The following is a 71,625-nucleotide window of genomic DNA, read 5'->3' as shown; positions in this document are numbered from 1 at the left end:
ATAATATGAAATAGTATATTAATGCATATAAAACATCCAAAACAGATAATATAATATCATGAAATAATCAAAAATTATAGATACGTTGGAGATGTGTCAGGCTCAAAATCAAAGAATGGAGCAAAGTGATTAATGCACACATGCAACTAATTGGAGACAACATGAATGTGCGCAAGCCACAAGTTGGAGATAGGATTATCTCCATTCTCCATTATAGAGATGGACCGGTTTATCTGTTTTATGGTATTTTACATAGGAGAGAGGAGTAGGTACTAGGTATTAAGAACAATTAGTTAGTGTTGATTATGACTATGATGATGATGAGAAGTTGTTATTATGTGGTACAATGTGTTAGAGTTGATAATGAGGAGGATGAGGAGTTGTGATTATGAGTACTACGATGATGATGAGGAGGAGTTGTTATTATGACTAGTGACCAAGTTGGTATGTGATGTCTCATGGACGAAAATGATGATAATGAGGAGTTGTTATATGACAATGATGTATTATGATAATAAATTGGTAATGATATTATGATTATGAGTTGTTACATCATTGGGTGAAAGAACCGCAGATTAGATTCAAGTGGATGGATCCAAAGTGACCAAGTTGGATTGCATCCACTTAAACTAACCCGCGGTTCTTTCACCCAATGTGTAACAACTCATTATGATGTAATAATAATCTCTAAATTGCTAGTGTATGAAAACTTGTATAATGGTGTATGAATATGACATAAAAAAAGAATACGTAATAATAGTAATAGGGTGTGTAGAGCGGCGCTGCTAGTAACTATCAGTAACACGTTCTTAAACCAGCGCTACTGCTAAGCAGGTATAGCGCTGGAAACCAACGCTACCGCTACAACTTAGTTGTAGCGTCGTAGCAGTAGCATTGTCTCCCGTGATACTGCTAGGCTTTTCCGTAGTAGTGCATTGTTGTTGGTGCAACTCTTGCTAAGTATATGTATATATATGTTATGCCAGAAGTGTGCAGCTGACTATGCAGCTCCTGTTGTTGGGGTGTTGAGAACTCGACTTGCGCATGCTAAAATACATGGAGGTGAGCGGGTGGCACTGGTAGAAAAAGGGCATGTTGTCCCAGTTCATAAGGGCCTTTTGTCCCAGTTCTGGAACCAGGACTAAAGGGCCGGTACTAATGCCCTATCCCTTTAGTCCCGGTTCAATCCAGAACCGGGACAGATGGGCCTCCACGTGGCCTGTGCGCGGAGCCCAGGCAGGAGACCCTTTGGTCCCGGTTGGTGGCACCAACCGGGACCAATAGGCATCCACGCGTCAGCATTTCTGAGGTTGGGGTTTTTGGGTTTTTTTTGAAAGGGGGGGGTTAATTTAGGTGTTTCATATATTGTGTTAGCTAGCTATAATTAATAGAGAGAAGTGTCCTCTCTTATGTCCGTGCTTGGTCGATGCTACGTACTATACATACGTATAGAGAGGACTAGACACGCTAGCTAGCTAGTAAGCAAACGAAGGAAACAGAAGATCGTCATGAACATATATGCATACAGAGAGAAGTGATATCGACCACCTCTCCTTCTCCGAGAGATTGGTCGAACAACAAGTTCTCGTATATCTATCCGACACTACCTGCTACATATATACAATAATTATCTCTTACAAATATAATCATACGGACTCAGGGTCCACATAGTATTCTCCGTCTTCAGGGATCACGTGGTCAAGAAAGAATGCCGCCAATTCCTCTTGAATTGCTCGCATGCGAGATGGTGCTAGGAGTTCATCCCGCTTCCGAAACATCTAATTTAAAGAAGGGGGTCAATACATATATATATGAATGAATGAAACTCAACACAAATGATGGTAATAAAATAAAATTGTGAATGTTGTTATTTACATACTTCATATTGTTCGTCAGTGTAGCCCCGCTCACAGGTCGTGTGGCGGATGGACTCGCAAACGTAGTATCCATAGAAATCATTCCCTTGTTCCTGCCACAACCACTTTACAAGAAATAGAGGTCAATCAAACTGATAAGCAAGAATGTCAAATGGTATTGATGAAACTAGCGCATGAATGACTAGTAGATGCGCGGAACATGCTACTATAGTACTTACTTTCGGGTGTCTAAATTGCAGCTCCTTCAGCGGTCCCGGAGCTTTTCTGGTGAATTTTCTCCAAACCCTGCCGGACAAAGAAAACAATTACTTGATATATCAGGAAATGAACAAAGTTGCTGATATGGTGGATAATGATCGATTTAACTTACTTCTCGAGTATTTGAGTCATGTCTGCATAGTCCTGGGGATCTTTTCGTCTTGAGTCTAAGACGGTTACTAGTCCCTGCTCAAGCTTAATCTCTAGGAGAATATAGTGGAAACTACACATGCATGCATAACTCATCAATTACATTACTATAACCTTGACTAATATATAAGGGAAACCGAATACGCATAAGACATGTATCTCACACCAACGATACTTTCTATTTAGGGTTTCTCCTCTACCGCTCGGCGACCCTCGACGACCCTCGTTCCCGATAAAATAAAGAGGAAGAAGAAGAAAAAAAGAGGAGAAGAAAGAATAGAGGAAAACTCCTCTATTCTTTCTTCTCCTCTTTTTTTTCTTCTTCCTCTTCTTTTTTTATCCTCTTCTTCCTCTCATGTTGGAGAGGATAGCCGAGGGGTTGGGAGGTTGCCTAGTGTCAAAGAATTCAACAAAACCATGTCTTCATGATTAGGCGAAAGTAACATGTGCATGATGGTACGAAGCTCTCCAAAGTTATTTTGGAACGGAGTCCCAGATAAGATAATTCGTTTTTTGGTACAAAGTTCAGCAAGAACCTTCCAAATATCGTTATTTGGAAGGCCTTTGCTGAAATTCATACAAAAAGTGTCACACCCTAGCTAGTTCATGCATTAGAGTGTTGCATCATGTCTATTCTTTCATCAGAAACCTGAAATGGGGATGACAGAACCCCCAGCCCCCTCTGAAACCAACTAGGGTTTACTAAAAACTTTTTCAATGAACCTGAAATGCCCTTCTAAAATGCCCATCATTTTTGTCTTGGTTCAGAACCTCTGCCAAAAGTGATGCACATTTTCCTAGGTCATCTTAGGGTCTTTGAATTAAATCATAGATATTTGAATTTGGGCATTTAAAATTATATAAAATATTCAAATGCTCAAATATCTCCAAACTAAAATGTTTCATGTTGGAAATAATCCAACTATGGACCAGGAGTAGTTTGGTGATTTTAGGAGTTGCCTAAGTATTTTTAATAATTCAACAAAGTTGCAGAAGTATTAAAAAAACAGAAAACAGGAAGTAACAGGAAAACTTACCTGGCGCCCAGCACCCGGCCCACCTGCCGGCCCAGCCCAGCGCCGCGCCAGCGAGCTGCTTGCCGGCCAGGCAGGCAGGCAGGTGCCCGACGGCGACGGCAGCGCGCGCCACGCAGCTGGCCGTCGCCCTGCTTCACCTCCTCGCCTCGGGGCTGGATGGATGAACTCCACGCCGCGCCGTGAACCTCCAGGACACCTCCATTCTCCCCCAACCCCTCTCTCTCGCGTGCTTCCCCGACATGGCCGACGCCATCGCCGCCACCCCCTCGCCGTAGCCACGCCCTCCGTCAACCCCACGTCGTGCCGCCGTGTCCAGGAGCTCCGCCACCCTCCTCTCCTTCGAGCAAGCCGAGCCCCGAGCGCTCGCAAGGCCCGAGTCCACCGCATCGACCTCGACCGAACCGCCGTCGCCGGAGATCCCCTTCAACGCCGTCGTCGCTCCGGCCCGTCCCCGGCCGCACCAAGTGCTTCGTCGAACTCCCCGTGAGCTTAACCATCTTCCCCTCCCTTCTTTTCTTGCTCCCGAGCCATGTAGCGACCTCCCGGAGCTCAACCGCACCCACCGCCGCGGAGCTCGTCGCCGACGTGCTCCCGGTCACCCTCCGGCCACAAACTGGTGTCCATCATGCTCACCGTGTCACGTAGCACCTAACCAGCTACTCCCCGCACCTCACCGACCCCTCTAGCGTAAAGTTCGCCCTCGGCCGAACTCCGGTGGCCGCCAAAGTCGTCGCCGGCGCCAACTTCGGCCACCCCGACCCCAACGGACTCCACCAAGAGTTGCGGCTCGTCCTCAGCTCCACTCCGATGGCCTCCACGACCCATTTGGTGGCCGGAACGGCCAAAACCACTTCCGCCGCCGCGTCGGGCTCGCCGGCGGCTAAACGCCGGGCAGCCGACCTGGGTTTGACCACGGGTGGGCCCTGGTTGACTCTCCTGAGTCAATGACAGGTGGGGCCCAGCCCTGTTAACTATTTAGGATTAGTTTAAATTAATTTTAGTTTAACTAATCACACTGACACGCGGGACCCACTGTCAGGTTTGACCCGGACCGTGTCTCGTTGACCTGCTGATGTCACACTGACGTCAGGCTGACGCAGTAATTGATTTTCTGGATTTAATCTAATATAGGAAATTCCAGAATATAGTTTAAACTTCAAAAATTCATAACTTTTAATCTGTAACTCCAAATCAGACAAGTTATATATGAAAAATGATCAGAAAAATTCAACCTATCCATCTGTACTATTTTCATGCATGATTAAACAAGTTAACTTGATGTTTAATGCAGAACAAGGTAAAACACTTTAAAGGGCCATGTATGAGTTTGAAATTTGAATCTTTGGTTCAAATTGGTTCAAACCCTTCTGGTCTTAGTTGCATTAGCCCAACACACTCATATTGCCATGTTTCATGCATGCATCATATTGTCGCACATTGTTTGGTGATGATTGTGTATCGGTGTTCTTTGCGGCAGGTTCTGCCTCCGAGGAGTACCGTGATTACCCTAACGAAGAACCGTATCAGTGCATCGAACCATCAGGCAAGCAACCAACCATTTGATCATATCGATACAATCCCATGTTCTCGCTTCTGCTCTTTTTTACTGCATTAAGACAACGCGTTTCAAACTGCTGTGTGCTACGGTAGTTGAACCCACTTCCTCTGCATGACCTGTCATTGCCACAGTAACTAGATGAAACCCACTAGCATGTGTAGGAGTTGATTGAGCCATATGTATGTGTTGTTCCTACCTTGCTATGCCTGCTATGCTTAGAGTCGTGTCAGGTCTGGTTCATCTGGGTGATGGGCTAGAGTGAAATGATCATGTCGGTAATGAGAGTGGTGTGGTGAACACGATTTGGTAAAGGTATCGATGAGAGGCCATGTAGGAGTACATGGTGGGTTGTTTCATTGAAGCCGACCTTAAGCACTGAGATATGTATGTGTGATTTAAGAATCAGCTACTACCATGCATTGGGCCCGAAACCAATGGACCCTCTCGGCTTCTTATTCACCCTAGTTCTCCGTCCAGGAGTTGCAAGTAGTTTCTGGTGTTTGTAGGCTACTGGAGGCCGTGGACAGCGCTGACCGTAGGGGTGGGCTGTGATGCGGTAGGTACGTGGCCGGGAATACCGGGCACCTGTTAGGTGTCACGGACCCCTGTACACATCGTTCGGGGCCGTATGGGAAACCTCGGCCAGACTCCCTGCGGATGGAACCTGGATAGGCGATAAACCTGGATTGGAGACTTAGGTGATTAGGTAGGTCGTGGACGACACCCACGTTGGGCTTCCGCTTGAAGGTTGCCGAGTACATGTCGTGTAAACGACGGTAAGTGGTGAGAGCGTGTATGAAGAAGTACACCCCTGCAGGCTTATCATGATCTATTCGAATAGCCGCGTCCGCGGTAAAGGACTACTTGGTTGCCTATACAGTTCATAGACAAGTAAATGGAAACTACTAAAAGCCTCAAGATAAGTGTGAGTGCCGAGGATGGCTCTTCCGTAGGAAGACGGAGGTGGATCCTCGGTAGTGTATTGAAGTGGTGAGTAGTGGACTCGTGTGCGCAAAACCGTTTCAAGTTGGAGTCTCGTAGGATAGCCTAGCCAAGAGTCAAAGCTGGCTTGCTGCAACAACTCCACCAACCCTTTTTGATAATGTGCATGTATGTAGGATCTGATGTAAGTCTTGCTGAGTACCTTTGTACTCATGTTGCTATAATTTACATTTTTTTACAGAAGACGCTGCAACCCCTTCTGATGGGTTCTTCGTAGACGTTAACATCAATGAGTAGGATAAGGCCCAGGTGGTGATCCTGAGCTTGTGAAGGACCACGTAGTATAGCTAGGCTTTCCAAGCCTCTTTTATTTTACTAGTTGTCTGTACTCAGACAAGTTACTTCTGCTGCTGGTTTGTATGACTGTATGACTTGAATGCTGGGTCGTGTGACCCGTACCTATGTGTATGTTATGTATGGCTCTCTGAGCCTTAAATAAAGTACTTGTGTCGTAGAGTCATGTTGTGATGCCTTGTTGTATTTGCACATATCGAGCATATTGTGTGTATGATTGAAATGCTTGGTATGTGTGGGATCTGACTATCTAGTTGTTTATCCTTAGTAGCCTCTCTTACCGGGAAATGTCTCCTAGTGTCTCCACTGAGCCATGGTAGCTTGCTACTGCTCCGGAACACTTAGGCTGGCCGGCATGTGTCCTTCTTCGTTCCTGTGTCTGTCCCTTCGGGGAAATGTCACGCATTGAGTACCGGAGGCCTGTTAGCCCGCTACAGCCCGGTTTACCGGAGTCCTGCTATCCCAGTGCTACAGCCCAGACCCACTTGCTGATGATCGACACGTTCGATGCTGGGTCATGGATGCCTGTCCCTGTAAGTCTGTGCCACTTCGGGTTTACGACTAGCCATGTCAGCCCGGGCTCCTTATCATATGGGTGCTAGCGACACTATCATATACGTGTGCCAAAAGGCGCAAACGGTCCCGAGCAAAGGTAAGACGACACCCGTGGGAATACCGTGCGTGAGGCCGCAAAGGGATATGAGGTGTTACATGCTAGACCTATGTGGCATCGAGTCGGGGTCCTGACAAAAAGGCAAATTATCCTATCAGGGACACCATTCCAAAGTAACTTTGGAGGACTTCGTCATGCCCTGGTTACTTCCGGCTAATGATGAAGCCATGGATTTCTTCAATACTTTGACACTAGGAAACCTCTCTCGACCCCTGGCGATCCTCGACCCCTCGACCCTCAACGACCCTGGACCCCTCGACCCCTCGAACCCTCGACGACCCTAGACCCCCTCTCGACCCCCTCATGTCGAAGTTATCGGGTAGGGGGTATATCGACAACGACATACCCAATACATGCATACATACATACATATCACATGCATCCATACATATATGAACAAAATTAATATCTACTAATTAACAACCTAAATAAAAAAACTAATACATATAGGAAGAAGAAGAAAAAAGAAGAGAAGAAAGAATAGAGGAGAAGACTTCCTCTCCTCTTCTTCTCCCTCTTCTTCTCGCTCTTCTTCCCCTTCTTCCCTCGACCCCCTAAACTAGTTCTCAACCCTCGACCCCCTAAACTAGTTCTCAACCCTCGACCCTCTAAACTAGTTCTCGACCCCCCCTCATGTCAAAGTTATCAGGAAGGGGGTATATTGACCCCCCCCCCCCTCATGTCGAAGTTATCGGGGAGGGTTATATCGACCCCCCTCCTGTCGAAGTTAATGGGGAGGGGGTATATCGACAATGACATGCATACATGGAAAAAATGCTATCCATCTATACATACATAGCCACATACATATATACATGGAAATAATGCTATGAAAAAAATATGAACAAAAAAATGCTATGAACAAAAAAAATACACATAAACAAAAAATACATATATGAACAAAAAATGCTCTGAACAAAAAAAATAATACACATATATGAACATCTATACATACATATAGCCACATACATATATACATTATATATACGTACAAAAAATGAAAAAAATGATAAACAGGTGGCGGCGGCTCACAGCAGCGAGGTTGACTGGCGAGGGCGACGGCGGGGGCGGCGAGGGCATCGGCGAGGGCGGCGACGTGGGCATCGGCGAGGGCGGCGGATGGCTCGGGGAGGAGGGCGGCACGGGCTCTGGGAGGAGGGCTCGGGGACGACGGTGAGATCGAGGGCGGCGCGGGCTTGGGGACGACGGCGAGCTCGAGGGGCGGCGTGAGCTTGAGGGGTGGCGCGGGCTTGGGGACGACGGTGAGCTCGAGGGGCGGCGCGGGCTCGGGGGCGGCAAGGGCTCGAGGAGCGGGCGGTGACGGCGGCGGCGACCTCGGGGCGGCGATGGCGAGCACGGGCAGCCTGGCGGCATCGTCGGGGCGGGATCGAAGAAACTGAACCAAACTTTTCACAAGTGTGGCTTATATAGACGGAGCATTGGTCACGGTTCGTGGCACAAACCATGACCAATGCCCCCCTTTAGTCCCAGTTGGTGCTACCAACCGAGACCAAAGGCGGCCTTTGGTCTCGGTTGGTAGCACCAACTGGGACTAAAGGGGGGCATTGGTCATGGTTTGTGCCACGAACCGTGACCAATGGCCCCCTTTAGTCCCGGTTGGTGCCACCAACCGGGACCAAAGGCCTTGTGCGGCTGCTGCGTCGAAAGTTTAGTCCCACCTTGCTAGTTGAGAGGGGTGCGCAGTGGTTTATAAGCCCCACTGCCGCACCCCTCTCGAGCTCCTCTCCATTGTAGGCTTACGGGCCTAATTGTCACTGCTATGCCTGTGGGCCTACTCGGCCTCCTGCGGGCCTGAATCCTGGCCCTTGGATGGGTTTCTAGTCGTATTCAGGCCGTGGGGGCCCAGTAGGTGGCATTTTTTTGTTTTTTTGTTGCTTTATTTATTTTCTTTTGTTTTTTGCTTTATTTTTTAATTCTTTATGCTTTTAGTTTTAGAAAAATTATAAACTTTTTGTTAATGCCATTAGTTTTCAAATTTGAAAACACTTTTTTGTTTTTTGTTTTCTTTGTTGCTTTATTTATTTTATTTTGTTACTACTTACAACAAAATACTTATTATTGCTATTTTTTCCAGTTTTTTGGTTTTGTTTTCTGCATTATTTATTTTCTTTTGTTTTTTGCTTTATTTTTTTTATTCTTTTTGCTTTTAGTTTTAGAAAAATTATAAACTTTCTATTAGTGCCATTAGTTTTCAAATTTGAAAACACTTTTTTAGTTTTTTTGTTTTCTTTGTTGCTTTATTTATTTTATTTTGTGATTAACTTTACTATAAAAATAGTTTTTTCCTGTTTTTTTGATTTGTTTTTTGCATTATTTATTTTCTTTTGTTTTTTGCTTTAATTTTTAATTCTGTTTGCCTTTAGGTTAGCAAAATTATAAACTTTCTGTTAGTGCCATTAGTTTTAGAAAAATTATAAACTTTCTGTTAGTGCCATTAGTTTTCAAATTTGAATAGTTAAAATTTGAATTCTTTGAAAATTGTTTGAATCACAAGTTTGTGATTAACTTACTAAAAAAATGAGAATAGATGCGCTTATAGAGAAAATTCAACCTAAATTCCTAGTAAATTTCTATGAATTTCAGAGAAATTCACTATGAATTTAGGTTAAACTTTTCTCTATTAGGGCATCTATTTTCACTTTGAGAGGAGCTCAACAAGGCAGAGAGGGAAGGGCTTATAAACCGGTGTGAGCCCCCTTCGGTTGGCGAGGTGGGACTAAACTCTGCTCGCAACGAGGACCAACCCTTTAGTCCCGGTTTGTGGCACAAACCGGGACTAATGGTCATGGGCCAGGGGCGAGGAGCAAAATTATAAACTTTCTGTTAGTGCCATTAGTTTTAGAAAGTTGAAAGTTGGCATGGGCCAGGGACTAATGGTCATGGTATTACGAGGGCCGAACCATAAGACATGAAAGCATTTCAAATGAACTCTGAAAAAGTTGAAAGTTGGCATGGTATCATAATTTCACCCACATAGCATGTGCATGTACAAAACGGACAATAGTAGCATGTTCGTGTGTTACAAAGTTGGCATGGTACCATCATAATAGTTGCGGGAGAAAGTCTTCACTTTTTCTTCGCTTGTGTCATTTGCTTATTGCGCCGAAACCATGGATAATCTTCATTGTTTATCAGGATGCTTGGGTCAGCCTTGACATTGAAGGGAGGAATTTCATGAAACTTTTCATAGTCTTCAGACATGTCTGTCTTGCCGTCCACTCCCACGATGTCCCTTTTTCCTGAAAGAACTATGTGGCGCTTTGGCTCATCGTATGGTGTATTCGCTTCCTTATCTTTTCTTTTTCTCGGTTTGGTAGACATGTCCTTCACATAGATAACCTGTGCCACATCATTGGCTAGGACGAATGGTTCATCAGTGTACCCAAGATTTTTCAGATCCACTGTTGTCATTCCGTACTATGGGTCTACCTGTACCCCGCCGCCTAACAGATTGACCTATTTGCACTTAAACAAAGGGACCTTAAAATCAGGTCCGTAGTCAAGTTCCCATATGTCCACTATGTAACCATAATATGTGTCCTTTCCGCTCCCGGTTGCTGCATCAAAGCGGACACCGCTGTTTTGGTTGGTGCTCTTTTGATCTTGGGCGATCGTGTAAAATGTATTCCCATTTATCTCGTATCCTTTATAAGTCAATACAGTCAAAGATGGTCCCCTGGACAACAAGTACAACTCATCACAAACAGTGTTGTCACCTCTGAGACGTGTTTCCAACCAACTGCTGAAAGTCTTGATGTGTTCACATGTAATCCAGTCGTCGCACTGCTCCGGGTGTTTGGAGCGCAGACTATTCTTGTGTTCATCGACATACGGGGTCACCAAGGTAGAGTTCTATAGAACTGTGTAGTTTGCTTGAGACCAAGAATATCCGTCCCTGCATATTATTGAGTCTCTTCCAAGAGTGCCTTTTCCAGTCAGTCTCCCCTCATACCGCGATTTAGGGAGACCTATCTTCTTAAGGCCAGGAATGAAGTCAACACAAAACCCGATAACATCCTCTGTTTGATGGCCCATGGAGATGCTTCCTTCTGGCCTAGCGCAGTTACGGACATATTTCTTTAGGACTCCCATGAACCTCTCAAAGGGGAACATATTGTGTAGAAATACGGGCCCCAGGATGACAATCTCATCGACTAGATGAACTAGGACGTGCGTCATGATATTGAAGAAGGATGGTGGGAACACCAGCTTGAAACTGACAAGACATTGCTCCACATCACTCCTTAGCCTTGGTACGATTTCTGGATCGATCACCTTCTAAGAGATTGCATTGAGGAATGCACATAGCTTCACAATGGCTAATCGGACGTTTTCCGGTAGAAGCCCCCTCAATGCAACCGGAAGCAGTTGCGTCATAATCCCGTGGCAGTCATGAGACTTTAGGTTCTGAAACTTTTTCTCTGGCATATTTATTATTCCCTTTATATTCGACGAGAAGCCAGTCGTGACCTTCATACTGAGCAGGCATTCAAAGAAGATTTCTTTCTCTTCTTTCGTAAGAGCGTAGCTGGTAGGACCTTTATACTGCTTCGGAGGCATGCCGTCTTTTTCGTGCAAACATTGCAGGTCCTCCCGTGCCTCAGATGTATCTTTTGTCTTCCCATACACGCCCAAGAAGCCTAGCAGGTTCACGCAAAGGTTCTTCGTCACATGCATCACGTCGATTGAGGAGCGGACCTCTAGGTCTTTCCAGTAGGGTAGGTCCCAAAATATAGATTTCTTCTTCCACATGGGTGCGTGTCCCTCGGCGTCATTTGGAACAGCTAGTCCACCGGGACCCTTTCCAAAGATTACGTAGTGTAAATCATTGACCATAGCAAGCACGTGATCACTGGTGCGCATGGCGGGCTTCTTCCGGTGATCTGCCTCGCCTTTGAAATGCTTGCCTTTCTTTCGACATTGATGGTTGGTCGGAAGAAATCGACGATGGCCCAGGTACACATTCTTCCTGCATTTGTCCAGGTATATACTTTCAGTGTCATCTAAACAGTGCGTGCATGCGTGGTATCCTTTGTTTGTCTGTCCTGAAAGGTTACTGAGAGCGGGCCAATCGTTGATGGTCACGAACAACAACGCCTTAAGGTTAAATTCCTCCTGTCTGTGCTCATCCCACGCACGTACACCGTTTCCATTCCACAGCTGTAAAAGTTCTTCAACTAATGGCCTTAGGTACACATCAATTTCGTTGCCGGGTTGCTTAGGGCCTTGGATGAGAACTGGCATCATAATGAACTTCCGCTTCATGCACATCCAAGGAGGAAGGTTATACATACATAGAGTCACGGGCCAGGTGCTGTGATTGCTGCTCTGCTCCCCAAAAGGATTAATGCCATTCGCGCTTAAAGCAAACCATACATTCCTTGGGTCCTTTGCAAACTCATCCCAGTACTTTCTCTCGATTTTTCTCCACTGCGACCCGTCAGCGGGTGCTCTCAACTTCCCATCTTTCTTTCGGTTCTCACTATGCCATCGCATCAACTTGGCATGCTCTTCGTTTCTGAACAGATGTTTCAACTATGGTATTATAGGAGCATACCACATCACCTTCACAGGAACCCTCTTCCTGGGGGGCTTGCCGTCAACATCACCAGGGTCATCTCGTCTGATCTTATACCACAATGCACCGCATACCGGGCATGCGTTCAGATCCTTGTATGCACCGCGGTAGAGGATGCAGTCATTAGGGCATGCATGTATCTTCTCCACCTCCAATCCTAGAGGGCATACGACCTTCTTTGCTGCGTATGTACTGTCAGGCAATTCGTTATCCTTTGGAAGCTTCTTCTTCAATATTTTCAGTAGCTTCTCAAATCCTTTGTCAGCCACAGCATTCTCTGCCTTCCACTGCAGCAATTCTAGTACGGTACCGAGCTTTGTGTTGCCATCTTCGCAATTGGGGTATAACCCTTTTTTGTGATCCTCTAACATGCGATCGAACTTCAGCTTCTCCTTTTGACTTTCGCATTGCGTCCTTGCATCGACAATGACCCGGCGGAGATCATCATCATCGGGCACATCATCTGGTTTCTCTTGATCTTCAGCAGCTTCACCCATTGCAGCATCATTGGGCACATCGTCTGGTTCCTCTTGATCTTCACCAGCTCCCCCCGTTGCAGCATCACCATATTCAGGGGGCACATAGTTGTCATCGTACTCTTCTTCTTCGTCGTCTTCCATCATAACCCCTATTTCTCCGTGCCTCGTCCAAACATTATAGTGTGGCATGAAACCCTTGTAAAGCAGGTGGGAGTGAAGGATTTTCCGGTTAGAGTAAGACCTCGTATTCCCACATTCAGTGCATGGATAACACATAAAACCATTCTGCTTGTTTGCCTCAGCCGCATCGAGAAACTCATGCACTATAGTCCTACAGAGTGCCCTATCCGTGGTAGCTACACACTGTTGATCGACACAGGCTGCCACAGCATCTTATACTTGCAAAATAAGCAACCAACTAGGTCCCGTGCTTTTCCAAAACTAGACGCACGATCTTTGGAAAAACCCGACTATTTGACAACTCTTAATGTTCAGTAATGCATTTTAGGATATAACTAGCAAAGATGCTCGTGTGTTGCAATAGAAGAAATGAACTAGCTCATCCCTAACAAGTCATCTGTGTTGTCATTTCTCCTCATTGTTGATGGTGGTCACCTGTCTATCTCTTTACGGAAAATGTAATCAATCCTTAAAGCATCTCCAGCCGCGCACCCAACAGGCCCCTCCAGCCAGTTTTTCCACGTCGGCGCCAAAAAAAGGTCCAGTCGCGTCACAGGAGACCGTTTTTCACCGGTTTGGGGCGAAACTGGCGCGTGCGGACCCAAGCCGAACCCGGCGCGCTAGGGGGCGCCGGGGCGAGCGGTTTTAGCGTGAAAGAGCTACAGGCCCGCCGAGTCAGCGACACTCGCCTCGTCGTCCTCACAATGCCTCGATTTCCCGCGTGGAATCAATGACAAGGCTGTCGTCGGTCAGCCTTGCCATTGGATTCCCCATGGGGGGCGCTTCACGGGCGGTGCGGCGACGCCTCCCTTCCCGCCACGCGTACCCATGGCGCGCGGCTATAAAAGCAGGGCCTCCCCTCACCTTTGGCCACACCCGCCCACAGCCGACGCCGAGCTCTGCCTCTCCCCGTGCGCAGCCACCGCCAACCTTCCCCCTCCCTCTCTCCCCAAGCCCACCCGATGGCCGAGCGGTTCCCCGCCGACGGGGCGGCGGCCAACGGCTTCGCCCGCCTCTCGCTCCACGAGTGGGAGGCCTATCTCTTCTTCAAGGCGAACGTCTCGGCGCCACCGGACATGCGCGCCGGGCCGCCGGGGTGGAGACTCAGCGTCGGCGGAGTCCCGATTCCTCCGGTGCCCGATGTCGACGCGCATCCCGACCTCTTCGCCGCCGAGGTTGACCGTGTGCGGGCGTCGCTGCCGGAGGAGCAGCGCGCCCTCCCACAGTACGCCGCGGACAACCACGTGTCGTGGACAGCGTACTTCCAACGCCGGTAGGCGTAGCGGCGGGCGTCCACCAACGGGGCACCGGTGGTGGGGGCGTCCAAAACAGCTAGGGGCGCCGCCTATGGTGGGACGCCCCCGGCCACACGCTCCATGAGGTACTCCAGTACCTCGAGTGGGCAATGACCCGCCGCTGGCATACCCTGCCGTGGCCGCCGCCCCGGTCCCTCGCCGGAGCACCGGGCAATGGATGCCTAGGAGGTTCGGCTCCTCCTTGTCTTCCTCCTCTCACTCCTCCTCCTGCTCCTCTTCCCACTCCTCCGGCTCGCCGGCGGTGTTCGGCGTCAAGGCCAAGCCCGCAATGCAGGGCCGGCCCTGGGGCATGGGCAGAGGGGCGGCGGCCCAGGGCCCAGGCCGAAGGGGGGCCCATGATGTGTATACATATAGAGTATAAGCAAAAAAATAGATAAGGAAAAAATTGTGTGGAAAAATAAATGAGATGTGCTCGGCCCGTCAGGTAGCTAGGTAGAAAGTTAAAAAAAAGGTAGCTAGGTAGAGATTAGCGAAGCATCAGCCACGACGGCCGCACAGCGCACGCGTATACATGTGAAACAAATCAATCGGAAGATCTGGCTTGTGCCTTCAATCGTCGATTCATCTTTCCTCGTATCGTCGGCCCGTCGCTCCGCTGCTAAGCACCTTGGCCGCTCGTTGTCGCTGCTACGCGCGGCAGTCCGGCAGACTGTTGTTGTGCTGTGCGGCCGTGCCGGCAACCCGGCCATCCGGCAATAGGTTAATACGTTATACGTATGTGAGCGTCAGGACTCAGGAAAGTACATATCCACGACTCCTAATCCATTCATCGATCCCTCAATTTGAGTAGTTTTTTTACTAGGTATTCAACTATCCATCTGAAGTTTCAAAATTGTTATGTATACTCTTCTACATAGTATACATTCAACCATCCTAATCTTTAGTCATTCTATGTCCATATCTAGGGTTTCGATTATCCGATCTATAAATTTCTAATTCTTTGTATACTCTTTACTTTTATATAATTTTAGGACACAGCATGCTACGTTGCCTAAGAAGCTTTTTCGGATGATAACTCATCTGATGTTGATCTTGATAGTGCCCTTAATGACTTTGCATCAAGAAACGCCTGAAGAAACCTTTTTTGAAGCAATGGAGTATTATTGTTGTCAATGGAGTGAGTCGAATTTGTTTCTTTTTTGAGGTAATCATGTCATTTTAGTTTTGTTTTGCTATCTTTTGAGTATTTCTGTCGTAATATGGCATTGTCCAATAATTATAATAGTCAAATTTCAAATTAAAGATGTGTGGTTAAAAGATTACTCTTATATATATGTTTATGTATCACACGCACACATACATATATATGATCTTACGACATAGGGGCCCATGTCGTCGAGTTCGCCTAGGGCCTCCCAAAACACAGGGTCGGCCCTGCCGCAGCGGAGACACCGCTCGGCCAGCGCACCCGCAGCGCCGGCATCGTCATCAATGAGGACGGCAGGCGCACCTCCTCCTCGGCTCCTCCGCGCTACGTCAAACTGAAGACGGAGCCGGGGCTCGCCGCCGTGAAGACGGAGCCGGGGCGCGCCGTCGTGAAGATGGAGCCAGGGCTCGCCGGCGGCGTCAAGGAGGAGCTCGACAACACAACGGCCTTGAAGTGGGCGCGCAACAACTAGGCGCGGACGGAGCTGGAGCGCCAGCGCCTCGCCTACGAGCGGTTCGAAGCTCGGCACCGTGGCCGGGACGAGGGAGGCGTCGTCATCCTCGACTACAGCGATGACGACGCGCCGCCACCACCGGTCCGCCAGAGCAATGCCGGGCAGGGATCCAGCATGGGCGGCCGCGTGAAGGAGGAGAAGGACGACGAGGACAACGACGACGGCGGTGGCGACGGCACCGACTTCGCCTCTCTCAGCACCTTATTCGGCCTGTAGTCGCGTTTACTTTTTAAGTATTTTATCTACGTAAGAAACTATTTCAGTTCGCCGAAGTAATGCACTGTTTCGCCGAAATATTTGTCCTGTTCGTCGAATTTTAGTCAAATAAATGTTCAATTTTTTTAAAAACATGCGCTTGGGGCCGACCTTGGGCATCGGCTGGGAACCCCATCGCCCCCAGGCCGATTTTACCACCGGTTCGCTCCCAGGCGGCGATTTTTCGAGCCTCCTGGGGGGCCAACGGCCGGAGATGCTCTTATTTCCTTCTTCTATAATTCCTTTCTTTCCTGCCGAATTTGTTCCCTCTTTTAATTTTCTACCTCATAGAATTTATTTAATAGCAGTTTTCTTGAGGCAACACCGATTATTTTATCTGAGCCCAGTAACATAAATATGGCCCAATATCAGCACCGAACAAATTTTTCAGAGCCCAATAACAAAATTGAAATTATTAAAATAGTACAACCTCGGATAGTAAAGAATCTCATAAAATAAAAAAGTGGGTGAACAGATGAAACAATTGAAGAAACACACCTTACTTTATTATTAAAAATTAAAAATTGTAATAGCATCAGTATTAATATTATTAATTATTAATTAATATAGTATTAATATTAAATTAGTATTAATATAGTATTAGTATTATGAGTAGGTATAGATATAGATATAAATGGTTGTGTGCATGAGCCGATGCAGATGCAAAGGCTGGGGTTTGTCCCCCTTTTCAAAAAATAAAATAAAAAATACTTGAACATACAAATAGATTTTCATAACCCCGCAAAACAAATTCATAAATTCCCGCAAAAAAAAACAAATTCATAAATGAACAGAATAAAAGCACCATACAATTAAAACTCTTATGGGCATACAACATACACGAATGACACACAATCCACATGCCCATGCATGCAACTCATCACGCAAGCAAAAACAACAACGGCACATCACCCTTCAGTACTGATAGGTACACGCGTACGTGCGTGTTATGACCATCTTGAATTCTTGATAACCTGTCAGATCATCAGACGTAGCACTCATAGAGCTTGGTGTCCATCTTGAGGCGGAAGTAGAAGTAGCCCTCAGTGGCGTCCGTGCGAATCGTCGCGATGCCACGCGCCATGAAGAAGTCGCCGGTACCGCCGACGATGGAGAGGTCGCGCGTCTCGTCGTCCATGAGGTCGGCGCCCATGAGGTTGAGGGTGCCCTTGTACGCCTTGGAGTCGAACACGAGGGAGAAGGTGAACCACGCGTTGTACGACTCCTTCTTGTCGTAGAAGTAGAAGCCCTGCGCGCGCGCCGCCGGCTCCTTGTCGCCGACCGGCAGCGCCGTACCCTCCGTGACCAGGTCGTCGAACACCACCAGCATGCCGAAGAAGGTGCCGTTGCTCCAGTGCGACGTGCTCAGGTCCGTCGGCTTGGTCACCGGCGCCGCCGTCGCGTTGGCGGTGTTGTTGACGCCGTTGTAGAGGATGTCGTGGAGGTAGAGCGTCATCTTCTTGCACGGCTCGTCGGGGCTGCTGGAGACGACCCTCCTCCGGCTGTCGGCGGTTGCTCCTGCCAAGCCTAAGCCGAGCAGAAACATCACGAGCACGATCTTGCAAGATGCCGCCAGGCCTTGCATTTTTGTCAGTGCAACCCTCACTGAGCTTAAGCTGCAGCTGGCTGAGGTGCGGTGTGGAGTTAGCAGCTCGTGACCCCGTGTTCTTGTTGCTGTTGTGTTGAGTTAGGACTTGAGCATGCTATTTATAGAGCATGAGCTACGATAAATTGTTTCATTCAGTGAAATGGACGAAAGTGGCGCCAGCGGATTAGAAAAGCGTGCGTACATCCAGGGTCGGTACGACGGCTGCCTAATCGATCTCAGAATATTTATTCTTTTTTTTAAGTTAGAATATTTAGTCTTGGTATGATAATCTCAAAAAAAAGGTCTTGGTACGATATTATTGTCGCCTTGGGGCTTGGGCCCAATTTTTTTTACTTAATATGTCATGCGTTGACATGCATGTAATTATAAAAATAGTTCCCCAAAAGCTGAAGATTGTGCATGGCCGTGGGACATGAACTTTATACACCCGAGCACGTGCATGTGATCAGTTTTTATTGTTTGAAAAATATATGAATGGAAACGTCCGCGCTCATCAATCACTAGCATTTTGTCACGATCATCTTTGTAGCCATCAACTCCACCACCTTCTTTCTCTCCTTCACAATTTATTGCCCGAGAGCTAGCTAGCAGTGGAGACCCATCTTCAGGGCCGGGCCCATAAATTTTAGGGGCCCCAAATTTTTGTATAGGCCCCCCGTTCCTGGGCGCTGGGCCGCTAGCGCGTCCGCGCGAGTCCAAGCGTCGAGCGTCCGCAGGCCGCTGCTCGATCGGAAACGAGATCCTCGGATCCATTGCGAAAGCCACTCGCGGCGCTACAGCCTACATGAATCCTGCCTCTGGCGACGGGCGACACGGCGAGTCGGCGACAGTTCCTCGCCTCTCACCAAAACATAATCAATCGTACCCAGACTCCGGAGCGCCGGCGACGGACGACACGGCGATAGTTCATCAGTTCCTCTCGCCAAAATAGGTAGCCTCCGGCTGGCTAATCCTTCTTTTTAATTAACCTCGACTCCTACTTCTAATTCCTAATTAACTTTTGGAACGCAAGCACGTTCCACTGCCGCACGGGCGTTCCACCACCATAGGGTACAAGAAGACAAGGATCTGCTGCGCGAGCCCGCCAGGAAGCCCATGGAGCTGGCGCGGTTCGTCGGGCTGTCTCTCCGCCGCGGAGGGGGATACATCTTCTTCTTAAGAACCTGGAATCATTGCGACGGGCCACTTGGATCCCCTCCGCCTGGTCAGTTCATTCTTGGCATTGATTCAGTCTTGTTGATGACGTACGAGTAGCACAGTGATTCAGTATTGTTGACGGTGTCCAAAATTTATTTCTCTTGCAATGCAAATTATGTTTATGTACTGTCCAAATTTCAGTGTTTTGTTGTCCAAAAATTCATTGTATGTGCTGTCCAAATCTCAGTGTTTTGTTGTCCAAAAATTCAGAGTTGGTGTTAGTTATCCAAATTTCAGTGCGTAGATAGACTGTCTAAATTTTAGTTTATATGCTCTCCAAATTTCGGTGTACTTTCCCTGCTATTTTACTGCCATTTATCAAATTGTTTGCTGTCTTTCATCTAGTGATTTCAGTGTACCAAGGTTGGCTTTAACCCTCTGTTCTCTTCTGTTTTCCTAAGCACCCACGAGCTTGCATTGTTGCAAGGACGAATATGCTGATCTCGTAATCAATAGAACAAAAGGTACTGAGTATTTAATATTTCTACTGAAATACTATTATTTTTGCAAATTACTGAAATACTACTATATACGATTTCAGAAAAATAATCAGGTCTCTCATTTAGTTTAGTCCACCTATTTATTTTTCTTTGTAGCTCCGCCACCAAAAGATGGGCCCCAGTTCAAAGTTTGGCACAGGGTCCCGGATATTGCCGACCCGGCGCTGCCCATCTTCAGCTTCATCGTCGGCATCAATTGAGATGCTCAATCTCGACCTTCTCACTGTTGTTTCATAATTTCTCCCAGCTTACAATTATTTACTTAGAGCCACCTTGTAACAATGTTGCAAAATGAAAGTCTTGCTCGGAACCTTTTCTCCTAGCGTCAACCACAAAAAAACCTGATGTCCGGAATCCACGGCTCTCAAATTGATTGAGATTTAGCTAATTCTCTGTCGACCAAGAAAATAACAAAATAAAAACCAGTTTGATAAAAAGTGAGAAAAATAAGAAAAAAATAAAGAAATAAAATAAATGTGAGAAAACATAAATGAAATGAAAATAAAAAAGCAACAGAAATAAAATAACAAAATAAGGCAACAAACAAACACCTGCTGACCAAAACCCCAAAAATACCGTGCTGCGAAATAACCGAAACACAACATAAGAAGCCCACTACCCTCCCTCGTGCTAAAAAAAGAAACGGCCCATGATGCCTAGCTGAACTCTGCTCGTGATCCTCAAAAAAACAAAACTAAACTCCCACTAAACTCCGCTTGTCCGAAGCAGGGGCGGAGATGGGGTTGGCGGATAGGGGCTGGGGGTCCACTTATGTAATATCAGATGACTTGAGTTGCTGACATGTCGGCCAGATAATAAGCGGCCAACATGTGAGCCACTCGGGTTCTCAATTCAAAACTAATCGAAGTTATAGGTTTTTCCTAAGTGATAGAGAAATATGGTAAAATATGCAACATCAAATGTACATATTACGAAAGTATTTTTTTAAAAGAATTCAATGAAACTAATTTGGTGGTCTAGATATTGATATGCAAACTTGGTCAAACTTTAGATATAGCGCTTTGGACTAAGATATCCATACGTACTACAGATTTGTTCGAAGTACTGATTAGTATCTTAGTTAGTATCACCAATCTTCAAGTATTATATTACCAGTTCATATATATTAAAGGAAAGAGTCAAGATATATTAGTTGGATCGTATCTCACTTTTCTTCCACATCTTGCTCCACGTCATAGGCCTGATAAGACATTAGTACGAAACATTTTAATCCATCATTTTTTTGCCGGAACATTTTAGTCCATCATTCCTCGCTAATTTAGCTAGACTTTTGAGTGGCTAGCTTTTGCATCTTTTTTTCATGGTAATATGTGTCTCATTCATATCATAAAGAATAAAGTACCAGTCACGTAAAGATCGATATGACAAAACTGAAAAGATAGCAAAACATCTCTGAGCTTGACATCAACATCTGTCACCTGCCTCCGGCACCACCACAGCAGCCACCGAAGAAAAGAATGACGAATCACCTCCTCTCCCGAGCTCCACGCGGCTCCATCGATGATATGCAACTTTGCGGACCTCCAAGATGGCTCATCAAAAGTGAAGCCCTTGTCGTTGAACGAAACAAATCGGGGCAACACCCCGTACACGCCATCGAACTCCAGACCTGGCACCCCACCACGACTAAAACGCCGAAGGAGGAAACCATACCTGCCATCCATAAACCACGAGCCCAACACATGCTCCGTCTTTCAGATGTCGTCGATGCAGACCACAATCAGCATCCGCTTGGACTACCTTCCAAGCTCCGTGTCGACGCTGGAGCAAACGCCGTCGCAACGGCGGAGCTCGAGGACACAGGTCCACCACAAGGATGCCGCCGCCGTCACGTCATCCTTACTTGAACATACTAGTTTCCAAATCCATCCCCAACCATAGGACCGATGGCCTCGTCAGGGAAGGATCCGAAGAATCTTTATTCAGCGTCGTCATCGCCGCCGCCGAAGCAAAGACGATGAGCAACCTAAAAGCCTAAATTACGAGGGAGTAAAATCGATCCACATGTGGTGGATCCAGCGACCCTCACCATCGACGACCGAGGTCGCCGGCGGATGGGAGCCGCCGGAGAACGGCGTTGGAAAATCGGCCTCTCCCGACGGCGGCTAGGGTTGCAGCCGCCACTGACCAGAGGAAAATATATCCTTATTCTCGTGGACTTACTTAGGGTTGCATCTCGTAGCCTGCTAATTAAGGGGGACTATTTGTACTATGTATATATAATATACTGTCCGTATATCTCATCAGTTCTGTACACCAATCAAACATAATAATAGTAATACATAAACAATAACAACAATGTGAATTTAAACTCTCATCGAATTATACAGAATCCAAATGCCCATGCATTCAGGAATTAAACATCGAATCAAACAACAACAACACATCAACTCACATCGAATCATACACGAATGACACAAATCCACATGCCCATGCATGCATGCAACTCACCTCACAAAGAAAAACAACAGCACCAACATCACTCCTTGATCCTTATCGGCGGCACACGCGTACGTCCGCGTGTTATAACCATGCATCTTGATAACTTACCCCGATCAGACGTAGCACTCGTAGAGCTTGATATCCATCTTTAGGCGGAAGTAGAACAACCCCTCGGTGGCGTCGGTGCGGATCGTGGCGACGCCGCGCGCCATGAATAAGTCGCCGGTGCCCCCGACGACGGAAAAGTCACGCGTCTCCGCGTCCATGGGATCGGCGCCCATAAGATTGAGGGTGCCCCTTCATGCCTTTGAGTTGAACACGAGCGAGAAGGAGAACCAGCCGCTGTACGACTCCTTCTTGTCGTAGAAGTAGAACCCCTGCGCGCGCGCAGCCGGCTCCTCGTCCCCGACGGGCAGCGCCGTCCCCTCCGTCACCGGGTCGTCGAACACCACCAGCATGCCGAAGAAGGTGCCGTTGCTCCAGTGCGTTGTGCTCAGGTCCGTCGGCTTGGTGACCGGCGCCGCGGTCGCGTTGGCGGTGTTGTTGACACCGTTGTAGAGGATGTCGTGGAGGTAGAGCGTCATCTTCTTGCAGGGCTCGTCAGGGCTGCTGGAGATGTGCCTCCTACGGCTGTCGGCGGTGGCTCCTGCCAAGCCTAAGCCGAGCAGAAACATCACGAGCACGATCTTGCAAGATGCCGTGAGGCCTTGCATTTTTGTCAGTGCAACCCTCACTGAGCTCAAGTTACCAATGAGCTAGCTGAAGAGGACTATCGACTATCTCGAGTGATTAGCTCGTGAACTCGTGGGGATATATATTTTGCTGCTGCTTCTGCTGTTGTGTTGATTGGCGACTGGAGCATGCTATTTATAGAGCAGGAATCGATGCTATGATTGGTCTGATTAAGTGGAATTGTTCGGAGAGTGAAATGGACGCAAGTTGATTGGTTGAGCAGAAAGTGCGAGCGCGCATGGTTGGTTACGCCGGCGTACTGGCGTAGCATATGTATCCTTAGTTTTGTTGCAACGTGCTCCATGCTGCACAAACTAATGATAGAATATTAGAATATTACGTCTTGGAATGACCCCAGTATCGCATTTATAAAAACCCTACTTAATTTGTCATGCAACTGTCTAAACCAATTTTATGAGCTGAGTCTTGAGTATGTTTTTTTTTCTTCCAAACAATGTGTTGTGTACATACAAAGTTGGTGCATTTACAAAGCCTGAGAGGGGACGGAGCATATGAATGGTAGGAGCGGTGTAGTGGGCTTAGGTTATCATTTAGAAAACCCGGTGAATAATATAACTAGGAAGATGGTAAATATTTAGTGATATTTCTAGACAAGGTGAGAGGGGAATATGAAAGATAAGAATGAAACATACAAACATGCATTCTAAAGTTTTAATATATTCATAGCAAAATTCTAACATATAGCAATTGCAACATTAATAAAAAAAATATAAGACGTGCAGCACAATTCCAACTGCGGTATTCAGAGCAAAATAACACAAAGGTATACAGCCATTCAATAATATTCATAGCAGTAAAGTATAGGATTCATATCACAATTCCTATTAAAACATTCATACCAAAATATTACATAACTCTACAGCACATAGCATAATATGCACGTCAAACTTGTATAAGACACGTATGACAATTCTATTTTTTTTTAGAAAAGGAGGATGACCCCCGGCCTCTGCATCTGGGCGATGCATACGGTCATTTTATTAATTATTCTCACAAGACCTTACAAAGTCATACAACAGTAAGTTCAAAGCCGCCGTCTAAGCAACAAACTGTCGCTACACCTATCCAGTTGATGAAGGGACGCAGATAGCCTGTGCCTAATACTAAATAGACATCGCAGCCAAGCCTAACATCTAAGACCTGAGACCCCAACCTAGCCACTTGTCGGGTATGGGGCACACACCGGTCCGGCGTGCTTTCAGAGGCCGCCGCCGCCAACTGCCACCGCTCCATCTTCAGAACTGTACTGATGCATCAACCTTGCTCGGTCTAGCCAGTGGCGTAGCTGTAGGGTGGCCAGGGTGGTCCATTAGTTTAGTACTTCTTTGAAAAAAAGGAAACATACCCAAGCCCAAATCAGGTCTTAGCCCATGTACGCGTGTATGTACGCTGATCGTTCCCAACTCCCCGTCGTCTCCTTTTCCTCTGGTGATCTGGTCTCTAGAAGTCTGAAAGACTGAAACCTAGCGCCATCGCCCAGCGCAAGGCCGGCACTCCGGCAGGGCACATGCTGACGGCGACGGACAGGCGGCCGGCGAAGGATCCCGGCAGCCGACGAAGGAAGCGCGCACGCACACATAGGTACAGCCCTGTGCAGTGCGCACTAGTTGTTTTCTTTTCTACTTCAATTCAGAGTAAGATTTTTGTTCTTGTCAAATTCAAAGCACAATTTCCTTTTGCTATGAAGATTTGAACGATTTGTTGAGAGTGCAAGCTTTAAAGCTTTTTGCAATTGATAATTTGTCAATTGAACTGATTGAATCATTAGGGCTTTGTTCCAACTGAGTTAATGTATTAAAAAAAATTTGTACAACTGTTGCAAAAATGGAGAGGACAGGAGACATTGCATCCTTTTTTATATGGATCCAACAAATAAGGTGTGTTATATTTTAAGCGAATGTAAGGCTTGAACATGAATTTTAATATGCTTTGATAGACCTTATTAATATGTGCTTTGGATATATTATGTGTGCATATGTTGGTTCGATAAATTTGTGGTGTTATTTTTTCTGTGCCAATTGGACCACCCTGACATAAAATCCTGGCTACGCCACTGGGTCTAGCTATCGTCGACGCCACCATGGCGCCCAACGGCACCTCCTCCCTGCGCGCAAACAGCTGAGCACGTCGTGGTCGCCACTGATACGCCATGCTGCCAAGTACCACCAGCCGACACAGCTTGAAGCCTTGGAAGATCTGTCGTGCGTAGCACCTACCGACCAGGCATGATAAAGCGTAGCACCTGGCGGTCAGGCATGACTTGACATCTCCACCGAAGCTCCGTGCAAGACGAAGCCGCTCCACCTCCTGCCTCTGACTTCCAGCGCTGCTCCACAAACGATACTCCCAAAAGAGAAACGACACCATAGTGCCGCCATCGTCCAATCTGGAACACCAGATCTTAGGGTTTCCCCCGAAGCAGCACGAGTGGGTCGACAATAGTTACACGACGATGCCTTCATCAAGGTAATGGTGTAGAACGCCGCCATCGCCTGCCTTCGGCTCGGTTTTCACCGGCAACCATGTCTCCCCAACTCGCAGCCGGGACTAGATGATGGATCTCACGATCCGATCACTAGGCTTCTGGCCGGCCACCGCCGACGAAGAAGATGACCATCACCACCGGCTACACCGGCCAGAACAGATCTTCCATGGGTGCCGCCAAGCAGTCCACTAGGCTCTCGACGCCGCCGCCGAACTAAAGCCAGATGACATGCCGCCGAAGACCGCATCGCGCCGCCGCCCAATCCAGGCCAGCCGCCACAACAGCCGCCTGTGGCCCGGGGCAGGGCCGACCGCCGCCGCCGTCGAACCCAACGCCGTCGCTTCTAGATTGGCCGCACCTCCACACATGTTGGGGCCCCGCCACCCCTGAGACGCGGGAGGGAGGAAGAGCCCCCGCCACCACCGCCGGCCTCCGGGTGCAAGCCGCCGGCGTCCTCCGGCGGCGGCGGGAGGAAGGGAGGAAGATGGGCTAGACCCCAGCGGCGGCTAGGGTTGGGGAGCCACCCGAGTCGCCCGAGCGGAGGGCGACGCGGGGGACCTCCATAGTATGACAATTCTAAATGCAGCATTCATAGTAAAATAATATAAAGATATATATCCATTCACTAACATTCATAACAATAAACTATATGATCCATACCACAATTCCAACTGAAACATTCATAACACAATATTACAAAGCTCTATCCACCACGGAGCATAAGATGCCTAGCAAAATTGTATAAGATGAAGAGCAAAATTGTAATGGCAACATCCATAGAAAAATGCACCATGTAGCAACGATTCATGCATTCATACAAAGGAAAGAAGCTCATGATCATGATCACTACCACAATCTATGTCGTGTCAACGACCGTGGAGGATGGCGCGGGAGACCCGATAGCAGGACAGAGGCACCACGACACCACCACCACAACACCACAACCACATCATGTCTACCTGGTTTACTACCACACATGGTGGCACGGGAGGCCCAATAGTATAGAGTCGGGCGGAAAACATCACGACATGACATAGGCGACGATGACGCCACGACACACATTGCGCCTATGGTTGTGGGAGGGTTAGAGTTGCGACATCGGGAAGGGAGGGACACAACATCAGATCAGGTGTAGAGGCATCGGGGATGGTGCCACAACGCCGAGGAGGGCACCACATTGTCGGACCAGTGAAGAGGCGACACACGATGATGGGTGGAGAGGGAGGGTTAGGGAGGGGGTGGGTGAGAGAGAGAGAGAGAGAGAGAGAGAGAGAGTGAAGGCCGGTGGCGGGAAAGATGTACACTAGAGGCGATTGACGGTAGGAGGGTTAGGGTTTGCAAGGGAAAGGGGGCTTAGGAAGGTCGAACGGTGGGGAGGGGGTTATAATGGCCCGTGCGGTGGCCACTACTGGTTGGTTGCTTAGTTGTCCAATTGTTGCAACATATCATTACTAATAGATGACCTCAGGGACCGATAAGTGATGGTCTCTAGGAGTGGGCGAACTACTCATAACTGACTAGTCGACCTTTGGCCCGTTACAACATAACATTCAGAGAGTCATATCACTAATTGGTTCTCGCTGGATAGTCAGTTGTGAGAATCAGCTATAACGGGTGGCCATGGGCCAATGAGTGTTGACTGGTAGTGGGGTAGGCCGAGATGTTGCCTTGGCTGGCCACCATGGATCTAGGGGTGTGTTTAGTTTGTGCCCAACATTGCCCCACCAAAGCATTGGCTAGCCAAAATTTTAGTTGAGGTTTTGGTTGCCCATGATTTGGCCAACATTGACAAAAAAAATAAAATAGAGTTGGCTAGAGTTCATTGGCATGCCAAAACATTAGCAACCATCCAAACAAATACCGATCTTTGGGCCATGAGTAAAATTTTGGTAGGGTGCACTTTAGCCACAATCCAAACACACCTAGGTGCGGATCAGATGCGGTGGCATGGTGAATGAGGTGCGCAGATCTGGCAACCCCCGTGTGCAGATCAAATGCAGCGGTGGGTGTTGCAAGCCTCGCCAGATCATTCGACCAACGTGGTGCACGGGCGTCGAAACGGCCCATGGGGGGGCTATGGGTGGCACAATGCTCTTCTCCCTCACCGCTCCCGGCGAAAACCACCATGGTCCAATCTGTTGGGATCTCGGGCTGGAGCGGCCCACTTGCGAGCATTGGCATCTTCGTGGCGCATCTAGTGAGCCATACGATTAGAACTCTTGTGGGGCGAAACAAATTGTCAAAAGAAAAGTATCGACCATGTAAATGTACAAATAGATTTTAAAAATAAACAGAATAAAACATCACACGATTAAAACTCTTGTGGGCGTGAAACATACACGAATGACACAAAATCTACATGCGCATGCATCCAACTCATCACACAAAGAAAAACAACGCCACCAATATCACTCCTTGATCCTTATCGGCACACGCGTGCGTCTGATTTATAAACCATCTTACAACTTATCAGATCAGAAGACGGCCTCAACCCGTGGCTAAGGCCGCCGCCTCCAAAAACCCTAGCTTTCTGCCTCCCACCGGCGCCGGTCCATCCCGTCTACGGTGGCCCTATGGCCATGGAGGCGGAGTGGATCTCGGCCCTTGCCGGTGGGAGGGCTCCGTTTTTAGATCTTTTTTCGAGCTTTGTTAGGGTTTGTGTCCTGCTCAGGAAGACGAGACGGTGGCGGCTCCTTGAAGATGGAATAAAGGTCTCCCCGCCTAGCCCCCGTTCCGGTGATGCGTCTTGCATCGTTGGTGGGTGCGTGTGTGGAGTTGTGTCTCTGGCGGATCTGCCTTTGGTGGATTTGCTCGGATCTGTTCGTCGTTCGTCTTCGTTCGTGTGTTTTCAGATTGGATCCTTTTGATCTACACAGTTCATCCGTGGCGGTTGCTATTCTGGTGCGTTGGTTCTACGGGGCCTTAGCACGACGACTTCCCGACTGTCTACTACAACAAGGTTTGCCCGGCTCCGGCGATGGAGGGGCGATGACAGCGGCGCGCCTTCGGCTCGCTTCAGTGCTTGTAGTCGTCGCTAGGTGGTCTACGGATCTGGATGTAATTTTTATTATTTCTAGTGTTCGTTGTACTACCATGATTGAAGATGAATAGATTGAAAGTTTTTCCCGCAAAAAAAAAAAACTTATCAGATCAGAAGTAGCACTCGTAGAGCTTGATGTCCATCTTGAGGCGGAAGTAGAAGTAGCCCTCGGTGGCGTCGGTGCGGATCGTGGCGAGCAGGAGCATCACGAGCACGATCTTGGAAGATGCCGCTGGGGCTTGCATTGTCGTCATTGCAACTCTCCTTGAGCTTGAGATGCGGCTGGCTGAAGTGCAGTATCTAGGGAGCAGCTCGTGACCTTATGTTCTTGTTGCTGTTGTGTTGAGAGAGGACTCGAGCATGCGCTCTATTTATAGAGCAGGGATCGCCACTATACTTGGTTTGTTTCAGTGGCCGGAGAGTGAAATGCACGCATGGTTGGTACGCCGGCGTAGCACTATACATCCTTATTTTTGTTGCAGCCCGCAGATCGACGCTACACAAATTTACGACATAATATTATGTCTTGGCATGATCTCATTATCGCATAGGACCTAAACACCCTACTTAATGTGCCATGCAATTGTCTGTACTTGCAACTGTCCCTTTTGCTTTCTACTCTGCTTTTTTATTATGACAAAAATAGAACTCTATTTGATCATGAAAGTTTTTTCTTTGTTGTTGTAAATCTCACCTCATATCAAGAAGATACACAACCTTAAAAGAGTTTAATCCCACTCTCTGCAAATGAAGGTGCACACAACGCGCATATATACATAAATTCCAACATGCACAATGGAACAAAGAGTCCGAAATGACAAAGGAGTAATACAACTTTTTTGCAGGAAGTTGTATAAAATTGCATGCATGTGAATCAAGTGTTCTTTTAGGCCGATGCTGACGATAAAGTCATACCAAGCAAAGATACTCTAATCGGTTAGGCAGGAACCAAAGGATATATACGTTACGCGGTTGTACCGACCATGGATGCAAGTTAGTATAGAATTTGCATGCATGGCAATGCATGGCAAATTAAATAAGTAGTAGTTTTTAAGGCCATGGCAAATTAGTACTGCCTCCGTTCACGAATATTAGATGTTCTAATTTTTTTATAAATTAGATTTATATAAACATGTTTTTAGTGTGTTTGTTCACTCATTTCAGTTCGCATGCAGTTCATGTAGAAATATCCAAAATATATTATATTTGTAAATAGAGGGGGGTAGTTTTTAAGGCCTGGAAGACAATAAAGATCATACCAAGCCGGCGTCACATGCGTCCATTTCACTGAACCAACCATTTATCAACTATTGTTCTGTAAATAGCATGCTCAAACCACCTCTCAACACAACAATAACAAAAACAGAAGGTCACAAATTGTTGCCTCGATAGTCAAAATTGCACTTCACCGGCGGCAGCATAAAAGCATGGCCAATAGTATAACTAATTGTTGGCTATATGATAAAACTATCATTAACAAGTGTACTTTTTCCCCAAATCTTTTTTTCCTCTCTCCCAAGGTGTCTGGGGCAAAGCCTTGCTCGCTTTGATATCTGTTGGAGCCCATGGATTCACTTCTCCTGTGTTAGCCACTCCGGCGGCCGGTGGCTAGTATAAATGTTAGGTTTTTTTTGTGCTCGTATGAACGGTGCTTGGACCGTTAGACGGATGACAACACTTTTTCATTGAGTTAGTCTTCCAGATTTCGATCCTTCTCAAGTTCAGTATAGATTCTTCCAGATCCCCAGGAGAGAGGGGCTAGGATTTCTTGTCATGCATACACGCCAATGAGATTTAGTGACGGGTTCTTTGGATCAATTCAAGGGTTCAACGGCGATGGCTACTGCTGTAGGGCGCCAATCCTTTGGGAACATGCATGAAGACTTCCCGGGTGTCAACGACAAGGTCAGGCCGACCTCGGTATGAGAGTGGCAACATCGGAGCGCCGACAACTCATTCTGACGACGACGACGATAGTAGTTATTCGGTGGTCCAGATACCCCAATGTAATTTTTATTGTGTTTGGGATGCTTGGTACTTCTAGTGGACCTTTATAATATACTAGATGACTCGTTGCGCCAATGGCGCAAAGGCCGAGAGGAAGCCAAGTATGGTGAGAATATTTAGACACCCAAGTCGAAAACCAAATGTGGCCAACACTCGCGCATCCTCTGCTTAGAAGCCGTCTTTTCTCACCGAATCTAACATAGATACATGATTCTTCACGAGCAAATTTCAAAGAAAATATAAAGCATGAAAAGCTTTAAGCTGTACTATTGAGACCATTCCATGATCTTCATTTTGTTTCTTTGGAAATCTAAAGGTCTAAGAGGATGGTACATGTGAGAAGCTGTGAATCCATAACAGAAACTAAACTAACTCTCAAACAAACATTTCAAATTTGGAAGCCACAAAGAAGCAGCCATCCACAGCCCATAATTTTTCAACACCTAAATCCACGAAATCCAACTGAAGGAAATCATGGTAGAAACATACGTCGTGGCTTACGTCTCCGAGAACTTCTTGGCATTCTTGTGCAGGTTGGACACAGCAATCCTCGCATGTATCTGGACAAATTAGGGAGGCACACTTCAACAAATCAGTTCTTAGTAATTATAGAATGCCATGTATTAAAGGAAGTAAAATAAAGCATGTATGTGCTCTAACTTTCATAACTGCATGTGAACTCAGCAACTAACTTTATATACCATAGTGTACAATTCTCAAGTTTAGCTACAGAGACAAAAACAGGGACAGAGGGCGTGCATTCCAGTAGGCTCTGATAAACTCATTCCTAGCAATCCATTCCTTATATGTGTAAACAGGAACGCTACCCAATTGCTTATATCAAGAATGACCAAAAGAAGCAAACCGAGTACAACTCTATAACCACAGCATTTTTAAAAATTCTCTTATCTCTACTCCTAATGGGCGAATTGGTTGAATAGTCCCCCCCACTTTCAACCGGTTTATTTTCAACCGGTTTTTTTTCAACCGGTTTTTCTTCGTCTCACCTCCCACCACCCCCCTCCCACCGGTTTTTCTCTTTCTCATCTGGCCGACAATACCCAACGTATTTATGGTAATCAATCACAATTAATCCACGTATGGTAAGGCTATACACTTAGAAATCTCAAATATGATAATTATAGTAATAAATCAATCCATGTATGGTAAGGCTATAACTAAGGAAATTTCGAATATGGTAATTATCACCAGAATCAAAGCTTTCCAAAAAAGTTCTTCTTGCCATACCCTTCAATCGCGCCCTGCTCCATTCCGATCTCCTTCCCTCAATCGCTCCAGCTGATTTACTCTTTCCAAACCTAACCCCTGCCTGATCTAGATAAAGAGGCTCTCTCCTGCCCGTCTCATCCCTCCCTTGTGCCAACCATGGAAGAGAGGAGGGAGAGCACAGAGGAGCGCGCCGGCGATGCGCCGATGCTCGCTGGTTGAGGCATGGTCGGCGTGTGAGTCAAGAGGATCCCTGCATCTGTGGTGGTAGGCGATCCAAGGAAGAGTAGTCGAACATGAAAGCGATGGGAGGGACAACACCCTGCTGCCGGGCTCGTCCGCCTCTTCGTGGCCGACGACCGCGTTGGATGTGGCCGAGGGCGGCGATGATGGAGGGAGCCGCTGGCGCTGGCCAGGCTCCCGACCGAGTCGCTGCTCCTCAGTGCCAGCCCTTTCCACCGCGCCGGATCGCTCGTCATCTTGGGGACCCCGAAGGGATGCTGCCGGTGTGGGAGGCGCCCACGACAATGCGGGCTTGGGACCGAGCGGCGGGGGACGTTACGGGTTCCGTTCTAGGGCTAGGTCGGGAAGTCTATCGTGTTTCTGTCGGAAAATCTTGTGATCAATGGGTTTACTAAATTAATTTTGGGTCTATATTAAGGGGCACCGTCTATTCTTGTCATTCGAATTTGCATTCTTGCATCAGAAGTTCAAGAGAACTGTCATGAATAGCACAATGCCTTTCAGTTTGTAGACTGATAACTGAACATCACATCTTTTGATTTCTGTTTGGCCTCCTGGGAACGTAGACTAATTTAACACGTCATTTTTCGGTTTATTGTTCAAAATTGTTTCACTTCACATGATCGTGAACATACATGATGTGTATGTATTTTTTAATTTTGTGTCTGGTGACCTCAATTTTTATGCCTTCTACAGGTGAGTTGCTAACAAAATTCTAAATGTACATGTTCCAGGTAAATTTCTGGACATATATATCTCTACTCCTAATGGACGAATTGGTTGAATAGTCCCCCCACTTTCAACCGGTTTATTTTCAACCGGTTTTTCTTCGTCCCACCTCCCACCACCCCCCTCCCACCGGTTTTTCTCTTTCTCGTCTGGCCGACAATACCCAACGTATTTATGGTAATCAATCACAATTAATCCACGTATGGTAAGGCTATAAACTTAGAAATCTCAAATATGATAATTATAGTAATAAATCAATCCATGTATGGTAAGGCTATAACTAAGGAAATTTCGAATATGGTAATTATCACCAGAATCAAAGCTTTCCAAAAAAGTTCTTCTTGCCATACCCTTCAATCGCACCCTGCTCCATTCCGATCTCCTTCCCTCAATCGCTCCAGCTGATTTACTCTTTCCAAACCTAACCACTGCCTGATCTAGATAAAGAGGCTCTCTCCTGCCCGTCTCATCCCTCCCTTGTGCCAACCATGGAAGAGAGGAGGGAGAGCACAGAGGAGCGCGCCGGCGATGCGCCGATGCTCGCTGGTTGAGGCATGGTCGGCGTGTGAGTCAAGAGGATCCCTAATGGACGAATTGGTTGAATAGTCCCCCCCACTTTCAACCGGTTTATTTTCAACCGGTTTTTTTTCAACCGGTTTTTCTTCATCCCACCTCCCACCACCCCCCTCCCACCGGTTTTTCTTCGTCCCACCTCCCACCACCCCCATCCCTATTTTCTATCTACCATTTTGTAACCCTTTGCAGAATGGTCTGGGGAGGTTCGCAACATTGTCTACTCATCTGATCGGAAATCTGTATATGTTGTCGATCGTGTGACTCTATGGAACTGATGGGGAGGTACCCTTCTTTGCCTGGGAGTTATATTTGGTTTAGTTCGCTGAATCTGGTTTGGGTTTGCACTAATCTTGCGTACTAAGTTTTTAGTGTATAATCTGTTTGTAGGTCCCACTATTTGATTAGTGGACGCAACTGATGGGGGCATGGAGATGATGGCAAGGCATCACGCTGTGGTGGTGGCGAGGGGGCCATCGATGAAGGCGGCGATGACAGGGGCTGCCTACAAAAGCGATGCATGGATGGGGGAGGTGAAGTGGCGAGGGCCGGGAAGGTGGAGAACGACAATCGGGGGAGATGGAGTGGTGGCAAGATTGGACGAGCTCACCTCCGGAGTGCGTAGGCAAGATTTCCTTTTCGGGTCGGCCGGCTTTTTTTTAAAGCATGTGCATGCATGAGTTGGGGCTTATTTCCAGCGATGAACATGCATGGGTAAAACCGTTTTCTTTTGCGAAAGGGGAGGGGAGACAAAAAACGGAGGTGGGAGGGGGAGCCGTACATGGTGGGAGGGGTGGAAACCCTGGAAGCTGGGCCTGGGATGATCAGGCTGTCATGAACTGAAGTTATTTGTTTATAGTGTCACAAGTGTGTATTGTATAATTGTTTATATATTTGTCGTATATTTTATTAAATTTAGGTGTGTGTGCAAGGTTTTCATACCTTGAAATTATGAATATTGTGAAGTGCGAGCCTCTCTCTTCTAGAAAATCATGGAATTGGCTGACACACCATTAAATAATTTGATGCCACATGCTTATTTTAAATGGCTAGAAAGCAAAGGTGAAAGCTTCTTTTGATTTGGTTCCTTCATTGCATGGTTTGATCACAATTTCTCAACAATTGAGAGATAGAATGATACTCAAATTATTCAAATTCTTACTCTACAAACTAAAAGAGAATAGAACCAAACAATGGTATATTTGTGTCCATGAAGATAGCTATCCAGTTCTAGCGCATGGGTTGACATGGGTTGCAGACTGCATTTGGCATCATCTTTACCTAGGTTTTCTTTGACCCCATCCTATAACCGACCTCCTTTCGATTAACTCATCCTATCGCCCAAGTCAACACCGACCTATGAATCCTACATATATTTATAACTCCATGGCAACCTCCATATATTTTTAGAACTCCGTGGCAATGCACGGGCATTTAGCTATGAGTCACAAGTGTATTGTTGTTGCATTTCACAAAACCATCGTATATATGAAGGTTTGGTTCAATTATTTTCCTACATATAATATTTTGTTGTTGAATTTCAATTCATGAGTCCCAAGTTAAATTTGGCACGCTGCTGATCTCTATATATCATCAACTACTTGAATCTTGTGTGTAACTATGAATTCAATCTTTTTATCAAAAGATATATATTCAGTGTTTGGGATTAATATCAATTGCATATAATGCTTGGTAGTGGTAATATCAAATTTGTCCATCAAATAAATCTTAAATCCTGTGTTTTTTTGCCTATCAGTTTGATAAAGTCAGAAACGTGTATGTGGTTGAACGGTATATAATAGCCAGTTGCATGGAAGATATGTATGTAATTGCTAAATGTTTAATGTATATCATATAATGTGGGTAGCTCTATCAAGAATCGCACATCAGAGTTACCAGTGCATTCTTATTTGAGAAATAGCATGCGAAGTACTCGGACATCCATGATGGTGCAAGTGTCGCTTTTTTCGGGAAACTTACTAAGGACATAGAGTTCCAGCTGTTTATAAGGAATGTATTTGGCCCTTCTTAGAAGGGAAACTAGCTTGCAAACTTTATGGTCCAACTATCATTGAAATACCAACTGATATGTTACGAAATCTTCAACTTATATTCTTTAGGAACTTCATTTAAGTTGTACTGACCTCATGAGATTCCAATCTATGTTTCATAGTTTATACTCCTCACTATCATAAATTCATAGACTCAAAAGTTTGTTGTATATGTTTATTACTCGAGCATTGCAATACACTGCACTCGGATGATTTTGTCCACAGAAAATTTGAAGCTCCATGATTCGGCAAGAGGATTTGTGCAAGAAATCATGTACATCTTAAAGTTTTGCATCTCAAATTTGATACATGTGTTGAACAGGAGGAAGCCTAGAATTCGCTTCACAGACGGAACTCGTCAATATAGAAGAGTAACACCTAGATAGAATCAAATCTGGTCAGAGAAGCCAATTGTGCCTTCTTCCCGAGTGCCAAATGTAGATGACTAATGCTGATGACACCACTCGCTTCCTTGTTTTTAAATATCACATGTGCAACACAATGATGCAAAGCGAATTTCATGGAAGGGGGGATAAGACGTATTTGTGTGGTTGAAGGAGCACATGTAAGTACATATTTTGGTGAGGGTGGAAATTGAAATGCATGCTTGAAGAAACATAGTCATAAGCATGTGATGTACAAACTCCATATAATGATATTATCATATGTGTTTTCATAGATAATTTTATTTTTCAGGGCAACGCACGGTCATTCAACTAGATTTAGCTTCCTTGGATTAGGAATAGATCTAGAAGAAGGTGACGTGGTAGGGTTTTTTTGTACCGTCCGAGACAACGAAACAATGACATGAAAGCTACATGCAAAATTAAGGGGCAATAGATCGAGAGGGTGAATGATGTATGGACAGAGAAGGTGATGAACGGCAAGTTTAATGGGAAAGGGCGGCTAGAGGGGTGTATCATGTTTGTAAGAATAGAGAGAAGAATATGCTTGCATTTGTGTTGTGGTTGAACATTGCGTGCAATATGCTCGTTTCTGGGGAGGAAAATGAGCATTGTTTACACAATTTCATTTGTTGGCCCGTGGCAACGCACGGGCATTCTACTAGTCTAAGCTAATGAAGCCTGCTCGTTTTCTTTTTGGATAAAGCCAGTTCGGTCAGTTAGGAGAAAAAAAGCAATTAATAAAATTACCCAAACTAAACAATCTTCTAATCTGCTTTAATGGAACATAATAAGCATTTGCTGCTGCTCTTTATATGATATACTGGACCCCTTTACAGGCGGTTATGCATGCACATTTTACACAGTAGCCCGCATACCCACTCAGCTTGCATCAGAAAAAGACAAAGCGCACCATAATCTCACCAGACAAGAACAAGTGGTAGGCCACGAAACAAAGCAAACAGAGCATGTAGCAAGAAGCAATGAAGTGCATCAATAAGAACACATCTAACCTTGCAAAAGTATGACCTGTCCGGATGTCAGGAAACCTGGACAGGAAGAGAAAGAAGCAACGAACAAACATTTCAGCTCAGAGACATTTTATCAAACAGCAGACGAGCAAGAAATATCTTACCCTTCCAAACAGAAATATCTTGCATTTTATCAAACAGTAACCTGATAAACAAGAAGTTGGATGACCCTGCAGCAACAAGATAAAGTGAAGTGAGAACAAGAAAATCGAAGAGCACGAGGACATGGAAAGCAAAGCCGGCCGAAGCGACGCATGCAAAAGAAAAAACGACGGTGACACTGATACGGAGAAGAAGAGCTGCAACCTCAACCGGTTCAACAACCAGGAGAAGTCCGTGTGGACGAGGCCGAGGCCGCCCGCCAGGACCAGCTCCAGCGTGAGGCCGCCCGCCACCGCGAGTCCCAAGCCTGCCTAGTTGAAGCCTGATGAACAAGAAGTCGGATGACCCTGCAGCAACAAGATAAAGAGAAGTGAGAACAAGAAAATCGAAGAGCACGAGGACATGGAAAGCAAAGCCGGCCGAAGCGACGCATGCAAAAGAAAAAACGACGGTGACACTGATACGGAGAAGAAGAGCTGCAACCTCAACCGGTTCAACAACCAGGAGAAGTCCGTGTGGACGAGGCCGAGGCCGCCCGCCAGGACCAGCTCCAGCGTGAGGCCGCCCGCCACCGCGAGTCCCAAGCCTGCCTAGTTGAAGCCTGATAAACAAGAAGTCGGATGACCCTGCAGCAACAAGATAAAGAGAAGTGAGAACAAGAAAATCGAAGAGCTCGAGGACATGGAAAGCAAAGCCGGCCGAAGCGACGCATGCAAAAGAAAAAACGACGGTGACACTGATACGGAGAAGAAGAGCTGCAACCTCAACCGGTTCAACAACCAGGAGAAGTCCGTGTGGACGAGGCCGAGGCCGCCCGCCAGGACCAGCTCCAGCGTGAGGCCGCCCGCCACCGCGAGTCCCAAGCCTGCCTAGTTGAAGCCACAACCGGGGCCTCCAGGCCGACTCGTCCTCCCCTCCCCGTGCCCCATCTCCACATCTCTTGTCAAATCTTCCCAGCCAGTTGAGACCTCCGTCTATCTCTTAGAGCTGCCAAAACAGAGCAAATACAATTAACTTCGAATTCTAGAAGTTGCGTTCTGGCATATATTTAAACAGTCTACAAAAATCAGTGCACAGAACATATATAATTGAACTTTCAAAATCGTCAATTAGATATTAAAGAAGATAGAATCATCATTGTGAGTGTACTGTCCATAACTGCATTGGCCCCTATTTTGTACAATGGCCTAAAGAAAACTCCAGTACATAAAAAGGAAGGATGCATTTATGGTAATGGAAAGATATTTCTAGCTTTTTACCGATTCAGACAAATAACGCAAATAACAAATTGTCGATAAACATGGTAATGATTTGTGAAGGACGCCTGCACCATGATGTAAAACCATCGAATCAAATGTGAAATTGTATCAGAGAAAAGCAAACACAGTAGACATGGTTGATGCCTTGGCTACAATCTATGGTTCATCTTGCATCAGAGACCGCAACACAGGGATGTACTGTGCCTAGTTCATTGACTTCAAAGTGGTGCTTTGATTAAGAGGAATTTGGTATCATCGCAGCTCATGTCGTGGCAAGGCTACTACGACCCAGACTTTATCAGGACTGAATGTTCATTGCTCACTGATTCTGTTGTACCAGATGATCTGACCACCCGTCGATCCGATCTGTTTATAGAACTTTAGACCCAAACATAATAAATAATAAGCTTGTCCCATGTTAATGACAACAGTCTGACACACAATAGCTCTCCGATAGCACAAAAAAGATTTAGAAAACTGAAAAGTGGCGAATAAACATGAGAAACTCCTAACATATTACCACTAGCAATCACAGTCATGGTCAGTGCTACGATCCCAGCTTCTCTCGTTTCCACCGTCTCAAATGCATCAAGAATTTCAAATGCTTACACTTGAAGGAACATAGTATGTCTGGGCAAAATTTATGTGTGGAGCTCTCATGATTTTGGTGTACAATACACTCGAGCAAACACAGGGGGTCCATAGCATATTGAAAAATATTTGGCAACCCACAGTGCAAGCTGAGTGTTCTCCGGCTCTCTTCTGTCTTGTTGTAATAGTCAGACTGCCTACATTTAAACTTAGATGTAAAGCACCAAAATAACTGTCAAGCAAAACCAATAGTGCCAGAAAATTAAGAGGAACCCGAACCTTGCAGAACATCAAGCAATAACAATAGAAAAACTATTTTTTACATTAAACAGAAAAGTGAAAGCATTATTTGGTGTATAGAACCCATAATAATTTGTGATCATCCATAGTGCACATAATTAAATGACCAGTAAGGGTATTGGTTATTCTATCCTCCTGATACCTACTGAGATACACCTAACTTGAAGTAGAATGGAAGAGATGTACTTCAGAACTGAAGATGAAATTGTGCACACATAATGAAAGTTGAAAGGAATAAATTGCTCGCATACACAAACTATCTAGTTTGTTTAGCAAACACAGGGGATCTGCAGTACTTTGAAAATATTTGTCTAACCATGGCGCAAGCTGAGTGTTCTCAGGCTCCCTTCTATTCTTGTTTCAGGGTTGAAGCCATCACAATATACAAAAAACGGCAGCCATCCTTGGCCTCCATTTATCCTTCGCTTTCTTTCTCGAGGGTATGCCAGAGGCGCTTGTACATACCTGTTTTGGAAGACCTATCTCATTAGCATAAGAATTGTGCATTTCAATTGTAGAGAATGGTTAGATTAGTACCTGATATTGTCAACCGCATAATCCCAACAGAAATGTGTATGCCCTAATACATGGCAGGCCGCTCCATCTTTAGCGTTGTTGTGTATAGCTCTCAACCTTTTTTCCAAAGAATCAGAGCTAATGACCTTCAGAAGGTTTGGATAGTAAAGGGTTAGCTCATCTGGACATAACTCTTGCCTGCAAGAGGGCCAAAATAGGCAAATTTAACAATTATTACCTCATTGGATAATCTTCAGATTTGCACCTCTCCTTTTGCATCAGTATGAGGGAATTGCATCAGTATGAAAGAAGAGGAGAGAAGGAGCTAGCATACCTGCAGAAGGGCCGGTGAGGCTGCAACCTAAGAAGCACGGATACGGGGACGGAAGCACGGGGATACGCATACGGGGATACGGGATACGGCATTTTCCAAAAACAGCCATTCGGGGATACGGCGGGGTATATAAGTATTTAGAAAAATAAATATGAAAGTATATAGAAAAATAAATTTGAATTAAGATCTAATGAGAATTTTTTAGTACTGGATATATATTGTCTCCTTTCTATTCATGAAAGACTGAGAGCAGTCCACTCACAGCCCATGTAGCTGTCCGTCCACTTAGAGCCCATGTAGCCGTCCATCCACTTAGAGCCCATGTAAGGCCCAATTCCAGAAAACCCTAGACTAGTAGCACTCCAGCTGCTCCAGCCGACCCCAACCTCCCATTCTCGTACTCCCTTTCTCCAGCCGCCAGTGAAGAAAGGAAACGACAGCGCCGCCAAATCGGCAGCTTCCATCACCCATCTTCTTCCTCGCTGGCCACCACACTCCCCATCTTTCTTCCTGCCGGAGCTTCTTCCTTGTTGGCGGCCGCCTTGCCATCTTTCTCTACCAAGATCTCCTTCCTTGCTAGCAGCCATTGAGGTTACCTGCTTGACCATGGTTGCTATCGGGAGGATAACTGGGCAGCAGCATGGTCACTGGAGTCTGGCTGCCGAGTCCCCACCGTGTCCACGCCGTATCTAGGCCGTATCCCGATTTTATTTCTTTTTTTTTAATTCCAAAAAGATGGGATACTGCGGGATACGCGTATCCAGCCGTATCTGGGCGTATCCCCGTGTCCCCCCGTATCAGGACGGCAAATCGGCAGTTCTGGCCGTATCGGTGCTTTTTAGGCTGCAACGTCACAACAAGGAAGCGGGGGCCCTTGCACCGAGAATTGCATAGAGTCGAAAACTGAAACCTCATAACAGTAGACATGCACTTACATAATATGCCTCCAGTCGTACCTGACTGTGAGTCTTATAGAGATTCAAACCTTACCCACCTGTGTGCATAACAAAAATGAGGCTAAGCAGAAGAAATAATCAGTTATGTGCTTCTTAGTAATTTTTGCTTGATTCCAAGAAGACCAAATATGTAAAAGGAGGACTTCAGGTCAACGTTCTGGATAATTGGTGAACATAAATCTACAATACTATGTATACTTCTTATAAACAGTATGTTTTCTGCTTTAATGGTTTAGAACCCACCTAAACAAAATAAAAGCAACAAAAAAACCTGGCTATAAAATGCAGTTCAAACAAAGCAAACAATAGGAAGCAATAAAAAATAAAACAAAACCATAATATGGCAATATATTGGAACAGCTAGGGTCGCATTTGCAAAGTTTATTGTTGTCTGTCTTCTCAATGAAGTTTCAATGACAAAGAGATTCAACCTGGAGTAAGCTATCTGAAATAAATTAATCCAACAAATCAAATAATAGTCCTGATGGGATGTACCTCGAATTAACTTAACAGGGACCATCTAGTACCGTGCAATGGACGAGCAGACATGTGGAATTGACGAGAGAATAAAAAATAGGTATATGAGGCATGAAGATCCATGTGAGATGTCCCAATAAATCGGTCAGAGAAACAAGCCAAAGCACCTTCTAGAGCAGCGAGCGAGTCCGTCGATGAAACTGGAATTGCAACCTGTGTTCCTGTAGAAAAATAGAACGACGGTGTGTCTGTAATTGCATTTTCCATCTGTTTTAGGTGTTCTTCACTTACACTGCCTGCTTTTTTGTGAATAAAGGCATGTCTGTTCGCACATTAGATTACACTAAGATTCGAAAACAGAGAATACAATATGTTATGTTGCAATAAAAAAATAGGGAGGAAATTGGGTGATTGGTAATCATATATTGGTCGTTTACTCAGAAGAAGGGAATTGCTTGGTCAACAAATATATATATCTGCACCCTGTACATAGTATAATGCTGCAGATATGTGTTTGATGGAAGTTGGTTTCATGCTCTTATTCTGACAGCAAGAAAACTAAATAAATTGATTTTTCGTATATTCAAAATATGGTCCATATTATGCATACAAGGTGCTATCTTGGCATGGATACAACCTGCAACCATATGCACAGGAGGTGTGTCTGTCCTAAGAGGAGCATAGTTTCAGAAGAGTATTTCTTTATTTGAAGCGGTTTGATTTTTTTCCCGCGTGATCCACTGCTCAACTCGGTGTTCAAAGTAAGAACAGAGCAGCTGGAACGGCACAGATGTGCAGCCACACCACACACACAACAGTAATCAGAACATTTTTGCAAGTTAGAACTAAATTTTATACACGATTAATGTTGGCACTCCATCGGCAATGAATTGGCATAGAACACATCAACATAGATTAATGTTGGTCGTATGGGAAAATATCAAGAGAGATTAATGCATATATTTTATGGCTCTCAGTTTTGAAATCAGACACGGTTTATAGTGATGAAGAAACAAAAGGTATTAGCTCTATTACCTCACACAGCCATTCAAAGTAATCACCAGGAGACAAAAGAACATATAAGACTCTAGGAATTAACATAACCTCCGTTGCATTGTTCATACGCACCCAATTCCGAAAAAGAAAAACATAAGCTTCAGTAGCAAACAATTAGAATCTGAAAACTATGTACATATACAGAGAAAAGAAAATTAGGAACGCAAACTGTCCTATTACTCCCATGTGTGAAGAGCCAAAGCTATTTTCAAGCAGTATTATAAGGTAGCTCTAGATTTTAATCCATAGCAATCAAATTAACCACTACAGAAAAACTAAGAACAATAAACCTGAACTATTGCATGAAAGAAAAAGCAGTCACGATGATCTTCTTCAATACCTAAATTGCAAAAAGCTAGTCGGTCTACTCAACTTGTTATTTTCTACTGGAACTAAATAATACTCCCTCCGTTCCAAAATAGATGACTCAACTTTGTACTAAAGTTAGTACAAAGTTGAGTCATCTATTTTGGAACGGAGGGAGTAGAAAAAAGAAATCAGATGACTAACATAGATTAATACTGCCCTTCCAGCCTTATTGGATTTTCATCAAACACTTTCCAGGCACAGAGAAACAAAAATAGGGGATTGGAAGAAAGGGAGAGAGAAAAATCAGGAAGAGAAGTATGATTGTGTACCTGAAGCTGAGTTGCGATAGGATGGACGCTTGGAGAAGAGGCCGAGGAGGACGAGCAGCTGGACATCCTCCATGACGAAGCAGGGCCGGCCTGCTCTTCTCTCGTGGCCGACCTCCTCCCTCTCCCTCTCCCTCCAAACCACCGCGACGGACCGCTGGCCCCGCTGCTTCTTGTCCCCGACGTTGGCCTGTCCCTGGCTCCTGGCTCACTGCTCCCCATGCTGCCGGTCTCCCCTGCACCTCCGCCAACCTTGAAGACCCAACCTCCCCTCCTCACCCATGGGGACGACCAGCGCAGGATCTGGAACCACCGCGAGCGACGACCTGGAGGAGCTAGAGCAGGGAGGAAGAGGAGAGACAGCGGTGGCAACGAAGAGGAGGGAGGGGCTCGCGGCGCGGGGGATGGGGGGCGGGGAAGGATGGGGTGGCGGCACCAGGATGCTAGGGTTCGTGGGTTCGTGGGAGGGGATCGGGAAAGAGAGCAGTGCGGGGCTGGGCGGGCTGCTTTTTATACCCAAATGTGAAAAGACTAAAATGCCCTTGACGGGGCACAGAATTTGCAGGCAGTGGCAATAGCGATTTAAAGGCGACGTGGAGGCCTTGATCCTGCCTAACAGTTCTTCCGGGTTTATATGTTCAATTTGAGTCTTTTTCGCAAAAAATGTAAGGCTATAAATCACTCGTATAATAAGGTTTGCTATAAATTTGGCTATAAGAATACTACCTTTCTCCACCTTCTTTATTTCTCTTTCTTCATATTTATTGTATTTTCCTAGGAGCATATGTAGACACAAACTATTGTGTGAGAGTCCACTCCCTTTACTTTTCATGTCTCTCCTCTACATAGGTAAAGGTGCCACATAAGCGGGCTACAAACCTGCTATTATACTTGTTCTAAACTCAGTGATGGGTACACTCAACAATAACAATGCAAGGCGTCATGACATATGCCATGCACAGACACTGTATAATATAACGCACATGTTTGGTACTATCATGCGAACACATTGTTTGCTTTATCTTTATCTTATACATGTTAGGCTCAAACGACGACTTGTCAACTTTCACTCGCCGTGATTTGACAAAACAAGCTCTAAAAAGTTATATATGGATGAATTATAATGGGTGTTTTGTACCCCCACACTTGGACTCACCAAGTTCTTGCGAGGCAAGCTCAACAGAATTTTACCAAGGTGAACTCCTGCCTTCGAGCCATCTTGATATGAGCTTAATATGTATTGGCCATACTTTCCTTGTTATTTTCCTCCCTTTTCTTTGCATGGTACAACTCATGTGTGGATGAGCAATATTAACTGGAGACTAGCCAGCTCAACCATCAAGGCATCAAGTGCATGGTTAGCGTTAAGTACCACAATACCAAGCCATATCCTTCCCATGGTGTGATGCGGATTTCGTTCCAATGGGCATCATTATTTCAAGTGATTTGTATCCTCTAGATGCTACATTTGAGTTAATAAAAAGTGCCTTTATTATCGCAAAAAATCATCGTTTCAAGTGATCCATCATCAACGATAAACACATCACATATACAAAGATAAATCTTCTTCTGGATCCTAGTACCTCTGTTCTAAAATAATAATTCACAGGTACTATGTATTACCAAGATTTAATGACTTATTTTGATCAGTAAATGGACAAATTAATGCCCGAACGTGAAATCCATCCATTGGATAGCACCAAAGAAAAATCCAATCTTGTAAAGAATCTTCTAATGCCAGTCTAGAGACTTCAAGCTCAAAAGTCATCCTCTCCTCGCGAGCTCATTTGAGCTCGCGATGGATAGTAAAATTAAAAAAAATGATAAAAGTTGGTTTTTTTTTTGTGCCGAACTTTGGCAAATGTTTTCAGTGCTTGCAAACTTTCATCATAAAGTGACATTCATGGAATTTGGAGCAAAATAATCAATATCAACACTCCCAAATACTTTCAAGAATAACACTTTTGAAGCATCAAATTTTTTTGCACGACTTCCATGAGTGCCATTTCATGGTGAAATTTTATGAGCACTCAAAACATTTGTCAATTTTTGCACCAAAAAAAAAATCTTCTTTTTGGATTTTACTGTTCCTCCGAGCTAATTTGAGCTCCGGCACACAAACAACCGGAAATTGTACTGATGGGTAAGCAAGAATGGGGGCAAGGTTGATCACGCCGTTGTGAGGTTGATGGAACTGGGAGACGGCGCAGCGATGAGGAAAAGGGCAAAGGAGCTTAAGACCAAATCAATGGAGTCTCTGAAGAACGCTGGGTCTACCCAGCTGGCAGTCGATCAGTTGGTAGATCATATACTGTCTCTATGAAACTATTCGAGGTGGTTGAACCTAAACCGATGTTCGGATATATTTTGGCAAAGACCAAGAAACAAACACTGGAGCAAATGACAGCAAGACTCGTGTGCCTAAATCTTGGCGACGAGAAGTAGAATTAGCTGTGCAAGAAAAGACACTCCAAGATCATAATGCAAGATCCTTTTGTCTTCTCTCATAGGGACCAAATAGTTATATTTGTTGTGACATTTGCAGCTTCGTGTGTATCATACACAAACATCTTCCAGTATATGATTTTCCTTAATTTAGTTATCTGAAAAACGAGTTAAAAGACAACGTCTCAAACGGAAAGAGTACTGCTTACCTGGTTGCAGCAGCCAGCAGGAGATGTACTGTTTGTTTGAAACTGTACCTACTGGTATCATTTTCAAATGGCATGGAGCGCTAGTCGCTTACAAGCATTTGTCTGAATTAGGTACCTAACATGCACCTAGTGATTCAGGCAATTGCCTGAATTAGGTACCACAATTAAATTCAGCATTGTTAGGGCCATCTCAATGGGAGAAAATACACCTTTTGACAAGCATTTGTCTGAAAATAAGTCACAAATCTTTTAAATTCTGTATTGGTGGGGCCTTCTCACAAGGAGAAAACACCCTTTAAAAATTAGTGTATGCTGCTTAATGTGACATGCACACGGTATTCTTTAGTAAAAGGCGAAAGAATAGTTCGCTTTGTGCTCACCACGCAGCTGTGTGAGTTTTACAGCTCCGCACCCCACAGTCTTATGTAGCTGAGTCCCATCCCTTATCCTCTTTCCCAGGCGAGGTGGGACTAAACCAACGGATCCTGCGTCTCATGCTTCCTTCTGCTGCAGGCCTGCAGCGATCGCACACTGCACCAGAAGCCCACAAAAGTACATTATGTTGGTTAGGCCTGGCATGCAGGTGGTCGGCCCATGGAGTGACGGCCGCTGCAGCCTGCTCATGCCAACTTTCGGAGAGTCTTGGCGCAAGTGGGTGGGACAACAAGAAACGACACTTGCATGTAGGCCTCTCCCGTGCTCTCACTCCCATTAATTCACATGCATTCTATTATTGCTTTTCCAATTTTTTACGAGTATTATCTTTGAAATAAAAATTTGTTTTAAGTTTTTTGATATATTTGAAGTAGTTTAATTTGTGTTTCGGTCATATTTGAAGTCAGTTTAATAAACATTACATTATTTTAAATGTAACTGAATACATATTTCAGTTATTTAACTCTATTTTAGAAAAATATTAATATATATTTTAGTTATTTTCACACCACATAAATCATTTTTGGAATAATATAAAATCATTTTTAATAGTTGTTATCACTTGCGAATTTTGTTTCAATCTTACTAAATATGAATGAGTTTTAAATATATCCGATATCACCCTTGTTTGAAAGGCCTTTTTACCATGATTTCAAATAATTATAAAAAAACAGAATTCAAGTGTAAGGATATGAAGCATATAAATCACTAAGAAAATTAAAATGCGAACTTTTTATACTTAAGACATATATATGAGAGAGAATGGAACATCCTTGCATGCACCTTAATTGCAATATCGTCCTTCTTCATTAGCTTGCCGACATTTTGTCTATACCATTTAGTCAGGGCGCCAATGTAGTTCCCGCTCTTTTTCTATGAAAAAATGGAGATAATGGTATCTTCCTGGATATTGAGAATTGTGTTCTCATATGCGTGACTCTAAGGACGAAATCACTTCCCCCTCCATAGGCCTTACTAGATACGAAAATGCAGAGTATTTGGCTGGCCAAGAGAAGGAACTCTCGAGTTGGCTCCAATTCCAAACAAAGCCCCAAGTAAGATTCATGAGACAGCTTCCTGTTGGTCCTGTTAAAATGGACATGGAGTGTTTGGCCATTTCGCAAGATCTGCTACCTTCCAGTGTCGGTGGGGTGTGTGTGTGGGGGGAGGGGGGGGGGAGATAGGTATAAACTCATCTTTCATCCATCACCCATTAGCAGTTTAGCATTAAATCCTTCTATCAATTATGAATTAACACTAAACAGCCTACATGCCCCATAAGAGATCATAGTAATCTAAAAGAATAGTACTTGAAACGATATGCCTTAGAAAGAGATAACAGGGTTTAACCTAAAAGAATAATACAATACTTGGGTGGATATGCATTAGAAATAGATAACATGGTTTAGAACTTATGTATTTGGTTTATCTGGGACAAAACCCCGCTCGAAGGAGTCTAACTCGTGTTTGTGATACCATCAACTAGTACTAGTACCGGCTTCTCACCTACTCCCTCCATCCATGAATAAGTGTACATCTAGTTTTGTTCTAAGTCAAAGTTTTAGAATTTTGACTAACTTTATAGAATATAGTAGTAACATATATGACATCAAATTGGTATATTGTCAAAGTACATTTCAAAGCGGATCTAGTGATACTAATTTAGTGTCATAAATGCTTTTACTTTTTTTAGAAAATTGGTCAAAGTTTTAAAACTTTGACTTAAGACAAAAACTAGATGTACACTTATTCGTGGACGGAGGGAGTAATGTGTTCTTCTTTGGAATGAAAATTGAAATGCGTCATCTCCATCCAACACTAATGTCATATTAATTGCAACATTTATAACTGACAAATGCACCTTTTTGCATGCAAATGCAGATGACATTAATTGAGAATATTGACTCTGTGTGCACAGAAGAGTAGACCACCGTGTATCATTGTGTATTGGATATGTACCCGTAACCGACAAATTCATTAAGCTTTAAATGCAGGCATGCATCTTAATGCAGGAACTCACTAACGCAGTTTTTTTAGAAAAGGAGGATGACCCCCGGCCTTTGCATCTGGGCAATGCATGCGGCCACTGTATTAATTATTCTCACAAGACCTTATAAAATCATACAACAGTAAGGCTAAAGTCACTGTCCAAGCAACAACTGTCGCTACACCTATCCAATTGATGAAGGGGCGCTGATAGCCTGGGCCTAATACCAAACAGACATCGCAGCCAGACCTAACATGTAAGACCTGAGATCCCAACCAGGACGCCTGCCGGGTATGGGAACCCACCAGTCCGGCGTGCTTCTCAATCAGGACGCTTGCCGGGTGTTAGAGTTGTGTCGAATATTATTGTACAAGGTAGGTTACAGTTGGATTTGTAGTTGTATTGTGTTTATATAGGATGTGGAGTCATGTCCTAGTAGGACACTTGTATCTTAGGCCTCTCATATATAGCGGGGGTAGACACACGATGTAACCTATGCCAACATAATAGCACAGGAACGCAGGGGAAGCTGGCGGCATGTGCCGGCGTCCAGGGCGACCTGGTGCGGTATTGTAGCGGTGTCATGGGGAGGAGCACACATAGTCAGGCCCCGGGGATGTAGTCATATCGGTGAACCTCGTTAACAAATCTCGGTGTTGTGCTCGTGTGATTGCTTGGTCCTCGGATGATCAACAGTATGCCTTGGATTTATTCTAACACCGGGTATAAGGCCACCACAGCCACTTGCTAGCAATCCATCTTCAGAGCTATACTGCTGCATCAACCTTGCCCGATCTAGCTGCCGCCGACGCCACCACGACGCCAGACAGTGTCGACCACTTGCACGTGTCCATCACCACACATCTGACGTCAAGCCTCCGCTGCTCCATGCCGCCAAGAGCCGTCACCATGAATATGTAGAAAGAGACACCGCTTCATCGAAGAAGCCATCCGCTGGTCCCTCGAATCCGAGTGCATCTCCAAGAATGCCGCCCCCAAGGGGGTAACGACGCATTAATGCCGCCATCATGCGATGAATTGATCTAGGGTTTTCCTCGGAGGTATCAGGGTGCTGCACCTGCGAGAGCCATTCGTCCACCTCCTACTTCTTATGTGATTCACAAAAAATAAGTAAGTCTATATATACAACATCACTCATCGATGGCCCCATTCGAGGTGCATATTTACACGAAAAATCACACATCAGCGTCCTCGATTATTGGTCATATACTCTGATCCATTACTTTCATTCGTATACCTAGTGGCAAACTACAACAAATTAACCAAATTCGAAATCAAATAAAACAGCAAAGAAAGTACGAAATGACCTACCAAATCAGTACTGGCGAGTACCATATAGCTAATTAATCCTCCAAGCAGTTAACAAACATTAATGATCTATATGGCCGGCCGGCCGGCTTGCTAGTTGTAAGGGTAGTGGCCAAGCCGGAGCTCCAAGTCCACGTCCTCCCTGCTGTCCCCATCCCTTCCCAAGGTAAGCCCCAAGTGAGCCTGATTCCCACCGGCACCGTCTTGCTGGCCGGCAGCCGGCGGCGCAGCCCCACGAGACTTGCCTCCGCTGCCACCGCGGTCCTTGCGGTGGATGTTCATGTGCCCGCCGAGCGCCTGCGCGTTGGTGAACCCCCTCTTGCAGAAACTGCACTCGTAGTATGCCGGCGCCCGCCTTGACCCGCCGGTATCCTCTGGCGAGCCGCTCTTGTGGAAGTCCCCTCCCTCCATATTCTGCTTTCAAAAGTTACGAGTCGGTGTTTGTTCGGAGCTTCTAGGGTTTTGGGTAGTAACTACCAAGTTAGGAGAAATGTGTTGAGGCAACAAGGGCAGGTGTGCTATATAGTGACAGATAGAAACGGCTGCTACTCCAGTTGGTAGCGTCGGGGAGGCCGGGGGCTGATGGACATGGCTTGATTTGTCGTCTAGTTTTGGCGTTTGGACGGAACCACGATCGAGTAAACTACTCGGCCGGCCGGCCGGCCGGCGCTCCCCTTGCCGCCCTCGTTGGCGAATACAGCACAACGCTCTTGTTTGGCGTGGCGTAGGGATCGGCGAGAATGCCAAGTTAGTTATACAGATGGGTGCGTACGTCAGTGCGTGTTGCCGTGACAGTGTTAGGGACCAACTCACTGTCTCACAAGCTTACAGAGGAATTCTTCTCAGTAGCGATTGGAGGGAGTCTTGAGGAGGAAGGTGTACAGAAAGGGGAAAAGATACAAGTTCAGCCGCCGCCGCCGTGTTTTTTTAGGCAAGAGTATATTTTTTTGAGGCAAGAGTATATGTAGATGGCTAAATCCTATTCGGCGCCCTCTGCGCTCGTTACAGTACTATCTGCAAACGGGCGCACACCCCCTATCCTTGCTGGGCCGGCCCATCTAACTTGTTTTTCTTCTGTTTTTCCAAAAAAGAGAAAAGAGACCTCCAGTGCTGCGATTCGAACCTGGGACTTCCTATCTAATTGTAAAGGGAAATGTTTAACGCCGGGCGACCGGCTAGAAATTGGGCCGGCTTCCTTCCACTCTTGTTGCCTCGTGCTAGCTGTGGACCCACTCTTTCCTTTCTTCGCACGGAGCCACGAACGTGTCCCTCTCTTTCCTTATCCAGTTGCTACCAGGCATCCTTATCCTGTCGCCCACCCATCAAATTCACCACCATCGTTTTCCTCATCCGAGCTTCTCCCCGGCTCCCACCACCATCTCTTCTCAGTCCACCGTCCCCCACCTCCCCATCCCGCTCAGGTGTGCTGCATTGGAAGCGGCGGCGCGGTGCAGTGAGGTCGCAAGGTGAAGCATGCTGCTACGAGGTCGAAGCCATGGGGGCGCTGCTATGAGCCGTCCCTAACCATGAGAGCTGCTCCGAGCGGCACAACATCCTGAGACCATCGGGCATCGGCTCGAGCGATGCTACAAACAGTTAGCGCGATGCTGCAACCGGTGTAGCCCCTGCTACAACTGGTGTCACCACTACTACAACTCTCCGAAGCCGGCCACGGTGACCATCGATGCAGAAAGTTGCAACCACCTCTGCACGGAGCTGGAACCGCGGCGCTGAAAGCTACAACCACTGTCGGGGAAAGCAGCAACCACCAGCTAGTTTTGCATTTTTTTGCTACAACCGTTTATTTTTCTGCTCGAAGCATCACCGTTTTTTGCTACCGCCGGTGCTTTGGGTTTCCTAGAACCAGCGCCCGATTTTGCCTTTTTGCTACCACCGGCATTTTGGTTTGCTGGAGCGAGCTTCATTTTTTGCTACCACCGGCATTTTTTATTTGTTGGAACATTGTTCAATTTGTAATTTTTGCTACCACCATTTTTTTGGTTTGCTGGAACCAGTGCCAGTTTTTGCTACAATCGTTCACGAAGAAGTTTGTGGCTGTGCAGAGCTACAATGGTCACCACAACATTTGGATCCATGGTCACGACAAGCTACAGCAATCACCGCACCGAGCTGGAACCCTGGTTGCGCTTTGCTGCATCTGAAAGGATCGAGATGGACGGGGGGTGAATAGGTACAATTGCAAATTTTAATTGTTACTTAGCAATTTTAGGCAATAATGCGGAATATGAAAGTGAGCCTAAAATTTGCAAGTGTGACGCTAAGAGCTAAGCAAGATAAACAAGTAACACAAGTATGTAAGTAGGCAAGCACAATATGATATAAGTAAATGCTAAGAGACAAGTAACCACAAGCAAAGAGTTAGGGTTAGGAATAACCGCAACTCCGGGAGACAAGGGTGTATTCCGATGTTCACTTCCTTGGAGGAAGCTACGTCACCGTTAGAGAGGTGGATGTTACCACGAAGGCACACCAATGCCACGAAGGCTCGCCCTATTCTCCCTTTGAGACAACACTACGGAGGCGTTTCTCAACCACTAGTGGTAGACCTTGGGGTGGTCTCCAAACCCTCACAAACCATTTCGGGGGTAACCACAATGGTCGATTCCTCTCCGAAAGACTCCTACCACCTAGGAGTCTCCAACCTCCAAGAGTAACAAGAACGATGGGAAAAGCTCAAGACTTGCTCAAATCACGAATTCCTTTGGTGCAAAGAAGGGGAAAGAGTGGATCTATCACTTGATCAGACAACTTCTCTCAAATGCTCTCAAATCCCTTGGGGATCTAAGATTTGGTGTGGAGGAGTGAGAGAGAGAGAGTGAAATGTATTCTTAGCAAGCTCAAAGTGAATGGTCAACCTTATCCCGAAGTGGAAAAGTAACCGTCTGAGTCACTTAAGTGCACTGTAGAGGTCGGACATCCGGACAGGACCGGAGTCCGGTGGCACAGATAGGTCTGATAACCCACAAGTATAGGGGATCGCAACAGTTTTTGAGGGTAAAATATTCAACCCAAATTTATTGATTCGACACAAGGGGAGCCAAAAAATATTCTCAAGTATTAGCAGCTGAGTTGTCAATTCAACCACACCTGGAAACTTAATATCTGCAGCAAAGTGTTTAGTAGCAAAGTAATATGATAGTAGTGATAATGGTAGCAAAAGGCAACAGTAGTAAAAGTAATGTTTTTGGTATATTTTGTAGTGATGATAGCAATATCAACGGAAAAGTAAATAAACGAAGAACAATATATGGAAAGCTCGTAGGCAATGGATCAGTGATGGAGAATTATGCCGGATGCGGTTCATCATATAACAGTCATAACCTAGGGTGACACAGAACTAGCTCCAGTTCATTGATATAATGTAGGCATGTATTCCGAATATAGTCATACATGCTTATGGAAAAGAACTTGCATGACATCTTTTGTCCTACCCTCCCGTGGCAGCTGGGTCCTTACGGAAACTAAGGGATATTAAGGCCTCCTTTTAATAGAGAACCGGAACAAAGCATTAACACATAGTGAATACATGAACTCCTCAAACTATGGTCATCACTGGTAAGTATCCTGATTATTGTCACTTCGGGGTTAATGGATCATAACACATAATAGGTGACTATAGACTTGCAAGATAGGATCAAGAACACTCATATATTGATGAAAACATAATAGGTTCATATCTGAAATCATGGCACTCGGGCCATAGTGACAAGCATTAAGCATAGCAAAGTCATAGCAACATCAATCTCAGAACATAGTGGACACTAGGGATCAAACCCTAACAAAACTAACTCGATTACATGATAGATCCCATCCAACCCATCACCGTCCAGCAAGCCTACGATGGAATTACTCACGCACGGCGGTGAGCATCATGAAATTGGTGATGGAGGATGGTTGATGATGACGATGGTGACGGATTCCCCTCTCCGGAGCCCCGAACGGACTCTAGATCAGCCCTCCCGAGAGGTTTTAGGGCTTGACGGCGGCTCCGTATCGTAAAACGCGATGATTTCTTCTCTCTGATTTTTTTCTCCCCAAAACTCAATATATGGAGGTGGAGTTGGAGTTGGAGAGGCAACAGGGGCCCACGAGGGGGCGCGCCCCTCACCCTCGTGGCAAGGTGGTGGGCCCCATGGCCTTCATCTTTTGCAGGTATTTTTCTTATTTTCTGAAAAGTGGCTCCGTGAAGTTTCAGGTCATTCCGAGAACGTTTGCTCCTGCATATAAATAACACCATGGTAATTCTGCTGAAAACAGCGTCAGTCCGGGTTAGTTTCATTCAAATCATGCAAGTTAGAGTCCAAAACAAGGGCAAAAGTATTTGGAAAAGTAGATACGTTGGAGACGTATCAACACCCCCAAGCTTAAACCTTTGCTTGTCCTCAAGCAATTCAGTTGATAAACTGAAAGTGATAAAGAAAAACTTTTACAAACTCTGTTTGCTCTTGTTGTTGTAAATATGTAAAGCCAGCATTCAAGTTTTTAGCAAATATTATAACTAACCACATTCACAATAACGCATAAGTCTCAATTTTACTCATATCAATGGCATAATCAACTAGCAAGGCATAATAATAAATCTCGGATGACAACACTTTCTCAAAACAATCATCATATGATATAACAAGGTGGTATCTCGCTAGCCCTTTCTGAGACTGCAAAACATAAATGCAGAGCACCTTTAAAGACCAAGGACTGACTAGACATTGTAATTCATGGTAAAAGAGATCCAGTCAAGTCATACTCAATGTAAACTAACAATAATGAATGCAAATGACAGCGGTGCTCTGCAACTGGTGCTTTTTAATAAGAGGATGATGACTCAGCATAAAAGTAAATAGATAGCCCTTCGTAGAGGGAAGCAAGGATTTGTAGAGGTGCCCGATCTCGGTTTTGAAACAGAGGTGAATAATATTTTGAGCGGTATACTTTCATTGTCAACATAACAACCAAGAGATGGCGATATCTTCCATGCTACACACATTATAGGCGGTTCCCAAACAGAATGGTAAAGTTTATACTCCCCCTTCCACCAACAAGCATCAATCCATGGCTTGCTCGAAACAACGAGTGCCTCCAACTAACAAGAGTCCTAGGGGGAGTTTTGTTTGCAATTATTTTGATTTAGTTTGCATAAAGCATGGGACTGGGCATCCCGGTGACCAGCCATTTATCTCGTGAGTGAGGAGCGGAGTCCACTCCTCTTGAGAATAACCCACCTAACATGGAAGATACGGACAACCCTAGTTGATACATGAGCTATTCGAGCATACAAAACATGATATTTATTTGATGGTTTAGAGTTTGGCACATACAAATTTACTTGGAACGGCAGGTAGATACCGCATATAGGTAGGTATAGTGGACTCATGTGGAATAACTTTGGGGTTTAAGGAGTTTGGATGCACAGGCAGTATTCCCGCTTAGTACAGGTGAAGGCTAGCAAAAGACTGGGAAGCGACCAGCTAGAGCGCGACAACAGTCATGAACACGCATTAAAATTAATCAACACCAAATGCAAGCATGAGTAGGATATAATCCACCATGAACATAAATACCGTGAAGGCTATGTTGAATTTGTTTCAACTACATGCGTGAACATGTGCCAAGTCAAGTCACTCAAATCATTCAGAGGAGGATACCACCCTATCATACCATATCATAACCATTTTAATAGCATGTTGGCATGCAAGGCAAACCATTATAATTCATAGCTAATCAAGCATGGCATAAAAACTATGATCTCTAATTGTCATTGCAAACATGTTTATTCATAATAGGCTGAATCAGGAACGATGAACTAATCATATTTACAAAAACAAAAGAGGTCGAGTTCATACCAGCTTTTCTCGTCTCAGCCAGTCCATCATATATCATCATAATTGCCTTTCACTTGCACGTCGAATGATGTGAATAATAATAATAGTGCACGTGCATTGGACTAAGCTGGAATCTGCAAGCATTCAATAAACAGGAGAAGACAAGGCAATATGGGCTCTTTTGTCAGATCAACAATCTCTACTTCTATAAAAATGCGAGTTGGTGGTGATGGTGTGCCTGCCTTTGTTGCATGTGTATGGTCTGATCCAAAACGCAAGGCTGAGATCAACTCAAGCTGTTCCCGAGCCCCGTATGTAGGACGGACTATTTGTTTGTGCTTCTCTCGCGAAAGAAACAGAAGCTTCGAGTACCCCCTTAAAGATCAACGCCACTACAAAAGGGTCTCTCCCGACTATATAGTGAGAAAACACGAACAGAGAGGCGACATGAGAGGGGGTTTCCCGGCGGGCCACCGGCGGGCTCTGGGAGGTGGGCAAGATCGCGGACGGTCGCGCTGCATTGTAGATAATGGTGTTTTAGGACTCGATTATGGCATTTGCGGACAAGCAGGGGCGACATCGATGCAGTGGAATATGGTTTCTCCGGCTCCTTTCCCATTGTGGCGGTGCTCTCTCCGGCGGCGCTACGGGGTTAGGGAGGTTGGTCTCTCTCTAGTTTGGGCATCCGGCGAGGTTTGGTCGGTGAAGGGCTTGTACAGGAGTTGGGATTTTGTGGAGAGGGATTTCCAGGTCCGGTCACCGCGGATGACTGGCAGCTGCAAACTGTAGTGGGCGAATGGTTGGAGCTACTGCTCCACTCCGGGTCTCCGGCGTAGGCTGGCGCTGGTGGCAGCTTCAAGGACAGGGGAAGGGGAGCACGACGTCTACCCCCGGCTGATGCACAGGAACCCGCCCCTGGTTCCCGTCTTCTACAGCGGGACTTACATGCAAAGATGGGCGTGCCTCGGTAAAGGAAGATGAACTGAGCTATAAGTTGCTTTGTTTTCTCTGATGGCGTTGATTCCCTTTTGCGTTGTCTCTGGTTCTCAACCTCCCAAGGACATGGACTTTTTTTGTGCTGCCCATGGAGGCTAGCAGCGGTAGGACCTCCATGAGTAGGCCGCAGAGGATGTTTGCCGGTGGCGAGCTACTCATTTCGGACGGCTCCGGTTCCAAGCTTTCGCGATTAGGTGCATATTTCGCGAGATAATCTCATTCTAACATGTCTCTGATTATGATTTTTTCCCGTGGATTTCAGGATATAGAAGGCATTTTCGCAGTGGGGTCACTGACAAGCAAGGTGAGGCCATTGTGTCTATTATTGTGTTAGTTTGTTTCAAAGAAATCACACTAATTTCTCTCAGTATATGTCTCTGCAGAGAAATAAGTCCTGGGGGAGGCTTTAGTGAAGACCACTGAATTGGCTGGAGGAAAGTACAATAGCAAGGAGGCCAGAGCAAGCACCCATCTCCCTCATACCTCCGCACTCACCACTGATGCCTCAAGCGGTCAAGCCTACCATGGTCGTCTACTTGCCTTCAAGTCCGGTAACAGATATGCTATGGAGGTGTTGAGCGAACAATCCGGTGCGGGCTCAATTTGTGTGGGAGAGGAGCAGGCGCATGCGTTGATTGGCAACGTCGGACAAGACATATAGGCCCAAGCTGCCAATTTTAGTGTAAGACAAGTCTCAATTTTTTTCTTTGAACACTTAAGAGCCTCATCTTTTTTTGTTTGAACACAGACAAGCGTCAACTTGTTAGCCTAAAAACTGTGATTTCGTATTGCACAACAAAAGAACAGATAAAGTGTCGTAAGGCCCCCTAAAGTTTTTATTAATTTTCTCTACAAAGAATGAATATTAAAACTGTCAAAGTCAAAAGGCAACAAACCTAAGTGAACATTCAAATCCACACGTGTTTCATCTTACAAGAATAATTCTTCCTCTATGCTTGTTTTTGCTTCCGTAGCAACGCACAGGCATGTGACTAGTAATGCATATAAGAGCCACTTCAACAATTTAATTATGGTCTTCTCCTATCGACCCCTAAAGAAAAGAAAAGAAATAAAACTATTTACACGGGAAAGCTCCCAACAAGCAAAAGAAGAACAGGAAATATTTTTTTGGGGTTTTCTTTTTAATTACCACTACAAGCATGGAAGGTAAATTAATTAAAAGCTACACCTAATTTTTTTGGTTTTTCTTAAGGTTTATTAAACACACAAGAAGAAAGCATAAAAAGAAAAGTAAACTAGCATGGATGATACAATGAAAAAGTATGAGCAGCGACATCTAGCAATGAATGTGTGAACATAAATGTAATGTCGGTGGGAAATACGTACTCCCCCAAGCTTAGGCTTTTGGTCTAAGTTCGTCTATGGCCAGGGCTGGCCTGTCAGATAACCATAATAGTAGTTGGGGTCGTACTGCGATGCAGTGGCTATCGCCTGCTGAGCTACAGCGTGGCGACGAGCAGCCTCCTCTCTCCTCTCGTACTCATCTGCCTCCTCTCTGGTAATAGTATATCCTCCTCTTGCCTGATAATCAAAGAAGGCATGAGCAGGGAGAGTAATACGGACAACACGGTGTCTGTCAAAGATTAGTCGATACTGGAGAGGTGATTCGTTCCTCTCGACAAACTGGTGGTGAACCATAGCATTAAAATCTAGATAAGCAGGAGGTAATTCAATATCATCTTCACGTATGGCTATACCAAGAAAATTAGCTATGCGGGTTGCATAAATTCCACCAAAGAAATCTCCAATAAGTCTATTAAGATGCAACCTATGTGCAACAATGGCTCCCAAATTATATGATTTGTCTCCTAACACAGCACTCCTAAGAATACTAAGATTGAAGGAAATATGCCCTAGAGGCAATAATAAGGTTATTATTTATTTCCTTATTTCATGATAAATGTTTATTATTCATGCTAGAATTGTATTAACCGGAAACATAATACATGTGTGAATACATAGACAAACAGAGTGTCACTAGTATGCCTCTACTTGACTAGCTCGTTAATCAAAGATGGTATGTTTCCTAACCGTGGACAAAAGAGTTGTCATTTGATTAACGGGATCACATCATTAGTTGAATGATCTGATTGACATGAGCCATTCCATTAGCTTAGCACCCGATCGTTTAGTATGTTGCTATTGCTTTCTTCATGACTTATACATGTTCCTATAACTATGAGATTATGTAACTCCCGTGTGCCGGAGGAACACTTTGTGTGCTACCTAACGTCACAACGTAACTGGGTGATTATAAAGGTGCTCTACAGGTGTCTCCAAAGGTACATGTTGGGTTGACGTATTTCGAGATTAGGATTTGTCACTCCGATAGTCGGAGAGGTATCTCAGGGCCCTCTCGGTAATGTACATCACTCAAGCCTTGCAAGCATTGCAACTAATGAGTTAGTTGCGGGATGATGTATTATGGAACGAGTAAAGAGACTTGCCGGTAACGAGATTGAACTAGGTATTGGATACCGATGATTGAATCTCGGGCAAGTAACATACCGATGACAAAGGGAACAACCTATGTTGTTATGCGGTCTGACCGATAAAAGATCTTCGTAGAATATGTAGGAGCCAATATGGGCATCCAGGTCCCGCTATTGGTTATTGACCAGAGACGTGTCTCGGTCATGTCTACATTGTTCTCGAACCCGTAGGGTCCGCACGCTTAAGGTTTCGATGACAGTTATATTATGAGTTTATACGTTTTGATGTACCGAAGGTTGTTCGGAGTCCGGGATGTGATCAAGGACATGACGAGGAGTCTCAAAATGGTCGAGACATAAAGATTGATATATTGGAAGCCTATGTTTGGATATCGGAAGTGTTCCGGGTGAAATCGGGATTTTACCGGAGTATTGGGAGGTTACCGGAACCCCCCGGGAGGTATATGGGCCTTAGTGGGCCTTAGTGGAAAAGAGAAGAGGCAGCCGGAGATGGGCCACGCGCCCCTCCCCTCCCTTGGTCTGAATAGGACAAGGAGAGGGGGCCGGCCCCCTTCCTCTTTTCCCCCCTCCGCGAATCCTATTCCAACTAGGATTGGGGGGGGGGGAATCCTACTCCCGGAGGGAGTAGGACTCCTCCTGGCGCGCCTCTCCTAGGCTGGCCGCACCCCCCCTTGAGCCTTTATATACGGAGGCAGGGGCACCCCAGAGGAACACAAGTTGATCCACGTGATCATATTCTTAGCCGTGTGCGGCGCCCCCTGCCACCATAGTCCTCGATAATATTGTAGCGGTGCTTAGGCAAAGCCCTGCGACAGTAGTACATCAAGATCGTCACCACGCCGTCGTGCTGACGGAACTCTTCCCCGACACTTTGCTGGATCGGAGTCCGGGGATCGTCATCAAGCTGAACGTGTGCTAGAACTCGGAGGTGCCGTAGTTTCAGTGCTTGATCGGTCGGGCCGTGGAGACGTACGACTAAATCAACCAAACGCTTCCGTTGTCGATCTACAAGGGTACGTAGATCACACTCTCCCCTCTTGTTGCTATGCATCACCATGATCTTGCGTGTGCGTAGGAATTTTTTTGAAATTACTACGTTCCCCAACAGTGGTATCAGAGCCTAGGTTTTATGTGTTGATGTTATATGCACGAGTAGAACACAAGTGAGTTGTGGGCGATATAGGTCATACTGCTTACCAGCATGTCATACTTTGGTTCGGCGGTATTGTTGGATGAAGCGGTCTGGACCGACATTACGCGTACGCTTACGCGAGACTGGTTCTACCGCCGTGCTTTGCACACAGGTGGCTGGCGGGTGTCAGTTTCTCCAACTTTAGTTGAACCGAGTGTGGCTACGCCCGGTCCTTGCGAAGGTTAAAACAGCACCAACTTGACAAACTATCGTTGTGGTTTTGATGCGTAGGTAAGATTGGTTCTTTCTTAAGCCCGTAGCAGCCATGTAAAACTTGCAACAACAAAGTAGAGGACATCTAACTTGTTTTTGCAGGGCATGTTGTGATGTGATATGGTCAAGACATGATGCTAAATTTTATTGTATGAGATGATCATGTTTTGTAACCGAGTTATCAGCAACTGGCAGGAGCCATATGGTTGTCGCTTTATTGTATGCAATGCAATCGTGCTGTAATGCTTTACTTTATCACTAAGCGGTAGCGATAGTCGTGGAAGCATAAGATTGGCGAGACGACAACGATGCTACGATGGAGATCAAGGTGTCGCGCCGGTGACGATGGTGATCATGACAGGTGCTTCGGAGATGGAGATCACAAGCACAAGATGATGATGGCCATATCATATCACTTATATTGATTGCATGTGATGTTTATCTTTTGTGCATCTTATCTTGCTTTGATTGACGGTAGCATTATAAGATGATCTCTCACTAAATTATCAAGATAAAAGTGTTCTCCCTGAGTATGCACCGTTGCCAAAGTTCGTCGTGCCCAGACACCACGTGATGATCGGGTGTGATAAGCTCTACATCCATCTACAACGGGTGCAAGACAGTTTTGCACACGCAGAATACTCAGGTTAAACTTGACGAGCCTAGCATATGCAGATATGGCCTCGGAACACTGAGATCGAAAGATCGAGCGTGAGTCATATAGTAGATACGATCAACATAGTGATGTTCACCATTGAAAACTACTCCATTTCACATGATGATCGGTTATGGTTTAGTTGATTTGGATCACGTGATCACTTAGAAGATTAGAGGGATGTCTATCTAAGTGGGAGTTCTTAAGTAATATGATTAATTGAACTTTAATTTATCATGAACTTAGTCCTGGTAGTATTTTGCAAATCATGTTGTGGATCAATAGCTCGCGTTGTTGCTTCCCTGTGTTTATTTTGATATGTTCCTAGAGAAAATTGTGTTGAAAGATGTTAGTAGCAATGATGCGGATTGGATCCGTGATCTGAGGTTTATCCTCATTGCTGCACAGAAGAATTATGTCCTTGATGCACCGCTAGGTGACGGACCTATTGCAGGAGCAGATGCAGACGTTATGAACGTTTGGCTAGCTCAATATGATGACTACTTGATAGTTTAGTGCACCATGCTTAATGGCTTAGAATCGGGACTTCAAAGACGTTTTGAACGTCATGGAGCATATGAGATGTTCCAGGAGTTGAAGTTAATATTTCAAGAAAATACCCGAGTTGAGAGATATGAAGTCTCCAACAAGTTCTATAGCTAAAACATGGAGGAGAATCACTCAACTAGTGAGCATGTGCTCAGATTGTCTGAGTACTACAATCGCTTGAATCAAGTGGGAGTTAATCTTCCAGATAAGATAGTGATTGACAGAATTCTCTAGTCACCATCACCAAGTTAGTATAACTTAGTGATGAACTAAAATATGCAAGGGATAACGGAAACGATTCCCAAGCTCTTCGTGATGCTGAAATCGACGAAGGTAGAAATCAAGAAAAACATCAAATGTTGATGGTTGACAAGACCACTAGTTTCAAGAAAAGGGCAAAGGGAAGAAGGGGAACTTCAAGAAGAACGGCAAGCGAGTTGCTGCTCAAGTGAAGAAGCCCAAGTCTGGACCTAAGCCTGAGACTAAGTGCTTTTGCTGCAAAGGGACTGGTCACTGGAAGCGGAACTACCCCAAGTATTTGGCGGATAAGAAGGATGGCAAAGTGAACAAAGGTATATTGGATATACATGTTATTTATGTGTGCTTTACTAGTGTTTATAGCAACCCCTCGGTATTTGATACTGGTTCAGTTGCTAAGAGTAGTAACTCGAAACGGGAGTTGCAGAATGAACAGAGACTAGTTAAGGGTGAAGTGACGATGAGAGTTGGAAGTGGTTCCAAGATTGATATGATCATCATCGCACACTCCCTATACTTTCGGGATTAGTGTTGAACCTAAATAAGTGTTATTTGGTTTTTGCGTTGAGCTTGAATATGATTTGATCATGTTTATTGCAATACGGTTATTCATTAAAGTCAGAGAATAATTGTTGTTCTGTTTACATGAATAAAACCTTCGATGGTCATACACCCAATGAAACAAGTTCATTGGATCTCGATCGTAGTGATATACATATTCATAATATTGAAACCAAAAGATGCAAAGTTAATAATGATAGTGCAACTTAGTTGTGGCACTGCCGTTTAGATCATATTGGTGTAAAGCGCATGAAGAAACTCCATGCTGATGGGCTTTTGGAATCACTTGATTATGAATCACTTGATGCTTGCGAACCATGCCTTATGGGCAAGATGACTAAAACGCCGTTCTCCGGAACAATGAAGCAAGCAACAGATTTGTTGGAAATCATACATACTGATGTATGTGGTCCGATGAATATTAAGGCTTGCAGCAGGTATCATTATTTTCTGACCTTCACAGATGATTTGAGCAGATATGGGGATATCTACTTGATGAAACATAAGTCTGAAACATTTGAACAGTTCAAAGAATTTCAGAGTGAAGTGGAAAATCATCGTGACAGGAAGATAAGGTTTCCACGATCTGATTGCGGAGACGAATATTTGAGTTACGAGTTTGGTCTTCAATTAAAACAATGTGGAATAGTTTCACAAACTCATGCCACCTGAAACACCACAACATAATGGTGTGTCCGAACGCCATAACCGTACTTTATTGGATATAGTACAATCTATGATGTTTCTTACCGATTTACCACTATCGTTTTGGGGTTATGCATTAGAGACAACTGCATTCACTTTAAATAGGGCACCATCTAAGTCCGTTGAGACGACACAATCTGAACTGTGGTTTGGCAAGAAACCAAAGTTGTCGTTTCTTAAAGTTTGGGGTTGTGATGCTTATATGAAAAAGTTTCATCCTAATAAGCTCAAACCCAAATTATGTCTTCATAGGATACCCAAAGGAGACTGTTGGGTACACCTTCTATCACAGATCCGAAGGCAAGACATTCATTGCTGAGAATGGATACTTTCTAGAGAAGGAGTTTCTCTCGAAAGAAGTGAGTGGGAGGAAAGTAGAAAACTTGATAAGGTAATTGTACCTTCTCCCTTATTGGAAAATAGTTCATCACAGAAATATGTTCCTGTGACTACTACACCAATTAGTGAGGAAGCCAATGATGATGATCATGTAACTTCAGATCAAGTTACTACCAAATCTCGTAGGTAAATCAGAGTGAGATCCGCACCAGAGTGGTACGGTAATCCTATTTTGGAGGTCATGTTACTTGACCATGACGAACCTACGAACTATGAGGAAGCGATGATGAGCCCAGATTCCAATAAATGGCTTGAGGCCATGAAATCTGAGATGGGATCCATGTATGAGAACAAAGTGTAGACTTTGGTCGACTTGCTCGATGATTGGCAAGCCATAGAAAATAAATGGATCTTCAAGAGGAAGACGGACGCTGATAGTAGTGTTACTATCTACAAAGCTAGAATTGTCGCAAATTTTTTTTTGACAAGTTTAAAGGTGTTGACTACGATGAGAGTTTCTCACTCGTATCTGTGCTTAAGTCTGTCCGAATCATGTTAGCAATTGCCACATTTTATGAAATCTGGCAAATGGATAAACAAAACTGCATTCCTTAATGGATTTATTAAAGAAGAGTTGTATATGATGCAACCAGAAGGTTTTGTCAATCCTAAAGGTGCTAACAAAATATGCAAGCTCCAGCGATTCATCTATGGACTGGTGCAAGCATCTCGGAGTTGGAATACACGCTTTGATAAGTTGATCAAAGCATATAGTTTTATACAGACTTGCGGTGAAGCCTGTATTTACAAGAAAGTGAATGGGAGCACTACAACATTTCTGATAAGTATATGTGAATGACATATTGTTGATCGGAAATAATGTAGAATTATTCTGCAAAGCATAAAGGAGTATTTGAAAGTAGTTTTTCAAAGAAAGACCTCGGTGAAGCTACTTACATATTGAGCATCAAGATCTATAGAGATAGATCAAAACGCTTGATAAGTTTTTTCAATGAGTACATACCTTGACAAGATTTTGAAGTAGTTCAAAATGGAGCAGTCAAAGAAAGAGTTCTTGCCTGTGTTACAAGGTGTGAAATTGAGTAAGACTCAAAACACGACCACAACAGAAGATAGAAAGAGAATGAAAGTCATTCCCTATGCCTTGGCCATAGGTTCTATAAAGTATGCCATGCTGTGTACCAGATCTATTGTATACCCTACACTGATTTTGGCAAGGGAGTACAATAGTGATCTAGGAGTAGATCACTGGACAGCGGTCAAAATTATCCTTAGTGGAATAAGGATATGTTTCTCAATTATGGACGTGACAAAAAGGGTTCGTCGTAAAGGGTTACGTCGATGCAAGTTTTGACACTGATCCAGATGACTCTAAGTCTCAATCTGGATACATATTGAAAGTGGGAGCAATTAGCTAGAGCAGCTCCATGCAGAGCATTGTTGACATAGAAATTTGCAAAATACATGCGGAACTGAATGTGGCAGACCCGTTGACTAAACTTCTCTCACAAGCAAAACATGATCACTTTTTGGGTCTTAATCACATAGCGATGTGAACTAGATTATTGAATCTAGTAAACCCTTTGGGTGTTAGTCACATGGAGATGTGAACCAATCACATAAAGATGTGAACTATTGATGTTAAATCACATGGCGATGTGATCTAGATTATTGACTCTAGTGCAAGTGGGAGACTGAAGGAAATATGCCCTAGAGGCAATAATAAAGTTATTATTTATTTCCTTATTTCATGATAAATGTTTATTATTCATGCTAGAATTGTATTAACCGGAAATATAATACATGTGTGAATACATAGACAAACAGAGTGTCACTAGTATGCCTCTACTTGACTAGCTCGTTAATCAAAGATGGTTATGTTTCCTAACCATGGACAAAAGAGTTGTCATTTGATTAACGGGATCACATCATTAGTTGAATGATCTGATTGACATGACCCATTCCATTAGCTTAGCACCCGATCGTTTAGTATGTTGCTATTGCTTTCTTCATGACTTATACATGTTCCTATAACTATGAGATTATGTAACTCCCGTGTGTCGGAGGAACACTTTGTGTGCTACCAAACGTCACAACGTAACTGGGTGATTATAAAGGTGCTCTACAGGTGTCTTCAAAGGTACATGTTGGGTTGACGTATTTTGAGATTAGGATTTGTCACTCCGATAGTCGGAGAGGTATCTCAGGGCCCTCTCGGTAATGCACATCACTCAAGCCTTGCAAGCATTGCAACTAATGAGTTAGTTGCAGGATGATGTATTACGGAACGAGTAAAGAGACTTGCCGGTAACGAGATTGAACTAGGTATTGGATACCGATGATCGAATCTCGGGCAAATAACATACCGATGACAAAGGGAACAACGTATGTTGTTATGCGGTCTGACCGATAAAAGATCTTCGTAGAATATGTAGGAGCCAATATGGGCATCCAGGTCCCGCTATTGGTTATTGACCGGAGACGTGTCTCGGTCATGTCTACATTGTTCTCGAACCCGTAGGGTCCGCACGCTTAAGGTTTCGATGACAGTTATATTATGAGTTTATACGTTTTGATGTACCGAAGGTTGTTCGGAGTCCCGGATGTGATCAAGGACATGACGAGGAGTCTCAAAATGGTCGAGACATAAAGATTGATATATTGGAAGCCTATGTTTGGATATCGGAAGTGTTCCGGGTGAAATCGGGATTTTACCGGAGTACCGGGAGGTTACCGGAACCCCCCGGGAGGTATATGGGCCTTAGTGGGCCTTAGTGGAAAAGAGAAGAGGCAGCCGGAGATGGGCCACACGCCCCTCCCCTCCCTTGGTCCGAATAGGACAAGGAGAGGGGGCCGGCCACCCTTCCTCTTTTCCCCCCTCCGCAAATCCTATTCCAACTAGGATTGGGGGGGGGAATCCTACTCCCGGAGGGAGTAGGACTCCTCCTGGCGCGCCTCTCCTAGGCCAGCCGCACCCCCCCTTGAGCCTTTATATACGGAGGCAGGGGCACCCCAGAGGAACACAAGTTGATCCACGTGATCATATTCTTAGCCGTGTGCGGCGCCCCCTGCCACCATAGTCCTCGATAATATTGTAGCGGTGCTTAGGCGAGGCCCTGCGACAGTAGTACATCAAGATCGTCACCACGCCATCGTGCTGACGGAACTCTTCCCCGACACTTTGCTGGATCGAAGTCCGGGGATCGTCATCGAGCTGAACGTGTGCTAGAACTCGGAGGTGCCGTAGTTTCAGTGCTTGATCGGTCGGGCAGTGGAGACGTACGACTACATCAACCAAACGCTTCCGTTGTTGATCTACAAGGGTACGTAGATCACACTCTCCCCTCTCGTTGCTATGCATCACCATGATCTTGCGTGTGCGTAGGATTTTTTTTTTGAAATTACTACGTTCCCCAACAAAGATCGGGGACACACATGTGACATGTCTCATCTTTACCATTAATGCATCTACCTATGAAGAGAGTAAAATAATGTATAGCACGAAGGTGAATGCTCCCTATGGTAGCTTGTGTAATATCTCTAGATTCTCCCAGAGTTATTCTAACAAGAAAATCTCTAAATTCAGATTTGCGAGGATCCCTTATACTACCCCATTGTGGAAGTTTGCAAGCAGTGGTAAAGTCCTCTAAGTCCATGGTATAAGATTTATCATAAAGATCAAACAGGACAGTTGGAGAATTATGTGAAGTTAAAAATTCAAACCTCCTCATAAAGGTACTGGTGAGATAGTGATACTGGCTGCACTTCTCTTCCTCGAAGCTCACAAGATCGGCGTTACGCAAATATGGATTAAATTCTTCCTTAATTCCCGCTCGATCCATAAAGTTCTCAGAAGGCCATTCACAAGGACGCACTGGAGCGTCTCTTGGTGGCTCTTCATCAGCATCACGCATTGCAAGCCTGGGTCCTTGCTTCCTTGAAGAACCACCTTGGAACATTTTCCTAAGCATATTTCTTCCTCTGAAAAATTCTGAAATTTTTTAGTAACTTCAAAATAAAAGTAAACCAAACTCAATAATATTGATAGCAACTACTCCTACAAGTGCCTAGGGCCTATATCATGCATCAAAACTACTTTTGACCATATAAATTTGACATGCAGGCTCAAGAACAGGGTCACCTAAGCAACACAAATTTGCAATGAATAAAGCACTAGAACAAAAACTAATTGGACCAATGGAGGAGTCAGATACCAAGGAACAATCTCCCCAAGCAGTTTTGTGAGAGGTGCTTTGGGCAAGGAGATCGAAAATGGCAGCAAGATGAGCTAGAACTCGTGCTTGAGCTGGATATTCGTGTTTGTGGGAGGAAGATGAAGTGTGCGGGTCCAGGAATAAGTGGAGGAGGGCCACCATGGGCCCACGAGGCAGGGGGCGCACCCTAGAGGGGTGGGCGCGCCCTCCACCCTTGTGGGCAGGTGGTTGACCCCCTGGTGTGTTCTCAGTTCCATCAATCCTCAAATATTCTAGAAAAAATCATATTTGAATTTCAAGGCATTTGGAGAACTTTTATTTTCGAGGTATTTTTATATTGCACGGATAATCAGATAACAGACAAAAAAATATTTATTTTCATTTTATTTAATATGAATAACAGAAAGTAAAAGTGGGGTACAGAAGGTTGTGCCTTCTAGTTTCATCCATCTCATGATCATCAAAAGGAATCCACTAATAAGGTTGATCAAGTCTTGTTAACGAACTCATTCCGAATAGCATGGAACCGGAGAAATTTCGAATAACACTATGTTACCTCAACAGGGATATGCACATCCCCAATAATAAGAATATCATATTTCTTCTTGACAGTAGGAAGAGGAAATTCAAAACCTCCAAATATAATCGATGGAATTTTCCCAATAGAGTTGATACTATGAACTTGAGGTTGTTTCCTCGGAAAGTGCACAGTATGCTCATTGCCATTAACATGAAAAGTGACATAGCCTTTAGTGCAATCAATAACAGCCCCTGCAGTATTTAAAAAGGGTCTTCCAAGAATAAAGACATAATATCGTCCTCAGGAATATCAAGAATAACAAAGTCCGTTTAAATAGTAACGTTTGCAACTACAACAGGCACATCCTCACAAATACCGACAGGTATAGCAGTTGATTTATCAGCCATTTGCAAAGATATTTCAGTAGGTGTCAACTTATTCAAATCAAGTCTACAATATATAGAGAGAGGCATAACACTAACACCAACTCCAAGATCACATAAGGCAGTTTTAACATAGTTTCTTTTAATGGAGCATGGTATAGTAGGTATGCTACGTCTTGAGCTTGCGTTGGTTTTCCCCGAAGAGGAAGGGATGATGCTGCAGAGTAGCGTAACTATTTCCCTCAGTTTTTGAGAACCAAGGTATCAATCCAGTAGGAGCCCACGCTCAAGTCCCTTGTACCTGCACAAAGCGATAGCTACTCGCAACCAATGCGATTAGGGGTTGTCAAGCCCTTCACAGTCACTTACAAGAGTGAGATCTGATAGATAGAATATTTTTGTTATTTTTGATATAAAGATGCAAAGTAAAAAGTAAAATCAAAGTAAATAGCAAAACAATATAAAAGTGATGGAGATTGATATGATGAGAATAGACCCGGGGGCCATAGGTTTCACTAGTGGCTTCTCTCAAGAGCATAAGTATTCTACGTGGGTGAACAAATTACTGTTGAGCAGTTGATAGAATTGTGCATAATTATGAGAATATCTAGGCATGATCATGTATATAGGCATCACGTCCATGACAAGTAGATCGAAATGATTCTGCATCTACTACTATTACTCCACTCATCGACCGCTATCCAGCATGCACCTAGAGTATTAAGTTAAAAACAGAGTAACGCCTTAAGCAAGATGACATGATGTAGAGAGATAAATTCATGCAATATGAAATAAACCCCATCTTGTTATCCTCAATGGCAACGATACAATATGTGCCTTGCTGCCCCTTCTGTCACTGGGTAAGGACACCGCAAGATCGAACCCAAAGCTAAGCACTTCTCCCATGGCAAGAACTACCAATCTAGTTGGCCAAACCAAACGGATAATTTGAAGAGACTTGCAAAGATAACCAATCACGCATAAAAGAGTTTAGAGAAGATTCAAATATTATTCATAGATAGACTTGATCATAAACCCACAATTCATCGGTCTCAACAAACACACTGCAAAAAGAAGATTACATCGAATAGATCTCCACAAGAGAGGGGGAGAACTTTGTATTGAGATTCAAAGAGAGAGAAGAAGCCATCTAGCTACTATGGACCCGAAGGTCTGAGGTAAACTACCCACACTTCATCGGAGGGGCTAGGATGATGTAGAAGCCCTCCGTGATGATGGCCCTCTTCCGGCGGAGCTCCGGAACAGGCCCCAAGATGGGATGTCGTGGATACAGAAAGTTGCGGCGGTGGAATTAGGGTTTTGGCTCCTGTTCTGATCGTTTGGGGGTACGTGTGTATATATAGGAGGAAGGAGTACGTCGGTGGAGCACCAAGGGGCCCATGAGGTAGGGGGCGCGCCCTAGGAGGGCACTCCCCACCCTCGTGACCACCTCTTTGATCCCTTGCAGTAGGGTCCAAGTCTCCTGGATCACGTTCGGCGAGAAAATCACGTTTCCGAAGATTTTATTCTGTTTGGACTCCGTTTGATATTCTGTTTATCCGAAACACTGAAATAGGCAAAAAATAGCAATTCTGGGCTGGGCCTCCGGTTAATAGGTTAGTCCCAAAAATAATATAAAAGTGGAAAATAAAGCCCAATATAGTCCAAAACAGTAGATAATATAGCATGGAGCAATCAAAAATTATAGATACGTTGGAGACGTATCAGGCATCCCCAAGCTTAATTCCTGCTCGTCCTCGAGTAGGTAAATGATAAAAAGAGAATTTTTGATGCGGAGTGCTACTTGGCATAATTTCAATGTAAATCTTCTTAATTGTGGTATGAATATTCAGATTAGAAAGATTCAAGACAAAAGTTTATATTGACATAGAAAATAATAATACTTCAAGCATACTAACAAAGCAATTATGTCTTCTCAAAATAACATGGCCAAAGAAAGTTATCCCTACAAAATCATATAGTCTGGCTATGCTCCATCTTCCCCACACAAAGTATTTAAATCATGCACAACCCCGATGACAAGCCAAGCAATTGTTTCATACTCTAACTTTTTCAAAACTTTTTCAATCTTCACGCAATACATGAGCGTGAGCCATGGATATATCACTATAGGTGGAATAGAATGGTGGTTGTGGAGAAGACAAAAAGGAGAAGATAGTCTCACATCAACTAGGCATATCAATGGGCTATGGAGATGCCCATCAATAGATATCAATGTGAGTGAGTAGGGATTGCCATGCAACGAATGCACTAGAGCTATAAATATATGAAAGCTCAACAAAAGAAACTAGTGGGTGTGCATCCAACTTGCTTGCTCACGAAGACCTAGGGCAATTTGAGGAAGCCCATCATTGGAATATACAAGCCAAGTTCTATAACGTAAAATTCCCACTAGTATATGAAAGTGACAACATATGAGACTCTCTATATGAAGAACATGGTGCTACTTTGAAGCACAATATATGATACTTGCTATATCATGGTGCTACTTTGAAGCACAAGTGTGGAAAAAAGGATAGTATCATTGCCCCTTTTTTTGGGGCCTTCTTTTTTTTCTTTGGCCTTTCTCTTTTTTTGGGGGGGGGGACAATGCTCTATGGAATGATGATCATCACACTTCTATTTATTTACAACTCAATGATTACAACTCAATACTAAAACAAAGTATGACTCTATATGGATGCCTCCGGCGGTGTACCGGGATATGCAATGAATCACGAGTGACAAGTATGAAAGATTTATGAACGGTGGCTTTGCCACAAATACTATGTTAACTACATGATCATGCTAAGCAATATGACAATGATGGATATGTCATGATGAACTAGATGGTGGAAAGTTGCATGGCAATATATCTCGGAATGGCTATGGAAATGCCATAATAGGTAGGTATGGTGGCTGTTTTGAGGAAGGTATATGGTAGGTGTATGATACCGGAAAAAGTTGCGCGGTATTAGAGAGGCTAGCAAGGGTGGAAGGGTGAGAGTGCGTATAATCCATGGACTCAACATTAGTCATAAAGAACTCATATACTTATTGCAAATATTTAGAAGTTATCAAAGCAAAGTATTACGCGCATGCTCCTAGGGGGATAGATTGGTAGGAAAATACCATCGCTCGTCCCCGATCGCCACTCATAAGGAAGACAATCAATAAATAAATCATGCTCCTACTTCATCACATAACGGTTCACCATACGTGCATGCTACGGGAATCACAAACTTCAACACAAATATTCTTTAAATTCACAACTACTCAACTAGCATGACTTTAATATTATCACCTCCATATCTCAAAACAATTATCATGCTTCAATCTTTTCTTAGTATTCAACACACTCAAAAGAAAGTTTCACAAATCTTGAATACCAAGCATATTATTATTAGGCAAATTACCATGCTA

General features: G+C 44.8%; 4 protein-coding genes, 2 long non-coding RNA genes and 1 other non-coding gene across 37 annotated transcripts; 1 reads left to right on the top strand and 6 right to left on the bottom strand.

The window, feature by feature from the left end:
* Window positions 1-17,324: 17,324 nt before the first annotated feature.
* Window positions 17,325-17,924, bottom strand: LOC123184928 (dirigent protein 5-like). Its single transcript, XM_044596965.1, has 2 exons — window positions 17,574-17,924; window positions 17,325-17,474 (listed from the first exon to the last, which is right to left on the bottom strand). The coding sequence occupies exons 1-2, from the start codon at window positions 17,922-17,924 to the stop codon at window positions 17,325-17,327; spliced, it is 501 nt and encodes a 166-aa protein (XP_044452900.1).
* An 812-nt stretch (window positions 17,925-18,736) lies between these two features.
* LOC123184927 (uncharacterized) lies at window positions 18,737-20,123 on the top strand. The gene is made up of 3 exons (XR_006493119.1): window positions 18,737-18,879; window positions 18,961-19,609; window positions 19,742-20,123. It is a non-coding gene; the product is annotated as an uncharacterized lncRNA (long non-coding RNA).
* Window positions 20,124-22,016: 1,893 nt separating this feature from the next.
* Window positions 22,017-23,166, bottom strand: LOC123184926 (disease resistance response protein 206-like). Its single transcript, XM_044596964.1, has one exon. It carries the CDS (start codon window positions 22,819-22,821, stop codon window positions 22,408-22,410), a length of 414 nt encoding a protein of 137 aa, XP_044452899.1. The 5' UTR covers window positions 22,822-23,166; the 3' UTR covers window positions 22,017-22,407.
* A 7,527-nt stretch (window positions 23,167-30,693) lies between these two features.
* On the bottom strand, window positions 30,694-37,095 carry LOC123187817 (uncharacterized). Its single transcript, XR_006494169.1, has 4 exons — window positions 36,958-37,095; window positions 36,756-36,821; window positions 36,634-36,669; window positions 30,694-30,953 (listed from the first exon to the last, which is right to left on the bottom strand). It is a non-coding gene; the product is annotated as an uncharacterized lncRNA (long non-coding RNA).
* Window positions 37,096-37,115: 20 nt separating this feature from the next.
* LOC123187815 (uncharacterized) lies at window positions 37,116-43,353 on the bottom strand. Of its 31 annotated transcripts, none has more exons than XR_006494154.1 (10): window positions 42,881-43,353; window positions 41,354-41,407; window positions 41,205-41,229; window positions 40,604-40,747; window positions 39,754-39,780; window positions 39,441-39,617; window positions 39,220-39,368; window positions 38,533-38,800; window positions 37,516-37,740; window positions 37,169-37,379 (listed from the first exon to the last, which is right to left on the bottom strand). XR_006494154.1 is itself a non-coding variant. In XM_044599771.1 (9 exons), exons 1-6 carry the CDS (start codon window positions 42,951-42,953, stop codon window positions 39,215-39,217), a joined length of 486 nt encoding a protein of 161 aa, XP_044455706.1. In that variant the 5' UTR covers window positions 42,954-43,353; the 3' UTR covers window positions 37,116-37,379; window positions 37,516-37,740; window positions 38,533-38,800; window positions 39,200-39,214. The 31 variants fall into 31 exon arrangements, 4 of the variants coding, with proteins under 4 accessions (XP_044455706.1, XP_044455705.1, XP_044455703.1 ...); XR_006494161.1 differs by having other exon boundaries at window positions 40,604-40,656; XR_006494153.1 differs by lacking the exon at window positions 42,881-43,353 and adding an exon at window positions 42,222-42,326.
* A 2,447-nt stretch (window positions 43,354-45,800) lies between these two features.
* On the bottom strand, window positions 45,801-45,920 carry LOC123038369 (U5 spliceosomal RNA). Its single transcript, XR_006417823.1, has one exon. It is a non-coding gene; the product is annotated as a U5 spliceosomal RNA (small nuclear RNA).
* Window positions 45,921-49,375: 3,455 nt separating this feature from the next.
* On the bottom strand, window positions 49,376-49,693 carry LOC123184925 (probable transcriptional regulator RABBIT EARS). The gene has a single exon (XM_044596963.1). The coding sequence runs from the start codon at window positions 49,691-49,693 to the stop codon at window positions 49,376-49,378; it is 318 nt and encodes a 105-aa protein (XP_044452898.1).
* Window positions 49,694-71,625: the final 21,932 nt, after the last annotated feature.

This window comes from Triticum aestivum, chromosome 2A (assembly GCF_018294505.1).
Source record: "Triticum aestivum cultivar Chinese Spring chromosome 2A, IWGSC CS RefSeq v2.1, whole genome shotgun sequence".
Lineage (NCBI taxonomy): Eukaryota > Viridiplantae > Streptophyta > Magnoliopsida > Poales > Poaceae > Triticum > Triticum aestivum.
Note: the sequence above shows the minus strand (reverse complement) of the source record. Positions and strands in the feature narration are given on the sequence as shown.

Coding starts and splice junctions, on each gene's coding strand:
- LOC123184928 (XM_044596965.1), bottom strand. CDS start 17,924: ATGCAAGGCCTGGCGGCATCTTGCAAGATCGTGCTCGTGATGTTTCTG. Junction 17,475..17,573: donor CGCAGGGCTTCTACTTCTAC/GACAAGAAGGAG, acceptor GCCGACCTCATG/GACGACGAGACGCGCGACCT.
- LOC123184926 (XM_044596964.1), bottom strand. CDS start 22,821: ATGCAAGGCCTCACGGCATCTTGCAAGATCGTGCTCGTGATGTTTCTG.
- LOC123187815 (XM_044599768.1), bottom strand. CDS start 42,953: ATGGAGGATGTCCAGCTGCTCGTCCTCCTCGGCCTCTTCTCCAAGCGT. Junction 40,657..41,353: donor CTCGCTCGCTGCTCTAGAAG/GTGCTTTGGCTT, acceptor ATGAGGTTTCAG/TTTTCGACTCTATGCAATTC. Junction 39,566..39,753: donor CCTCACCGGCCCTTCTGCAG/GTATGCTAGCTC, acceptor AACCTTCTGAAG/GTCATTAGCTCTGATTCTTT.
- LOC123184925 (XM_044596963.1), bottom strand. CDS start 49,693: ATGGAGGGAGGGGACTTCCACAAGAGCGGCTCGCCAGAGGATACCGGC.